Source organism: Parasteatoda tepidariorum, chromosome 2 (assembly GCF_982258835.1).
Source record: "Parasteatoda tepidariorum strain Cologne lab strain chromosome 2, Ptep-v5.0, whole genome shotgun sequence".
NCBI lineage: Eukaryota > Metazoa > Arthropoda > Arachnida > Araneae > Theridiidae > Parasteatoda > Parasteatoda tepidariorum.
Window position 1 is genome coordinate 23,699,877 of NC_141756.1, and position 72,089 is coordinate 23,771,965.

The 72,089-nt window shown below is 30.3% G+C and overlaps 1 protein-coding gene and 2 long non-coding RNA genes across 4 annotated transcripts in view; 2 read left to right on the forward strand and 1 right to left on the reverse strand.

Annotated features, from left to right (window-relative positions):
* LOC107445230 (uncharacterized) overlaps nucleotides 1–1,501 on the forward strand; it is a 5,639-nt gene extending 4,138 nt beyond the window's left edge. Inside the window, exon 2 of the long non-coding RNA XR_001584228.3 lies at nucleotides 886–1,501. This is a non-coding gene — a long non-coding RNA (uncharacterized LOC107445230). The remainder of the gene's footprint in view (nucleotides 1–885) is intronic.
* A 4,212-nt stretch (nucleotides 1,502–5,713) lies between these two features.
* LOC107445226 (uncharacterized) lies at nucleotides 5,714–10,691 on the forward strand. The gene is made up of 2 exons (XR_001584226.4): nucleotides 5,714–6,286; nucleotides 10,130–10,691. It is a non-coding gene; the product is annotated as an uncharacterized LOC107445226 (long non-coding RNA).
* Nucleotides 10,692–27,160: 16,469 nt separating this feature from the next.
* Nucleotides 27,161–51,242, reverse strand: LOC107445228 (protein gooseberry). Of its 2 annotated transcripts, none has more exons than XM_016059576.5 (10): nucleotides 50,974–51,242; nucleotides 44,472–44,644; nucleotides 43,284–43,424; nucleotides 42,469–42,613; nucleotides 33,571–33,770; nucleotides 32,073–32,211; nucleotides 31,835–31,980; nucleotides 30,153–30,334; nucleotides 29,079–29,188; nucleotides 27,161–28,142 (listed from the first exon to the last, which is right to left on the reverse strand). In XM_016059576.5, exons 1-10 carry the CDS (start codon nucleotides 51,029–51,031, stop codon nucleotides 28,039–28,041), a joined length of 1,398 nt encoding a protein of 465 aa, XP_015915062.1. In that variant the 5' UTR covers nucleotides 51,032–51,242; the 3' UTR covers nucleotides 27,161–28,038. The 2 variants fall into 2 exon arrangements, with proteins under 2 accessions (XP_015915062.1, XP_015915061.1); XM_016059575.5 differs by having other exon boundaries at nucleotides 44,472–44,659; nucleotides 50,974–51,208.
* Between the last annotated feature and the right edge of the window lie 20,847 nt (nucleotides 51,243–72,089).

Below are 72,089 nucleotides of genomic sequence, written 5' to 3' on the forward strand. Positions count from 1 at the left end.
TTTTGCATATTACACCATATTGTGCGAATTTAAAAATATTGGCACACAATTATAAAATACGTTTGTCCTAAGGTATTTCCATGCAAAATTATAAGTTTTGGAAAGTATTTTTCATTTAATTTTTAAAAACAAATGATCAAAAAACTTTTGCATTGTAAGGTATACATTTTTTTACATTTTAAAGAATGTAATTCTGAATAACAATATGCAAAATTTGAGCGACTCAGTAACTTGGAATAGTTACTGAGAAATCTAATTTTGAAAATGTCCTATTTTCTCAAGTCACAAATTTTGCATTTCGCCATTTAAAATTGCGTTCTTTAAAATTATATACCTTACAATTCAAAACTTTTTCCGAAATTATTAAGTAAAATACAAATTAAATAGTAACTAGAAATTATATTTCGCATGGAGTCATCTTTGGATAAGCTACTATTATAATTGTGTGCAAAAAATTTTCGAGTCTCCTAAAAAGTTCTCACACTATGTGGTGCAATAAACAAAATTAAAAGTTTCAAACTTTGGACCGCTCTCCTGGCTAAAATATTGAGACTATATATATCCCACATTGAGGATACATGCTATATTTTTGGGGTCTAAAATCCGAAAAATATGTTTATTCAAAGAAGGCACGCTTTTGTGTCAAATTTCGTAAATTAAACTACCGTCTGAAATAAATAACTAGAATATTTGAGGTCACCACCTCAAACCATTAAGATTGAGTCGTGGAAAGTAAAAATCCGATCATTAAATAAAGTTATTCAGGGTGGTCCGTTTTATATTTTGAGCACTGCATGCAATAATGGTATTACATGAAAATATGCATCATGGTGGTGCTACATTATTTAAATCATCACGATTACTGAAATCTTCAATGTCTTATAGTTTCAGCAATAACATTTGGTGGAGCCATAACTCTGGACTAGTGGAGCATCTGTTTGTGCTCATATTATACGCAATTTTCACATTTTGGATGCGCCACGTGATTCAACGAACTGACTCTTACAGAGCGGCAGCCATTTTCATAATCGTAGACCGCTTGTACAATGGAGGCCAGACCTTCTCATTTTCTGCAATAATACTGTTTTATCTCTGCCTGTATCTCCTGTACGCAAAAATAAACACCAGGAGAACTATCAACAGAACGTACAGGATCAAGTTCTTCTGTCATCAAATACACAGGTTGCTTGTTCGACTGAGAGGAGTTCTAATTCTAGCCTCCATGATGTACGTCAGAGGATTCCTGCAGTTTGTTTATTTCATGACTGGTATTGTTATACTCAAAGCGTATTCAGCATATGTATTTTTATCTATTTCTATAACTGTATCTAATTAGTATTCAATTCATTTCATATTAGCACCAATGCGTCTTTTAATGCTTAAGTTACAAATAAAATGTTCACGTTTTTATAGACTTTCAGATACATGTTTCTGAAAATATATTTTTAAACAATAAGTACATGACAAAAACAGTCTCAATAAACAAGTATATTCCAACCAATGCATTAAATTTTATTTATTCTGATTAATTCATATTTTAGTAATTTCTAATTTGAAAAATCAAGGGAAAAATAGAAGAGACAGTGTATGATTTGCTGCTTTCTGTTTAGAAATTCATATTTTATTATCTCGAAGTTTCGAATTCATTTTCAAAGTTTCTAAACTGATAGCATGGCTAAGTAAAAACAAAAACAAATTTATTAAAAACATGATTTACAGTAAAAACAAGAGAAAATTTGAAGATACATTGAGATGCCCATGTAAATATTTTCTACTTACAAAATGGTCTGATATGCAGCAGATACCATTGATTTATAGTTTCCAATTGAACCGCGGAACTTTTAGACGAATAACAAATGCAACTAATTTAGAAACCTGGAATAAATTTTTAGTTTTCTTATCAAAATGCAGAAAATAACATATTCACATCCTTCCTTCCTTAATGACCAAAAGATTGAACATTTTAACCTCCTTCAATCTTTAATTTTAAAACTGACCAAAATGTAAATCATTTTTGAAATGCCAGTAAAGTACGATATCAAATTTAGTATAATTTGCTTTATTAATTTGCTTTTTTTAGTATATTTTTCTTATTCTAAATAAGTGAACGAGTAGGTGACCACTTTGACCAGCATGCGAAGAGACAAAGGAGTGCAATATCGGTCCTCTCTCAACTGTTCTACCTTAAAGTGCTCGAATTTGCGCTCAGGTCGTCGGGTTACCAAAGCAAAAGAGCCAAAATTATGATGGCAAGTCCTCGGATCGTCCTAAAGGATGTTTCCCAGATTATTACCAATAGCCCATTTTGCAGGTCGAAAGCGGTTTGAATAAAGGCCTACTACTACTATTCTAAATAAAGCAGGGTACATAAACCCGTATCTGACTACTTCAAAAATTAAACCTACAAGTCTAAGCTGTTTTAATTGAGAAAGTGAAAGCATCGTTAATTAAATTTTTAAAATTCTTTTCAAAACTTTTAAAATAAAATTTAAAAAAACTTGACTATTCCGGCAGTTCTCACTGCATGCGAAAAAATTAGCTTTAATGTGCTTGGTGTTGTATTTTATGCTATTTAATGCGCTTATATACCTTCAAACGTTTTACTTCATCATTAACTAACTTAACATAAACTTCACTCTGCAAAACAATCTGATAGATCTAATGTCACGTCTCCGGAATTTTAGGGCCTATATATGCAATGTATGACTTATAAGCCCTTTCAATGTGAAGAACATACAGCACAAGTTAAAAAAGAGCATCTTAAAGATAGATCTAGGATTATGGAGGAGTCGGAACCCAGAACCTTCTCGCTACCCAACGTTTACTGGAACGGTGTGATTGCTCGGGCTGGGAGGCCGAGTGTTTAGTTTTGTACTAGAAAAAAAATTGACTTTGAAACCAAATCCCCCCAAAACAAGATTCCGCAAGATTCCGTGATTGATACCAAGATCCTGTCACTATGTTGAGAAAGTTCTTCCTTACAAGCGAAGCAGTTGTTGTTGTTCATTTACGTCACACTAGAGATGCCCAAAGGGCTGTTTGCGGCGGTAGGAAAACATCCCTGAGGATGATCCGAAGACATGGCACCCCCGCTTCGTTAGCCCGACGACCTGCGCTCGAAGTCTAGAACTTTACGGTAGAACAATTTAACGAGGACCAATACAACACACCCTCGGTCCCTGCACAGATTGATCCAAGTGGTCACCCACCCGCACACTGACAGCAGCCAGTGATGCTTGACTTCGGTGATCTGCTGGGAACCGTGTCTTAACGATCTGTCCAATGCGGGACTACAAGCGAAGCAGAATTAATTAATTTATTTATTAGTAATCATAAATGCAGGTTTGTGTGCTCTTTTACATGCGTACGAAATATAAGCCTTTGTTAAGCAGAAAGACATCACGAATAATATACATTCAGAGTAACGGCGGGATTCGCCCCTCCACGGTACAGAATGTTTGGTGGTTGATTTATTGAGATTATGTGGCTGATTTATTGAGAATTCATTTGCTGACTTGTGTGCTCAATATAGGCTTATAAGTCATTGTCAAGTAGAAAATACAGATAGAACAATTCAGAGAAAGACATCACAAAGAATACATCCAGGGTTACGGCGGGATTCGAACCCGCTACCTCCACGCTTAACAGAGCGTTTGAACCGGCGATACCGCTCGGCCAGGGAGGCCCCGAATGTTTGGTGGGTGATAACTTCCGGCCAGGTAAGTCTCCACGAAATTTTTCACACAGCAAATAACTACTTGGATATCAATAGCAAAAGAGTCCTTTAAACACAGAAGTTAATCTTCCTTGGTAATTCAGTCCTTGGTCCTACTTCAATTAAATTGATATTTATTAATATCCTCGGAAAACGAAATTGTGTTGTTGACACCGATTTTTCTTCACTTATTTACTAACATACAAATACAGGCTCTTCCCACAAGTATTTTTCATTACATAAATTATCGTACAATCTAGTTATATTCAGCCATAGAAATACATTTATAATATTCCATCAGCAGTTCGATCTCGTGACAATAAAACGTGGTGCTTCCTGGCCAACCAGGTTTTGTTGTGCCACTTAACTCTCTTTAGCGTGCAGGCACTGGGTTCGAACCACGCTATGCCGCTATGTCACATGCTTCGTAGCGATGACCAACAACAGCTTGTACTTTTTATTCTTCAACTTGATAATAGCTGTGCATATTTGTATGCTCTGCAACGAGCTTACAAACATGCAGATATATGTGTAGCATAAACAAATGAACAATAGTATGTGCAAAGCCCTCTTCAACACATCTTCGTCTCAAATCTTATCACTAAGCTCATTGATTCTAACGTCCCACAGTAGACAGACTGATCGTAAGAAAGCATTCACACTTCAAGCGATTGCCCTAGACACGCATGCGAATGTTTCGAAACTATATGCAAAACGAATTGTCTGCGCGGGCGTAAATCGCATTGTACAATCTCAGGCAAGTACAATCTCATATGCGAATCATATACAGTGTGAATGCTCCAAAAGACACTGTTGCCAGTAGATCACCGAAGTAAAGCATAACTGGAGTGGATAGTGTGTGGATGGTGACTATTTTGATCTACCTTCGAAGGGACAAAGGGTGTCGGTCTATGTTTAATAGTTCTACGGTAAAGTGTTTGACTTCGCGCGCAAGTGATCGAGCTAGAAAAGCGGAGGAGACACCCCTTCTGCAGAAGATCCAAACAGGGATGGCATGGATCCTCAGGAATGTTTCCCCGAACGTTGCCCACTGCACAGCTCTAGAGCAGCATAAATTAGTTACCACAAGTACTTATTGATCCTAATTCGATTAATTACTTTTATGATAATCATGCATAAGCAATTAGGTTCTTTGATGCTGAGTCACGAACTTACGAATTTGTCCGGGAATGCGAATTTGTGGTGTCTCGCCCCCCTCGGAAATGGTCTTACTTCTGTTGAGTGCTCGTAAATTATTGGTGATCGAAATGGGTTGCAGGAGGTGCGTAGCAGAACTCTACCTAGGGCAACACTAGGAATGCTTTCACTATTCGCATGTGGATAGTCATAGGAGTTGGAAGTACTTTAATTTCTGTCCTGCAGTGGACTGATCGTTAAGACACGGTTCCCAGCAGATCACCGAAGTCAAGCATCACTGTCTGCGGTCAGTGTGCGGATCTGTGACCACTTGGACCAGTCTGCGTAGAGACCGAGGGTGTGCAGTATTGGTCCTCGTTAAACTGTTTTACCGAAAACTCGACTTCGCGTGCAGGTCATCGGACTACCGAAGCGGGGAGGCCATGCCCTCTGCAGAGGATCAAAATTATGACGGCATGTCTTTGGATCCTCCTTAGAGATGTTTCCCAGACCGTCGCCAATAGCCCATTGTGAAGCTCTAATTCCGACGTAAATGAACTACAGAACATTAATTTCTATCTTGGAAAAGCTCAAAATTGCCTTAAACACAGTGCTTAAAGAAAGCATCGTGCAACTTTTAGATAGATATTTGGCAATATGAATGGGGAAAATATTATGGCAGAAGGAAACATTGTAATGCAAGGGGCCTCCCTGTTCGAGCGGTATCGTCCGCCAAACGCTCTGTTAAACGTGGAGGTGGCGGGTTCGAATCCTGCCTTACCCCTGGATGTATTCTTTGTGATGTCCTTCTTTGTATTGTGCTATCTGTTCTTCTACTTGACAAAGGCTTATAAGCCTTAATTGAGCACACGAGCCTGCAAATGTATGTTGTACCAATAAAACAATAAATCGCAATGCAACATTCCCATGCTCTAGATATGGAACCGATCTTCTCCCCAAATGGCGTATTTGAGTGTTTCGATCCCGAATTCATTCATAAGCACTGATCTTTAGTGGCCGCAAACCTGCGACTTCTTTACTGGAAACCACAGTTGTTATTAGATCCTCTATGAAGTTGGTTTTACCTGAATAATAGGCTAGTAAGCGTATAATTGAACAGAACCAACGAGTTGTAATCTCGAAAGTGAAGTTCTTTAGTGACTTCAGGGCGTGAACCTGCTACTTTCTTTGTCGTAGACCAAGACCATTAACCTCTCGTCTCTTCCGGCATGCGGTTATTTTGAAATGGTCAAAACTTGGCAACTAAGACCTGAACTTTCGAAATATTTTCAACTTTTCTTATTTTTAAAACTTTTTTATACGCTTTGAAATGCGTTTAATGTACTAATCTTTAACTTTAGAAAAAAAGTTCGAAGTATTTTATCTTCACTTTTTAATTTTTAGCTCCTTGTTTAGAATGGATTGTTTATTAAGGTAGGCAATTAATTTCAGTAATATTTATAAATATTGAAGACGGTGGTCCCTTAATATTTCATATTTTGAACAGCAAACGTAAATAATTGTGTTACTCTGAATCAAATAAATAAGTGTATATTTGCATTTTTGCTCATTTCTATTTCTCTTTCTGAAATATACTACTGTATAATGAGCCAGAATATCGTGCAAGATTGCTAGACCCACAGTAAACTGTCGATTGTAGTAATATTGGCGATTAAATGAAACTTCATTACCTTGAAATTTAATAAATTGATAAAAGTGTTTGTCCTGAATGTAAACAAATTTCAATGTTGCTCCTTGTTAAATCGTAAATTTGTACAATATTATGATTCATAATGTTGAGATTACAATTCAAAAAGTAAGCTTATTTCTAATATTTGCTTTAATAAGGAAATTATTAAACTAGGTTTCTAAAGTAGCAAACAAATATTTGCGTCCAAGTATAATCCAATTAAGGATTCAATTATACAAAAGGTTATGTTAGAGCCGCTCTTAATACATATTTTTAAAGTCAGGAAGGAGTATTGAAAGCATATGAAAACTGGTTTGATTGTCTTAGGAAACTTTGAGATGTTTCCAATAATTGCTTTTAAACCCTTGTGTTTCTTCCAACAATTAAATCGGTTTCAATTCCGTATTTCCACTTTCCTTGGTAGTGATTTGTTAGATTTTTATAGCCTTTTTCTTACTTAAATTATATTTTTTTTGTTCATTTTTTGGCATGGATTCTAAAAATCTGTCTGATGAGAGGTAATTAAAGAACAGCTTTTATTTTCAATAATCTATAAGCAAAAAATATATAAATGTTTTATCTAAGCCGTTGACTGCGCAATTAGATTCATTCTTTCCTCAAAAAAAAACTTTAGTGACGAAGCATTTGGTTCAGTTACTAATTATCAGTTTTATTAAATCTCATATAAATAGCATTTATAATCTCAGAAATCATATAAAAAATATTATTTTAAATATTATATTAAATTTCAAAATTGCAAAAAGCGACACCTTTAAGCAAAAAAAAAAATTTTTACAAAATTTATATTATGCTGGGAATTTAAAAGATTATATTCATTATTCCATAGCTTTTTCCATTTTTTTATGGAATTAATCAATATCTGCTCTGAACGGCTTAAAAGATCTGAGCCCGGATAGCTCAGGGGATAGAGCTTTCGCCACCCAATGAGGTGACCAGGTTCAAATCCCGGCGATGGCAGGTCGATACGAATCCTCATTCGGCTTGCACCGACCACAGTGCTAACGTGAAATCTCCTCAGTGGTAGACGGATCATGGGTTAGAATCCCCTTGCCATCAGGCTAACCGGGAGAGGTTTTCGTGGTTTTCCTCTCCATGTAACGGAAATACGGGTTAGTTCCATCAAAAAGTCCTCCACGAGGGCAAATTTCACCCCATCCTTAATCCAAGAGTTTCCTTGTCTTCTGGATTGGGTTCAATATTACAACGCTGATTAAGATGAACATTAGAAATCGTAAACACGAAAATTGGGTCTGCTGTTCAACAGCAGTTATAAAATTACAAAATAATTAAAAATTTGCTCTAATTGCAAAGATTTTGACAAATTTTACCGTATGGTTTTCCGCTCTAGTAGAAGATTTTGAAATTGACTGAAATCTAATATAAATCAAGATATGATGGATTTGGACTACAACATTTTACATAATTTAAAATTACATCATGACATCAGTTTTTAAAACTGACCTAATCAGTTTTTAAAATTCAGCTGACCTAGCTATTTTTCCAATTTTTTAATCTAAAATGCAAGTTTGGTTAAGTTACAGAATGTCTTTTGTTTGTTTTACATTTACAAATTTTTTCTTTCTCTTTCGGACATTTAATTTTTCGAAAATTTTAGCTTGTGTATTTTTTAAAGTATTTTTTGTGTCGACATTTTAATTGGTAATTTTATTAGTCACAATCGAGAGTTAGTTCTAACATTTTCATTTATATTTTGAACTCATTTTGAGTGTCTGCGGATACTATTTCTTGTCACTTTGTGTTTGTTCATCTTCTTATTATCCTAATTATGGAATTCATTCTCTGCAATAAGAAACTTGGTTTGTTTATGAAAATGTCTGAATTTTAGTCGTGTTTATCTTCATTAAAAATTTAAAGTTTGAAAACTAGTATTTAATTTATTTTCCAAGTTATTTGTATTAGTTTTAACATTTTCTGACATTTCTAGTTCGTTCACCAGAAGTTTGCACTTGGCTCCACCTCCTCAGACGAAGAATTCATTTCAGCGCGGGAGTAAGAGGAGAAACATCTCCGCTCTTGAAATTGAAACACCCTTAATGAGCACCAAACGCAAACAGTGAATTCTTTTTCAGTCGCTTACTTTGCTTTATCATCTGCTATTATACCTTTCGTTACTCCAGCTAATTAAATCTATTTTGAATTTAAAAACTGCTGTTTTCCCAGCAAAAGGTCTCAAAAAGGACAAACTATTTACTTAAAAGAGAGAAATATTATCAAACTTATGAAATATTTAATGTTAAGAAAATGCACATAAAGATAGTGAAATAAATATTTTTCTCATACGATCGCCAAATAGTAACCATGACAAGGATTGTTCTCATCCTTCTCCCAAAAATAGAGAAATAGTATCGTCAGATACCACGTGATGAAGGCGGAGCCAAGTGCCAACTCCTGGTGAACGAACTATGTTCCATATTTATATATTCCATATTATAACGAACATCCATATTTAATTTATAATTATTTCCATGCCGTAGGGGCATTCAAGCATTAAAAATAAATTTCAATAATTTAATTTAGAAGAAAAAAAGCATTAAAATATTTCAATAACTTATTTATCTTAACCCTAAGCAAAATATTAAAACAAAAATTTTAATTTTACTCATACAATCAATAAATTATATATATACTAAAACACATAAGACAATGAAAAAGATAATTCTCCTAAGCATTTTTTATGACAATCAAAAAAATCAATTTATTGAAAAGAAATTTCTCAAGAAAAAATAATTTTCAATAATAGCAAATAAGTTTTCGAATTGTAAAAATAAACATATCTGTAAAACAATGAAAATAAGATCAATATATAAAAAAATATTATCAAATGAAATATTGATTGCATATAGGTTGATCTCGAACATTGTCGAAGACCTAGTTTTTTTCTTTGACGATTCTTTTTCAATGCAAAACAAAAACTCTATTGTTAACATAGTATCGTTGTGGACTTTTGTTAATTTTTTTTAAAAAATAACTTCCATTTTATCAATTTGCCTTCTTTCTCTTAAAAAAATCACTAAATTAAAAAAGAAAAGTTAAATAATTCATGCCTGGCACCTGATTTTTACGCTGCCGGCTAATCAGAACTTCACAGAGAGTTGGAAAAAAAAGCAGGTTTCAGGCACCAGGCTATACGTAATTATTATTTATAAAAACATATTCACAAAGAGCAAGAATTAAAGTGACGCAAAATCGTTTTGCTCCTCAATAAAAGTTAGAAAAAATTTTGCAAAATAAATTCGTAAAAATATTTCATTTTGAATAAAGGAAATCTTAATAATTATCATTGGTTTATTAAATACGTGGATTGAAAAATAATTCCTTCTCACGGTTCATAATGGGAAAAATATAAAATGTTGATTCATGAATAACTTGAAGCCAAAAATCAATTACAAGACAGGTTGTGAATATTAAAGTGTGAGAAAGAGCGTTTAGTTTAGAACAATAAATTAAGAAAGAGATTTAAATAAAAGAATAACATAAAAAGATTAGTTGAAGCTTATTATGTTACATGTCTATATATATAATAGTGCACTTATCTTTTCTTTCAGTGAAAACATATGGTTGAACTTAGACTCTAGAATAAACAAATACATATTTGCACCATACTTTTATTCAGTTTTCACGTTTGCTTTGCACCACATCATAACTCTTCAAGAAGCAACCCTTGCAACAGCCTCTTTCGTAGTCTACGACATCCTGTAGAATAGAGATCCATCCTGCACATCACTTACAGTAATGCTGGCATCCTTCTGTATGTTTCTCCAGTACAATTCTAAAGGTCAGGATGACATCTTGAGACATTTTCTTGTTCTATTCTTCATGATGTACGTAAAGGGATTCATGGAATGCGTCCTCTGTATTAGCATTATTGCATCGTACATTGCAGCGACGCGAGATTTCATGCATCTTTGTTGGCATTGTGTTCATGAACTATTCGAGTTTGCTGTTCGGCGCCTTTTATTGTGTCACCTAAAAGTGTATAATGACTTGAGATTTGTTTTAAATTTTTAGACTATTCTTTTTAAAAAGATATATTTATTCGTACCGTGCATTTAAATTGCTTGAAACAAATAGTTAATTTTGTACTATTAAAGAGATTTATATGTTTGCTATATGTTTTAAAATTTTTTTCAGTGTTCCCTACTTTATTGCTACCAATTTTGATAAAATTTGTATGTAACAATGAGACTTTAGTCGGCCAAACTTATGTTCTGCTTAATGTAACTGAGAAGATTCTTTTAGCTTTGTGAAAGCTGTTTAGAAGTAGCTACTTTACGGCCATCACGAGAAACACCTCGCAAGGATTTAAGTTCCTAAGTTGTTAGTTTTTTAAATACCTTAAAAAAACATTCCTAAAATAATAATAAAAAGTATTTTTACTTCTACCATTGGAATTTATTTTTAATTTTAATACAATTTGAATAAAACTAGACATAAACTCGAAGCTGGAGTTTTTAAATCGAGCTGTGTCCAGATTTAAAAACTCACCAAAGGGCTGTAAACTATTTTAAAAAGTAAAGTATTCTGATATTAATATTTAATGTAAACTCGAGTCAAAAGAAATAATTTCCAAACGAAATACTACGAAATTTGGCCCCCCTGGATTTAAAAATTAGCAAGAAAAAGTGCATTTTTAAACCAAGGTAATTCAAAGTATAAAAAGTACATTTTTAAAGAATGATCTTTTTTTTTTTTTCATTTTATTCAAGCTTTGTGTTTTGAAGCAAAAGAGAGTAAATAAGTATGTCAAAAATAAGTGGTTCGTGTTCTTTGGAATTATTTTGAAATTAAATCTTTAATGGGAAATATAATAATTACAATTACAGTATTATTAAATAGTATTTTTATAAATTAAAAACTTTACAAATTAAGAGATTTTTAAATTAAAAACTAGTGAAATTTTAATATGTTTAGAAAAAAATAATTAAAGCATCGAATAAAACTAGTTCAAATTTAGTTAACTCTATGAATCCTAGAAAATATTGCATACTTTACACACAAGATGGCAGCACTATTGTTTGTTTTTTTGAAGGAAAATAAAACTATATCTTCCTCCATCAGTGGCGCTATCTATTGAGACTCCTAATTATTTTACTTGATTTACATTTAATGTTTGCTTATTGAATAATTCTGTAAAATATGCTTCAGAAACCAACTCTTATAAATTGAAAATTTTAGCCATTTTATTGCTTTAAAATTTGTCTCTAAAATTATAGACTCACATTTTTAGGAAGATTTATGAAGAATGTAAAAGTAAGAATTTTTTGATTATTAGCGTAAAAAAAATTTTTTTTCATGGAAAATTTTGCATTAATTAAATTATAACGCATATTTTCAATTTATAATAAGAAAATAACCAGCTTAATATTTTATCCTTAATATATTATGTAAAACATATAAGTATTACAAAGCAGGGTACTTCAGTTAATTACATTTGAAAAACCTCCCGCACATTAATAAGCATATTGTAATTAGTAATAACAAAACTGTTTTAAAAAATTCTTTAATTTAAATGTAGTTATATTTTCCACAAAAACTTGATTTTTTTTTTATTATAAAAATCAGCATATTTTTACCTACACAATAATTAAACTTTAATGGAAATAAGATGTTAATATTTTACTGGATTATTAAAAGTTTTTTTAAAAAATTACTGTAAGTTAATAACTAAATTCAATTTTCTCCAGTTGAGTTCGTCTTATGTTCGCACTGATTTTATTTTGCATCGAAAAGATTTCACCTTGTTTCTTTCAATTGAGCTCAATTGTCGAAGGGTTGGATACGTGAAGAAAAAAAATTTAAATATAATTTGTCCCTTTTATTAAATTTTCTCAAATTAACTGATGGTGAATATTTGGTAGACGGATAAAAAGGTCCCGGTAAAAAAGGAACGGAAAAAAGGGTCCCTGGGAAAAAATGTCCCGGAAAAAAAGGTCCCAGTAAAATAGGTACCACCATAGGGAAAATATGTAGGGGTATTTCCCCTTTCGCTTTCTGGGCAGCATGAATGCTTCTCGCTGTTTCAATGAATATTCTTCTTATCTGTAATAATTCAGATTAGATCATTGAGGTAAGGAGAAGGGTAAGGGGGGGGGACTTATGGGTTGATTGTATTACGCTCTTTTTTTTTTTTTTTTTTAATTTTATTTCATTTATTTATTCTTCTTTGATTATTTTTTAAAACGGGAAGATACTATTTAAATTTTTCAATAATTTTTCACTTTTTTTCTGTAATTTTTTTAAGTGAAAAATGTGTTATTTTCTATTTTAAATTATATTTTGTGAAGAAGTTGCTAATGTGAGGCTTAAAGTAGCCAATCGGGGAAGTTGGGAGGATTTATGTGTTGGATGTTTATTGACTTTGAAAACGCGCGACACACGGAAAAAAAAAAAAAAAAAGATGCAAGGAACAGCAAAAAGCGCTTCAATCTAATCTTCTCATTTCAAATATTTTCCCCTACAGAATTTTCCCTACACAGGTACCTTTGTTTCCGGGACCTTTTTTTCCGCACCATTTTTTCCGGTACCTTTTTTTCCGAGAATCGAATATTTCGCATATACTCTATTCCGAAGTATTTTTTTTTTTTTTTTTCGTCGGCTTTTTTTTTTTTTTTTTCCCCAAAAGGTAATTTGTATCCGACAGCCATAAAAACGAATATTTTGACAAAAAATAACGTTTTTGTTCTACTGCCTAACAATATTGTCCACTTCTTCTAATAGTTGAATCTTTTTGTTGTTGTTTTTACGCCAAATAGAACTTTAGTTATAATAATTTTAGTAATAGATGATCTGTCAAACTTACCGGAAATTACAAAAACGAAACCGGAAGTAGGTAACAGTTTCGATTCCATTTCTATTTATGTGAATATTTCCCTGAAATATTTAATTTTTAAAAGCTCCTAGACTCTCGGCTAATAATCTGAATTATATTTTAATAAGATTTTGCGGCTTGTTGTTACTGGCAGCACTTGAAAAGTTTCGTATGATCTTTAATTCATCATTTTATAAAAATATTTTAATTTTTTTCCGAAATATTAACAAAAATTACATTTAGATTCATTTATGCATGTATATTAAAACACAAAAATATTATAAGATTTTTTTTAACAAAAAATCTTGTGCTGAATGCTAAATAAGTTATTAATTCTTGGCAGTATTCGCAAACTACTTTAAAATATCGCTACAGAAAACTCCAGGAATTAAATATTAAACTAAAACAAAGTAAATGTGCGAAAATAATGTGCCATCTGTAAAATATAGCAACTTCCAGTTTCCAAACGCTCATAATTTCCAACTAAAATGCAATTATACACTATAATTACATTTTTCTCGAAATAAAAATTTTGCAATTTTTTGTCTACGAAAGCCAAAATAACTCAAATAATTATTTTAAATTTGTCTTTAAACTTTCAGTGAATGTTTCTTGTATTTGTGGCAATATAACAAACCTCCAGAATACAGATAACTGCATTTTTTTCCCTTTTTTTTTTCTATGAAATATTTTGTTGTAAACAATGCGAAAAAAATGAGAAAACAATTGGAAAAATATGCTTAACACACTATAATTTTTATTAGTTTCATTATATCATTTAAGTTGAGGTTCACAGTACTTCAGATGGATACGAAGCTGCTCAAAAAATTTGATTGCGGTACGTATAATAGTTTTCTGTGTGGCTTGTTTTCCGTTAATTGGTTAATTCCATTAATATTATCGAAAAACTCCCTTTAAATAAAAATTTTCGTGTGTTTTTATATTTCCTTCTATTAAATATATTTATTGAAATTATGCAATATTAATTGCATTAAACTTTTGTCTAAGGTAGTCGGATACCTTAAAATTATATCTTAGTCTGTTCTTAGATTATTTTTTTTGGAGATTTATTTTGTTTGTTTTTCAGTAATTTATGTTTAAAAAAAAAGTTTTTTAGCACCATCCAAATCAGTTTTCATTCGTTTAAACTATAATAAAATTGAATTTTTTCAAAAGAATCGCAAAATAGGAAAAAGTGCAGTTTTAAATTACTTACTCCAAACTATATAACTAGCATAATTTTATTGTGTGACAGATTTGAGGTGAAATCTACAAAAGTTTTCTCTAAGGACTTTTCCACCTAATTTACGAACAATTATTTTACTTATTATTTTTTCTGAAAAGCAAAAATAATAAGTAAAGAGGCCGCATTCAAAAACACTATCATAAAAAATAAAAAATATAACACAAAATAAAGTGAGCGCAGTATAAAAATTTAATACAAAATCGAAGGTGGCGAAGGTAGCAGCGTAATTAAATTAAATTAAATTGTAAAGAAAATCATCTTGGGCATTTGCGCTTTTGTAAAAATGTATAGCAAAATACATCACATTCTTAATTGCTCTTTTGCAGGAATATTATAATAATATTATAATATCTATTTATTAGGTTTCTTATTGTAAACCTAATTCTTATTTAGACGAAATAATCATTATCATCGTACAATCATTATCATTATACGCATGATCATTATCATCGTTGTGCCAAAAATATTATTAATACACATAAATGAAGTTTAAAAATGAAATGGGATATTTTCTTCTTAATGTTGTGGCTTTCTTCTGAACTGCAAATATGGTTATTTAATGATTTTCTTTTTGAAATTTGGGCCAAAATTAATGAAATTTAATATTTATTTGTAAGAAAATACATAATTTTAGAGGACACTAATTATAAAAGAAATAATTTTTACGCTGAAGAAAAAACTATTTTTGAAATTATTGTATTTTGTGACGATTTCTAGAAGATAGATGTTTGTGATGATTTCTAGATTCAAAAAGTACATTGTCACCAAATGAATTTTCTTTTTGAAATGAAACACATACTCGTTGTTGATAATTTCTTAAGTCATCATTAACAAGTAATTTCACGTTCAATATATGAATTCTATCATAGTTTAATAAAATTTTGAAAAAGACTGTCGCATAAAATAATTCAGTTTGTTGAGTTTTTTTTTTTTTCCTTTTTTATTTTTTTTTTTTTTTAAACAGATGGAAAAAAAAGACTATTTCAAAACATAACCAACGATTAATATTATTTACAGAGTCACAAGAAATAATTAGGATAAGGAAAATAAATAACCTTATCTACCACCACAATTTAAAAATTATTTTTGTGAATTATTATTGCTCTACTGTGAAACCTCCAGAAAGACCACCTCTGTGTAGCGATCATTTCTATTTACGACCTTTTTTTTTTTTATTGCTCCAAAACAGCAAGCAGTTTTCTTTTTTTTCCTAAGTGTCAATTAAATCGCTTATCTGCAAGCATGTTAAGTGGGTCCCCCCCCCCCAATTGAATCGAATTGAACAAAAAGTGATTACAGTGAAATCTACAGGAAAGACCGCTTACATGTAGCTACCACTTTTTGGGAGGCAAGGAGTTTTTTCCATAGACTTTGTGTTGAAGAAAAATATTAGGAGAAAGCATTAATGCATCTCTCCAGACGACCAGGCAAACATCTGCACTGAATGCGGAAAAGGCCAAATATGGAAACAAGAAAATATATCAAAATAAAAAGTTTAACAAAAGAAATAAGTAGATTAAAATATTTTCCGAATATCTGTAACTTGACGATACAACAACATGTTGCAGACAGAGCGCTCTAAAAGACGACGGTGTCAATGGTTTGCTTTCAGAACTGAAAGTAAAATTAGAAAGAAAAGAAAGTTATTTTAGAAAAAACAAGCGTCTGAAACAAACTCCTCTCATCTTTTAAAGCTGACTAAATTCTATAAAAATTAAATGCAAACTGTAAAAAAAAAAAATAATAAATAAAAAAATTTATAAATAAATAAATAAATTTTAAATAGCTGCTGTATCATTCATAATTCGTAAATTTGTTTTTGCTCATAATTATATCAGTAGGAATCATTTTTATGGACGCTAAATTTAATTCATGCCTTTTCATGACGACAACAGAAGTGGCATTTCCGCACCAAGAAAATGACCCTGACTAAAAAAATCGTTTGCGAAAAATCGTGTAGCTTCGATAACAATTTTGAAGTCAACGCAGGTAACCTCTAGTAACGACCCACCTGCATCAACGACCATTTTACTGTGGAACGGAGAGTGGTCGCTAACGAGAGTTTTCGCTGTAATACATAAACACAAGTAGAATAATACATGGAATATTTCACCCAAATATTAGCGCGTGACAGTTGATTGCGCTATCCAGTATGTTGCTGGACAATGGACGTTCAAAATACGAAAAATCCTTAAAATTTTGGGTTTTTGTTTTTTGTGATATTAAAAAAATTCACACTTTTCTGAATAATATACAGCAAACAGAATTCAAATTGGAGCTTTTGTTAACGAGTTATAAAAGTTTCAATTTGTATGTTGTAAATCATTTGCAATGAAAAATATTGACTTTTCTCAGAATAAGATTTTTGGACGATTTTCTATCTTCGAAAAGTTCCTTGCGCATCAATTTTTGCTCTATTGCTCTGAAATTTTTTTCAGGTATTGTTTGATGTTTGTTCTAAGGATAGAACTACAATTAATTAGCATTGCACAAAAATTTGGGTTGCTAATATTTAAACGAAAGTTTATGAATTGTAATTTTTTGATGAAAATTTAAGAGCGATGTGTAAAAAAACTTTTGATACACATTATTGCTCTATATTGTATCTGAAACAGGTTAAATACATAAAAGTACTTATAACCTCACTTTTTGTACAAAAATAATTTTGAAAAAAGCAAAACTGATGCGCAAGGGACTTTTTAAGTATTGCTAATTTATTGTTAATTAAAAATGCACTTTTAGCTGTAACTTGAAAAATAATCAACGTTTTCTTTAAAAAAAATATATACACAGGCTTCTATTGAGCTTACCAACATTCAATAGAAATTTCATATGGCTAGGAGGAAAATTAAAAGTTTTAGTTTTGAACGTCCATTGTCTCCTTAGCACACTGAGTTAAAAGTCCTCGAAAATGATGCAAGGCACATTTTCCTAACTATTTTACAACACAGAAATGGCCACATTATTCGCCAAACCTTATTCCAAGAGACTTTCTTTTTCTTAACAATTTAGTATTAAAAAGCAATAATCACAGTACCCACATTAGTAAATGTGTTACCCATTACCAAAGTTGATTAATTATCATTGGCGTCAATAATAACATGGCGATTTCGGAGTAAAAAATATACACATCAGGTGAATTCCTCGAAATATAAGGAATACAGAATGTGAAATTCCGATCATCATAACAACCAGTTTTCAGCATTATAATTAGTCTATTTCATTTGAAATTTTCCTATTTTTGTTTTTAAACTGTTTTATTTTCTAGTTACATAATTGATTTTTTTGTGTAAAATTATATGTTTTTAAGCTTATTAGCTACTTTATTTGTTATTATTACATTTACGTATTACATTTTTTTGATATTCTGTGACAAAATATTTTTATCAAAAAAAAAGGAAAAAAAACTACGTTTTTCGCTCTATTTTAGTTAAGCAATATCAAGCACAAGTCAAGAGAAAAATAACTCATTATCTTACTTTTATTTCCTCATATTGACTTACATAGATTAGTCCAGGATGGGTATCATTCAAAACAGTAAGGTAAATATCAATGATCACTGTAAGATAGATATTAATGATCACGGTAAGATAGAGATCATTGCATGATATTAATCTTTGTAAGGTAATTATCACTGTACGATAGATATAATCGCATAGATATCATTGATCACTGTAAAGTACATTATCAATAATCACTATAAGATAGATATCAATGAACACTGTAAGATAGAAATCGATGTTCATAGTAAGGTAGATATCATTGATCATCATAAAAAACAATTAAGACCACGTTGAATCTAATTATTGTCCAAATTTGCTGCATCCTTATTATTGGTCCTAAGTTTTACAATATTATCTGCTTCTTAAATTTGATTATTCGCTACTACGGTTCAACACATCTTCAGAATTACATCGGAAACCTTATCATTCAAGAGTAAGATTCATTTAAAGATTAAAGAATTAAGTTCATTTAACAGTAAGATTTATTTAAGAGTAAGATTCATTTAAGAGTAAATCCAAGTTGCGATGAAGCCTCATGAATCGCTTATGTGTTTGTAATTTGTTCATATCGGTGGATGGAGAAAAGGGCACTTGCAAAAAAAGCACCAGAAATAATAACTTGTTTGTATTTACATGAACCAAAGAATTGATTCGATTCGGAGCGTAGCGTTGAGCCAGAATTAGATGCAATTAAAAATTTATTCGAAGAAACTAGTCATGTTTTTTTTAAATTAATTTATAGGAATTAGTTTAAAGCTTACTGCGAAGAACTAATACCATTTCATAGTAATTAACAAAATTATTAGTGTTATTAACTCTTTGACGCAGATTATTTTATTAAATGTATTTTTCATACTTTTTCCTAACATACTATAAATTTAGATCAAAATAAGATAAAAATAATATATTTAGTATTTAAACAATTTACGGTTATGAAGAATAGCATTAAATATATTTGTATTTTAATGCGTTAAGGGTAAAAATCTTTCAATCACGGCTCACTTTCAAACAATAATTTTTCAAATTTGCAGTTATTTAGATTAAAGGCAAAGATCATATATATATATATATATATATATATATATATATATATATATATATATATATATATATATATAAGGGAGACGCTGCTGTCCCATATGCGTGAAATAGTTTGACAGTTTTAAAATTTTTTCAAATTTTGATAATTGGTCTTATTACATTGCGATATAATACTATACAAGTAATACTTTTTTAACCAGTGTCTTATAAAAAATATTTCAGTGATTTTTTTTTCTTTTTTTTTTTTTACGATGCTATTTTACTGCCAAACTACTAATAATATTAAAATAAGTAATAAACATTTTCTAGTTTTCGAAAAAATCAATGTCCAGTTATATAAAACCAGAAGAAATTAGCCAAGATTTCATTTTTTTATTTTTTTGCGCTTCACTTCCAGCGCCAGTTGAGAAAAGTTTGAATCAAACTTTCTCAGATGTTTCAATTTTGCAGATCACCATCGACACCAATAAATCAAGATGCTGCCAGAGATATACTAGAACACTAAATTATCTTTACTGGTAGAATAGAGCGACGACAGGTCTACAAAAGTAAAAAGTGAAACGGCATCGCATTTCCATTTTGTATTGAAAAGCACTAAAGTGCTAACTCCAACCCCTTGCTGTTTCGGCCACTTTGCATGTCTCTCATTACACAGATAGTCAGAAATTTCTTCCCCTACTGTGTGTCGCCAGTCTTTCTGCATTGATAAAGATACTCCTTTCTTTCTTTTGTACAGTAAACTTCCCCTCTATTGCCTGCAGCAAATCATCTGCAGCTACTGTTTATATGGTTTTTACAACATCTGAATGGCAGTATTCATTCATTGTGAAATTGACTATGTACTTGCCCCTGTAATTTAAAACTGCGACGTCGAAATTCTGAGATAGATGACTTCTTCTTGAAATTGTTGTTCAGGATGCTTTTATTTCTGTCGGTTTCACACGACATCTTGGCTTTCTTCTGAAAAACGAGAAAATTCACTGAAAGACAAAAGTTCTGAAAAAATGTAGCACCGTAATCAGTTCCCGAAAAGGAAAAGCATCTAAAATAGATGGTAAAGGAAAACTAAACTTAATTATAATGTAATTGAAATGTATTCAAATATATATATATATATATATATATATATATATATATATATATATATATATATATATATATATATATATATATATATATATATATATATATATATATATATATATATATATATATATATATATATATATATATATATATATAGATATATATATTTGATCAACTTCGTAATATTTTTAGCAGAGTGTTATACCAAACCGGAAACAATAGTTAGCTACCAAAGAAGCAAGTCAACCATAACAAAAGAAATTGCTTAATTATACGAATATCATGTATTAAATAGTCTTTATATTACGCCAGTTCTACTATTCACTTACACAGGATGTTCAAAAACTACGTTGATAACTTGTAAAATCGATTAACTTAAATCGAAATTTAACGCAAGTACACAATGACCAGACTTTTCTTCAAGGATGTGCAGGGGAAAAAAGTTTCATTATTTATACGCAACTTTCTTCTCATTCCAGGTACTAGGTTGTCTGAAATAATAGACTACCTAGTATCTGAACTGAGTGACGACGTCAATTTTTTCGGTTAAAATATTAGAGAATTTTACCTGGAAAAATTGGTGGAAGTCTTAGAGTTTATTTTTTGTGGGTTGCTGAACACGAATCCGCGTGGTGAGGTCAAATATTTTCCAATAAATATGTTTACTCAATCCAGAAATTCCCTTGTCTTCTGGATTGGGTTCAAAATTACACGTCTACGGAGTTGAACATTAGTAGTGGTAAACCCATAAAATTGGGTCTGCTGTTCAACGACGGTTATAAAATAAAAAATAAATATGTTTGAGCCGCGATGGCTCTGGGGAAAGAGCGTTCGCATTCCTATTAGGTGAACCGGGTTCGAATCCCCAGCGATGGCTGGTCGAATCAAATCCGCATTCGGCTTGCACCGACCACGGTGCTGGCTTGAAATATCCTCAGTGGTAGACGGATCATGGGTAAGAGTCCCTTTGCCGTCAGGCTAACAGTGGGAAGTTCTCGTGGTCTTCTTCTCCATGTAACGCAAATGAGGGTTAGTTCCATCAAAAAGTCCTCCACGAAGGCATATTTCTCCCAATACTTTATCCAGGAGTTCCCTTGTCGTCTTCTGGATTGGGTTCAAAATTATAAGTCTACGGAGTTTAACATTAGTAATCGCAAACGCAAATATTGAGTCGGCTATTCAACGGCGATTAAAAAATAAATATGTTTGGTGAGACTTTTCCAAAATGGAATTTTTGAGATAACTTTTTTTTTTTTAAAGTTAGAAATACAGTCAAAGAATACCATCGGTTCCAGCCAAGTCTATGCTATCAAGCGGGTTATTCGATTAAAAGGGGAGTGCTATATTCAACCTTAAATTCTGAATGTTTGTGAAATTTTGCTTTTGAATGGTATTTAATGCGTAGTGCAGCGTTTTGATTAAATAAACTAAGTTTTATGATCAATAAATAATTATAATTAAAACTTTCTGCCTTAGTATCATAAAAAAACATCATTTAAAGTTACATAAAAATAAATCAATGTTGGTAAATCATGTTGGAACTAAAATATTATTTGATCCCATCCGAAAAATTCTATAATTGAAGCTAGTTTTCTGTACCCGTTTAATTCGTCAATTTATCAAAATTAGATTTTCCCTTTTAGTTTCTACTAAAATTTTCATGACTTGTGCATATTCCTTTCAAACACATTCAGATTTTTTTTTTTAAATCTTCGAAACTTGAGAAATTCCTAATTGATGCGCTATTTTAGTTGGGGATTTTTTTTAAATTTATTGATTCTAAGATTCATTGTTTTTTTTTTTTTTTTTTCAATTAAGTTAAATCATTCCTTTTCGCTCTCAACTTGCAACCAACTCAAATCAAAACTTAATAATGCATCAAGAGGGGACCACAAGTCTTGACCTAAAAACAAATCACTCTATCACTTTTTCACATACTACTTGAGTGAAGTAAGTCAAAGAGGAGTAAAACACCCTTCGTTTGCTCCAATGTATAACTGGCAGCAGGATTTGATTAATTTTTCAACTTCATCCCAAACACCTACTAATGAATAAGAAGTCCCTATTGAAATTACCATCTTGTATCCTTATCTTAAAAAGGGAAATTGTACTTTAGCTGGTGAAACATTTCTCAAAAATAAACAAATTTTTTTCATTTCAGCACCACTTCTTTATGCAATTAAGCGGGGGCAAAAAACAACAAATAACCGCTTAAACGGGGAAATTTAACATTAGTTTAATATAAAATGATTTGGTTCCATTAAATTTTATTCGTATAAGCGGGTTATTCGATTATCCGAGGGGCGATTAAGTGGGGACGACTGCATAAATTTTCTGATGGCATATTTGAAAACTAGAATAAGTCCTTACAAATGTTTTACCTCCAATGATTGTAGAGCAATAAATCAAGGAAATATTAATCTGAGAATAATGTCTATAGCAGTGAAATAATGTTTCTTTTTCTATTTCAACGGAGATGGAGAAAATTAGAGGACAATAATCAACAATACAAGAAAAAGCAACGGAAGTGCTTACTACTTTCTTTCTATTTCTAATACAATGAACGCTGAAATAGAATATCAAAAAACTGATGAAAAAAGTTTTAATTTAGGAAAAAAATCTTTTGCAATTAGTAGCTTATCATGCAGAATGCCAAATATATAAAAATCTGAATTCTGAATTTTTTGTCACTTACGTCGATTTTTCTTTTTCGCAGCAGAATACGGATTTGAAATTTATAAAACATATTCTCGTGTGGTATCTAGTAATAGCTATAAAAATACCCCCTTTGATGGTAGAACTCACCCACTCCCTGCCTAGTAACCATAATTTTTCTTAAATCATCCCGAAAATTATAATTTCTTATGTTTTGCTCATCCCCTTAAATTTTTACTTAATTTAGATTTCTAACGACACTCGTGGGAGTTTTTCTATTCCCTATATAAATTTATTTCAAGTCCCTGAGAAGAGGGTTTTCTCCTTACCCCCCCCCCTTTTCCAAATTATCTCAATTTTCCTTAAAAAAAATTTAAAACAACGATTTTTAGCCTCTCTTTTTTGAATTCCTAAGCAAATAAAGTTCGGAAAGTGAGTTTTTACACCAATTTTTAATTTGTTCTAAGTAATAAAAAATTTTCCCCACCGAGAACTCCATCTCCTAAAATACGCCCGGGCATTCCTCATTTTATATTTAATGGTCTTTTCTTTTTTTTTTTTTTTTTTTAAAAAAAAATCTTTAAGCCATCGAAATGTAGAACACGACTTTTACCATTTTGCTGCAAATAAAATATTTTCATAAAAAGTAACCTTCTCGCGTAACTACCACTACAAATATTGAATACAAATTCTCTAGTATATAAGACTTGTTAACTTAATTAGGTCTTAAGGTACCGTTTGATAGATGGATGTGAATAAAGTTTTGTTTTCATAAGAGAATGTTATCTTTCCCTTTTAAGAGCATAATGCTCATTTAATTAAACCTTCGGACAATCTAATATGGATAATCAACTAATTATTCCATAGCCTAACAAAATAAAATAAAATTGTTTGCAAGTTTAGAATGAAATTCACCCTTTTCCTAATAATAATAAAATTCAAGGTATCCTAGATTGATTACTATAAATATCAAGATGTTATTCTCTGCCATTAATTATTTAAGAACATTCAAACTTGAAACATAGCAGAGATAAATCTTCTTCTTCGGCACTCAGTCAGTTTGATTCTAGGAAAAAAAGGTACCGGAAAAAAAGCTCCCAGAAAAAAAGGTACCTGGAAAAAAAGGTCCCGGAAAAAAAGGTACGGGAAAAAAGGTTCCCCGGAAAAAAAGGACCTGGTAATAAAGGTACCTGTGTAGGGAAAATTCTGTAGGGGAAAATATTTGAATTGAGAAGATTAGATTGAAGCGCTTTTTGCTGTTCCGTGCATGTTTATTTATTTATTTTTTATTTTTTTTCGTGTCGCGCGTTTTCGGAGTCAATAAACATCCAACACATAAATCCTCCCAACTTCCCCGATTGGGTACTTTAAGCCTCACATTAGCAACTTCTTCACAAAATATAATTTAAAATAGAAAATAGCACATTTTTCACTTAAAAAAATTACAAAAACAAAACTAAAACATTATTGAAAAATTTAAATAGTGATTTCCCGCTTTAAAAAATAATCAAAGAAGAATAAATAAATGAAATAAAATTTTTAAAAAAAAGCGTAATACTACTAGCCCATAATTCCCCCTTACCTCAATGATCTAATCTAAATTATAACAGATAAAAAGAATATTCATTGAAACAGCGAGAAGCATTCATGCTGCCCAGAAAGCGAGAGGGGAAATATCCCTACAGATTTTCCCTATGGAGGTACCTTTTTTACCGGGACCTTTTTTTTCCAGGGACCCTTTTTTCCGTACCTTTTTTTCCTGGGACCTTTTTTCCCCTCTACCTCAAATAAAGACCATGCCCAAAATGTTCTTTTTATTTTTACATGTTTCTTGAAATCAAAACCACTGATTTTAATTTTCTAAAGTAACTATCATTCCTGTCCTACCATTCATTGTATGTGAAATCAATGGTCAAATAAAATGGGTTATATTTTAAGTGTACCCCTTCCAGTCTATCTCTCCTTTTCGTTATCCACTTTTTTTTCTCAATAGAAAATCTAGAATTTGTATAGAAAACATTAAGAAATGCAAATGGTAAAAAATAAAAGATTATATTCTAAATAAACTTAACGCACAGTGCACACAAAAAAGAAACACTCTGAATAACCTTTGATCTAATGATCGGATCTTCACGTTCTAGGACTCAGTCATAATGGGTCAAGAGGGTGACCTGAAATATGCCAATTAATTAGTGCAAACTATATTTTAAGTTACGAAACCAGGCACAAAAACGTACTTTCTCCGAATAAACATACCTTTTTTTCAACGGAATTAAGATTTCTGTGTTCAAAAATATAGTGGGTAGCCGTAATATGCGAAATAGAGTCTCAATAGTTTTAAGAGGAAAGCTGTGAAAAATTTGGACCCCTTAATGTTAATTTTACGCTTTGCATATTTCACCATATCTCGAGAACTTTTAAAGTGAATTGAAAAATTTTTGCACACAATTATAAAATTCGTTTATCCGAAGATAATTCTATGCAAAAAATACGTTTTAGTGAATATTTTTTTTTTTGGTATTTTATTTATTAATAGTAAAAAATATATATATGATATTATATAATGATATGCTGAATTATATAGAATACAATTTTTTGAATCATTTCAAAATACATAATTTTACATGGTAAAATAAAAAATTTGAACGATATCGGGTGAATAGTCCCGGAGAAATAGAATTTTAAAAGTGCCGTATATTTAAAAATTCGATTTCTCAGCAACTATTCGACCGATTTCGTTTCAATTTCGTATTTTGCCATGCAAAATTGCATACTTTAAAATGATGTAAAAATCGCATACCTTATAATTTAAAATTTTTTTCGACTAATATTTGAGGAAATAATTTTCTTTGGATAGAAAGTACGTTTCGGGGTGTGATTTCGTAACTTAAAATATCGTTTACATTAATTAATTAGCATACTTGAAATCATCCTTTCGAACCTAATGAGTCTTAAAACGTGAAGTTTCGATCATTAGATAAAAAATTATTCAAGGTTTAAATTTTTTTTACGCCCAGTACAATAAATAGAATCTAGCTAATTTGTAGTTTCATTGCTCTCTGCAATAAAGGTTCATTAAAATTTATATTTAGTGACTCGGAGATTTTTTTTGTTTTTTAATTAACCTTAATTTAAGACGTTTTTTTTTTTTTTTTGGAAAAAAAATTACATTTTTTAGCAATTTTATTCGTTTTGATTTGTACTAGCACCTTTATTATAATACCTGCAACCTGAAAAATGCGATTCCAATAGTTTGGTCAGGAGAGCTGGTGAAAGTTTGGACCCCACCCACAATGTTAATTTCACCGTTTGTATATTCCGTTACATCTCGAGTATTTTTTAAGCGAATCGAAAACTTTTTGCTAACAATTATAAAACTTGTTTATCCAGAGCTAATGAAAATTCGAAAAAGAAATGAATAATAACTTATTTTATTTCATAAATAGACGAGGAAATTTTAATTGCAAGGTAAATCAATTTTGATACCATTTTAAAGAATGTAATTTCAAATGGTAAAATACAATATTTTAGCGCAATCAGTTCAAAAGTTTTAGTTTTCGAATTTTAAAAATGCCTTATATTTAAAATTTGATTTCACAAGAACTGTTCGACAGATTTCGCTCAAATTTTCCAAACTGCCATATAAAATTACATTCTTTTAAAGAACAATTGGTAACTTCTAGATAAAAATTGGTATTCCTTACTTTTTGACTATAAATAAAATGAATAATAATTATAAATTATTATTCAAAATGTTATCCTTGGATAAATGAATTTTATAACAGTTAAATAGTATACAGTTGCCTGCTATTAGATTTTTGATAAGTATGTTTGTTTTCATGCAATTAACGTTAAAATAATTTTTTTAGGTTTATCCAAATCGGTTTTTATCAGTTTTAACTGTAATAGAATAAATTAAATTCTAAGAAATCTAAAAGTTGAGACGCGTGCAGCTTTGAATTACGAAGCCGAAACCAAAAATCACATCATTTTATATCTCTAAAGTTTTTTGGAAAGATTCTTAAAGTTATCAAGTGATATTTCACCTAATCTAATAAAGTATTTTTTTTATTTGAAAGGTATTGTGTCATATAATAATATACTCTTAATTGAAATTGAATATCAAGAAAACACATTTTAAAAATTCGACTTAAAATCCAAGATGCCTTACTATTGAAAAAAGGGAAGCTAGCTCAAGTGATATTCTCCCCGAAAGTAAATAAAATAAAGAAACCAATTAAAAATATAATATGTTTATTTATTTTTCACAAAAATAAATTTATATACACATACCAAAATTTTTAAACGTAACTAAACATGCATACACAAAGATGAACATTTCTTTGGTCTTATAAAAATAGTATAGTTATAAAAGTCGAAAAATGATATATAACCATAAATCATAGTATTTACATTTAGGAACAAAAAAAATTTTAATTTATATACCCTTTTAAAATGCTACATCTTGACAAAGTAAAAATGTTTAATACTTATTAATCAATACAATGTACAAGTCGAAATTATTTCAACTTTTCAAAAAACTTCAAAATCCCGTAATCACTCTCTTAATGAAAACTTGGCACAAATCTACAATATCATTGACTCAGAATATCCACGTAGTAAATATATTTTTTTTTTTTCAAAAACACTAATGAGACACAGAATTTTGATCAGAATGATCAGAATTTTTACATGATCAGAATTTACATGATCAGAATTTTTCTTCAGTACTTTTCTCTTGTAACTCTTCATATATAAGCTCCTTACCTCCATAAAAGGTACAATAATTCAATACAAGTATAACAATATTTTCAACAATTCCATAAGCATCATGTAAATTATTCATACTTTGTATAGTATTGTTGATGATTCCCATTTTCCTTTGTATGCTGAGAATTCTGAGTTGACAAGGTAGAATGACATGGTCTAATAATGCTATACTTCAACTTGTTCTCCGAAAGTCAGACTGAACTGTAGTCATCAACAGGTTGTTACTTTTTTTTTAAGAAGTTGCAATTTTGAATCATCATTAACCTTCTAAATCATCACCAGACGACTTCTGAATCATCATCAGTAGACTTTTGAACCCTCATCAGTAGATTCCCATTCATGTCATCAGTAGATTCCTAAAGCAGTTGCATGTTGTCGAGATTTTTGTCTTAGAGATGCTAATCCATTGCAAGAATTGTCAAACTCCTTATATACTGAATTTGAGTTGACTAAAAAGAAGAAAAGAAATTGATTTTATGAGAACAAGCTTACTACTTGTAATACGTGATATTAATTGTCCAATAGAAAATGCAGTGAATTATTAGTGTACAGAATGATATAAACTGAATGAAATATGATTCAATATGCTTTTTTCAAATGCTTTGCCTTTTTTTGTGATAAAGTTTACTTTTAGAGATATCGAATAATGTCCAGCGCTGATCTTACTTGCCTCGAGATATTGGCCTATTGTTGAAATATTTAATTTTAACAAAGAATATTTAGTCAGAATACAATAGCTAGGCAACTATTGTTAATGGTATAAAGAACCTATTCTGATGGTATAACTCGAGGATTTCGTGTTTGATCAAATACCGGATTTGGTATTTAAATATTTGTAAATTTTTAAATAATTCTTGCTAGGTATTATTTTGTTGGCATCATGTCAAAATCGATAAATCTGTCGCTTTTACTATTGGATATCTGCTAGTGACGTCAGAAAATCAGATTCAACACACACGCTTAACTTTGCTTTATGATATCCAAATAAATCTAATTAAAAAAATTATTCAGCTTAATAAACTCATGTCTCTAAGCTGTAACTTTAACAACCACGTGATTAGTTGCAAGTATCCAATTGACAAGTCCGTACTTTTGGCACAGTAGCAACGAATTTTCTATTCTCAGCAAGCTTAGTGTGGTGTCTTGCTTGCACTAAGTGATTGACAAGCAGTTGGCACATGAAAAAGAGGGAGGCCGAATGCGAGATGGATCGATGGCCTAGAGAAGGGTCTTAAAAACTAAAAATTGGAAAACACTAGCAAAAAAAAGATTAGCCTGGAAAAAACTTATTGAGAAGGCCAATGCCCACCCTGGGCTGTCGAGGCATTGATGGTGAGGAAGTGATTGACAAGGCAATTAGTTTATGAAATATAACAAATTCTCACCTGTTGGGAATTGTGGTGTATAAGGTTTCACATCCAAACCCATGAAGTGATGAGCAGCTTGTAAGTTATTGTATGCAGTACTCACGTAAGGTTCAGTGTTGTTAAGCATCCTATTATAAAAAAAATACAAAATTAAATTAAATTTCTTATTAATTAAATTCAAATTGCAGTTCTATTTGGTAAGCCACTGCGCAATGCATGTATCGTGGCTGCTTATCAAAATTTACCGAAAGATTGTGAGTGTTTGTCAATTTGGTAACAATTTTTACAAAAATTACTTCTCTCAAAATTTTATTGTGTGCTTTAGGGCCATTTAAACAATTGAGGATCATGATATTAAAATGGAAAGGAAAACCATTTTAGATTTTCATGTATAAGGTGAAACCGTATTTGCTTTACAATTCATATACTGCCGTACAATTGAAAAACCGTAAACGCTCCTCAATAGATTTTTTTTAAAAATAAGTTATTCACAGTACAAAATGCCAAATATAAAAATAAAAATTAAAAATCTAAATTTTTTGTCGTTTATATTAGATTTTTTAATGCACGATAGTATTGGTGGTGCTTAGATTTATTTTTTTAAAGAGGAAAGATTGTTTTTCAAATAAATGCGTACTAGTGCATTGATTGACAGATGCAAGTTTTTTTTTCTTCAGAATATATTCATTCAACTCATTAATTACTTAAATAAAGTGTTAATCTTAAACCATAAATATTTTAATTACAAGAAGAGGATGAACTTTAAATCTAACAAATATTTTAAATAAGTAACTATTCAGCTTCGCAAACTCTTCTGTACTAAAAATTTCTCTATTTTCTCTCTCTATCTCAATTTTTAATTTCACCATTTTCTCTTCTGTTCTTATTTCGAACTTTTCCACTTTTCTCTACTTTCAACTTTTCCATTTTTTCTTTCTTTCTCTATTTTAATTTCTCTATTTTCTTTCTATTATTCTGTTTTTAATTATAATAATTTCTCTTTCGTTTTTTTTTTAAATTTTTCTATTTTTTTCCTTCTTTTTTCTGCTTTTTAGGTCTCGTAAACAAGCCATTATGAAAGTGAGAACTTACCCAGTATAGTTTTCGGTTGATGTAGGAAATGGTGCGGGGTTCCACGAAGATGTAGTGTCGGGTCGAGGTTGCATGTTTGCAGAGTTCCATCCCATCTCGCTGTTTGTTGGTGGTAGATGGAATTCAGAAGTAGAAGACACTTGGGAGTTAGTATTGACTGAGTTTCCCAAAATAGAGAACATCTGTAAAAAATAAACCAAATTAAATATAGTTATCCAAAATTATACTTACATAAATTGAGAATTTTTGATAAAAGGTCGTAAAAAAATTTTTCGTCCCAGAGATTTATTTATTTATTTAAATTTCACAGAAATCAGGAAATAAAGATATTAAAATTACTATCTTTAAATGTTTGTAGATTGAAAGAAGGCTTAAAGACATTTTAGCTGTAAGTATTCGACAAAGAAAGCCCCATCTTTGGCAGTAAATTAAAATGCCAAGAACAAAAGCGACGTAATACGAAAATTTTAACCCTTTGTATCACCATGTTACATACCTGCAACATACATGAAAATTCAATCCTATAATGAGGTGGATTTACCTATAAAATCGAACTAAATTCAGCAAAGAAAATATTGCAAACTCGGGGGAACCAAGTCTTGGTGCAGCTGCCAATATTATAATGCGTTTAGCAAGAATTGTTCCACGACATAATTGCAGGGTATACAATTTTTTTACAACAATCCCCTTGATTGTATATTTGGCTAAGGAGGGATTGAAAAATGTGGTGTGAGACCTTGTTACCATAAAAACAACAATTTCAAAATTTTTCACATGAAGTTTTAAATATATTGGAATTTTTGTGTAATTTTTCACGATATTGGAGATGTTCATCAAATGCTTTTTATCAATAAATTTTTAATTTTAAGGTCAATTTTTTCATTACTTTTTACACGCTTAATATGATGTATTCTAACATCCGCGTAAATATTTCTTAAATCAGAGTTGTTGAGTTACAAAGGATTAAATGAGTGTTAGAGATGTAACAGAAATGAGTATAACAGATTTCGCTAATTAAAAGTCTACTGGAAAAAATACAGGCCAAAGATAATTTTTATCTTCATTGTCAACATACAATGCTAATTTACTCGTATTTCCTAAAATGTTAATTCGAACGTTCATCTACCTACCTCTTCATATGATAGAATAAATTTGCTCAAATTCGATTATAGAGTTCAAAGTTATAAAATAAATAAATAAATAAAAATAAAAATCTGGAGAACATTAAATAGATAGGTCTTAAAATATTCTAATAATATGCAAATCAAAATAATATGTGCATCAAAATATAAAATTTGCTGGACTTTCTAGCAATCTATAATTGTTGGAATCTTGAACTATAAAATTCACTTTCTTTACTTTTTTCTGCCCATACATTTGACAATATTATAAACAACAATATTTTTCCAAACTATAAAGGAAAGAAAACCTTAGGCTCTTTTAAGTTAGAGAAATAGCACTTGAAAACAACGGTCGCTTTCGCCGAAATTTTAACTGCTGAAAAATGGCTGACAAACATATTGCCTTTTCCAAATTTTTGATTATAAAACTGCTCATCGTGAGAGTTTCTTGGTCATGAATTGAAAACAATACTGTATTTCAATACTTTTAGTATTTATATCACTAACGGTTTTGAAATTTACAGAGTTTAATTTATGTTGTGGAATTAACAGTTTATTTACCTGTTGGGCTAGTGGAGCTGGATTGACGCATGGTTCAGGAGGTAGTTGTGAATAAGCTGTGGAATGACTTGAGGAGAAAGAAGGTTGAAATCCTGATGTAGATGTAGTACCACTCAGGGCTTGTGCTCGATGCCATGTACTGGCATCTGCAAACAAAAAGGAATGCATTCAGATAAAATAAAGAAGGGGGGAAATTGCTGCATGACTGTAATTATGAAATCATATGAACTCGTCTTACCAGGGTGAGCATTTGCTTCATAGCAGTGAGGATTGGCTGAGTAACCCAACGGAACAGTTGGTGCTGCAGAAAAAGCGGCAGTCAAGTGTTGGCCTCCAACTTGCTTTCTCCATCGAGCACGACGATTGCTAAACCATACCTAAATAGATTGAAGAAAAAAAAGAGAGATTTAATTTTAATGATTGATCTGTTATAAGATTAAAAGTATAAAAATACTAATAAAGCTGGGAAAAGCTAAAAACTTTTTTAACTGAAGGATAAAATGGATGAAGTTTCTTATTTTAAGTAGTTTAAATGATTGAAACTAACATAATTGAAGAGATGACTGAAGTTTCTCAGTGACATTTTTGTGAATGTGAGTAAATTAGTTTACATGATTGCGGAGTTGAATAAAAGAAGTTTCTTAGTGACATTTTAATAAATTTGAGTACAACAGATTACATAGTTGAAGAGTTGAGTGGATGGAATTTCTTAGTGACATTTTAGTGAGTTTGAGAAAATCCTTTTTGACAGGAAATAAAGATTATACCTTACTTGCATTTATTTCGCTCTCATGATTTCAGTAAGAAAATTTAGATTTCAAAAATTTCTTTAAATTGGTCACGTCCTTTCAATTTCCATCTTAACTTTTTAATTTGGCACCAAAAAGAAAAACTTCCTAAAGTTACACACTGACTGCTTTTTGCAAAATGCTCTCTCGATATTCATTTAGTGCCTTCATCCAGCTAGCTTAACAAGCTTTGAAAAACTTCGTAAAATAATAATTATAATGCTGTATTGCTAGAGAGTAAAATGAGAACTTTTCCCAATATGAAAAAATGTCTCTTAAAACCATTTTCCGGTATATTCTGTTCACCGAAAACTGATAGTGAAGAAGAGTTGCAACCTATCGCCAACATTGCCTACATCTGCCCGGTTCCTTGCGCAATCGGCGGTTGTTTTCTCACTCAGTATTTTATTTTATTTTATAACCGTCGTTGAACAGCCGACCCAATTTCATGGGTTTACGACTACTTACGTTCAACTCCGTAGCCTTGTAATTTTGAACCAATCCAGAAGACAAGGAAACTCCTGGATCAGTACCCCCAGAGTTATTGATTTGTTGTGGGAACATGGAGGACTTTGAGACTCGACAGATTTAACGTGCATCAGTCAGTATTGTCAAATTAGCAATGCTCGTCATAACTTCGGCGACAATCAGCCAAGGATAATGTCAGCTTTGTTTCTTTTTGCTTTCAGTTCTCGCCGAACAGAGCATAAGCTCATCAATTACTAATTAAAATTTAAATACCTTAACTTTTCTTAAATGTAAATAGTCATGCATGATATGATACATTTAAAAAGTTGCAAATAGTTAAAGCTGAAAATGGCTTAATAAAGGATAATAAAAAAACAAATAAAACAGATTAAAAAAAAATTTACAGATTTGCTCATGTGAAATAAATAAAAGGAATGAGCAGACTTTTTTAAAAATAAGAAAAAGCTAAAGAAAACTCACTTGAACTCGTGCTTCAGTGAGGCCTGTTCTCAAAGCTAGTTCTTCTCTGGTGTAGATATCGGGATATTGAGTCCTTTCAAATGCCCTTTCCAGTTCTTCCACTTGTTCTGCACTGAAGGTTGTTCTAGATCTGCGCTGTTTTCGTTTTAAAGGAATACCCGGTTCTGATTCACAATCAGATTCATCGTTGCCTAAGCGACCTGCAGAGAAAAGTTTTACTCAGTTATGCAAAATATTAAATCGTCACTCTAATTGACCAATCAAAGTGATCTCAAAAGTGATATTTTTAAACCAATTGCTCCTTAGCATTGTTGTTCCTAATCAATTGTCCCTAACCTCTTACGGCCAAACGTCTAATATAGTGAGCAATAGTTGGTATGATTTTGTCACATAAAAAAGAATCTTGTAAGATTATTTATACTGTTTGAATGCTTTTACAAAGCGATTGTATAACATAAAATATAATTTGATTTATCTTCTTTAATCGAAGTTTTCAATTACAATGAAAAATTACAAGAAAGGTAAGAAATTTTCTTCGAGTTACCTTTTGCTCAGTTTTATGGCATCTTTCGCAGTGATTTTTTCCCAAAACTATTTTAACGCAATTATGAATTTTCTTTCTTATGTACATAAAAAAGGGCCTTTCCTGCTATTATTTAAAACTAGGGATTCAGAAAGCTAAGCAATCGGAAAATGTGGCTTATTATACTGCCCAAAACGATTCAATTATGCAAAGCTGCCAAAAACTCAAATGAAGAAAAATTCTAACAAATTTCAAAATTGTATAGAGATTTTTTATGACGAAAATTTACATAAAGTTATCTTTGTAAATCTTCATTAAAAATCAACAATTTTAATAATAACAATATTTGCCAATTTTCGGTTGTCTAGTCATTAGGAAATTTAACTATTTTATTTATTTTTTTATGTGTTAAAAGATAAAATAATAAATAAATAAAAAGATGGCTGAAATATACATTTTTGGCGACTTTCTCTTGCAAAATACTCTATTTTTTTTTAAAAAAAAGTAAAAATAATAATAATATAATGACAATAACTTTTGTGAGCTTATGTTACATTGCAAGGAAATCTTAGTAACAGTAGAGTAATTCATTCCTAGCTGTCAAAGAAAAGTAAAGTAGTGAATTTATTATCAAATAATATTCAAATTTTAAAGGTACACATGTGGTTTAACATGAATAAATGTTACTTAACAGCTCTGTATCGGAATATGCAAATGTTTTATTGATAGTGTGATGAAACGTTATGTTTACTAAAATTTCTAAATATTTCGAAAGTAATAATGTTATCTTTATTCTATTTTGACGAATCTGATGTGACCACTGAAATCTACATCGTATTAAAAGACAAAAACGAACGTTAAAATTCTCAAATTCACTTTATTTAAATAATTAGAAATAGTACACAAGTTTTGAATCCTACACTGCAGCATCATCTTCAGTGCACACAATAACACAAAATTAAATAAATTAAACAAAATAGCAATGAAAAACATTACTAATAGATAGCCATTTGTTAAGTTGTCATTATCACCCCTTATTTTTAACACTTTTGTTACATTTTTTATGAATTATACTGTACACTTAAGATGAGGCTACAGTGTAGCGTCAAAACGTTCAGGGCATTTTTAGCTATATTTTTTTTTAATCTTATATAGTTGTGGTTTTTTACGTTTGTTTTTATCATTTACTATAGTCATCAGAAAGTTCTTATTTTGCTTATTATGCAACGTTGTGGTTGATTAAAAACTAAATCATATCTATAAAGAATACGTGTTTCCTTTCTTAGCAATGCGTAGCTTTTTCTTCTTATGATATCTTCTAAATCTCATATTTCTTTTTTTTCGGAGACCCACACTGGATTGTTTACAAAATGGAAACACGCTTATTTTGAAAACTTTATTTGGTTGGGGTCCTCCACAACGCCGGCGGCCATTTATTGTTGACAAAAGTCTTCATGGTGGGACACCATTCAAAATGGAGGCCACCCTTGAAGAAAAAAAGTCAGGTGACGGAGCTGACGAATGACTTCCAGCAGCAGCCGGACAGTGGAAGGCGGGACTCATCCTAAATGCCGGACTACAATAACTCCTAGACTGCTCACACCTCATATTGAAGCATTCATCTACATGGTCCGCCAACTGTGCGGATCAAAGGAAAGTTCCTTTGAAGAAATGCCGCCAACAAGAACACCCACCAGGTTTGACAATGGCGGTCGGTATCTCGACTTTCTGCCTTTTCTAATACTGACTCCGGATTAGAAAGCCATTAACACCTCTTTTAATGGAAATCATGTTATGATTTTGTTGAGTTGAAAGAAAATAACACTCTCTCTTCACCTAGGTATGCCTTTCTTTGGGTTCCTTGAGAAGTGTATTGTGGTAGAAGAAGAAAAGAAAAAAATCTCCTGGAATTTTTGGTTTGATTTTCTTTCTAGGGTGCTTCCTTTTTAAAATGACCACAGATTTTTTATTATATTTTTCATTACACGAACTCACTGATGGTTTCTGAAATTTATTGAATTCTTGTAAAAAAAATAACTCGTACATAGTCAATTAAATATAACTGTTATTGATGCGATTTAATAGATTCTTTAATCCATTTTTGACCAAAGGTGCGAAACCGTACTATTGCAATAAATATTTTTTTAATGAATTATATTTCTCACTAATTTTGTTTTTCTGCTATTTTCAAAAGATTTGAAAACATCTATTAAATATTAGTAATTTAATTGGAGTCAACGCTTTCTGTTGAGAAATTTTTAAACTAGATTGGTTTGAAAACTATTTTTAAACTATTGGTTTGAACTTGAAATAATTATTGACAAATTCGACTTTTTGAAAATGTATAATTGTAACATTTTAGATTAATCATATGGTTTAATGATGGATTGAAACTGCAAATTCTGCAAGATATTAAAAGATTGTTATAAAAAAAGACTAGTGTTAAACTAAATGATTGTTTATTGATGTGGAAACTGGTACAAATACGCACCCTTTTGTTTATTAAGTAAAAGTATAATTTTTCAGACATAGATGTACATTTTTTAAGAAAATTTCTATGCTTGGCCTAAAATTGGTTTAAATGTCGGAAATAAACAATAAAAATCAAGAATACTGCTTTCATATGTTTAGAATACTATTTTATAATATTCGAATTCAGACTCCATTTGTAAAAACAACAAACTAAAATTGAACTTATACAATTTTCGAATTATTTCACCACATTTCTGCTTATAACGTGAAAATGTTGTGGCCAAACACAAAATTATACAAATAAATTATTTTCATGACATTTATGAATTTTATTAGACATTACCAGGCTGATACTGGCCAGAAAATCAGCCTACTTTGTTTAGAATATTTTTATTTACCAAATTTTATTTACCAACAAAAGCTTAATATAGCTGTATTTTTAATTAAGAAAATTTACAATTAAAAAACATGGTTCATTATTTGTGCTGCTATCATTTGTCAAAATATGTGTTTCCTTACTCATTATGATTAAGGCTAGCATTTTTCTTCTGCAAAATTTATTTGGAAATAAGATTTCATAACTGGTAGCTTTTCGAAATGACTCTCTTTCCAAACTGACTTTACTGAATGTAAAAAGACATATTAGATAACAAACTATTCTATAGATCGAGTAAACTGTGCAAAGCTAGAATAAAACAAATACAAAGTTGTTGTTTTTTTTCTCTTACCATTGAAATTGATATTTAGAATTTATGTTATGATAAAAGAAACTGAATTCCAAATCCACACACTTATGGTTTATATTATAAGACTAACAATAAGAAACTCACGAATACAATTTGCACTAATTACTTCGATATGTAAAAATCAGTTTGCATTTTCGTCTTATAAACATTTTTAAATGAAATAAAATTCTGTCAACACGGAGTAGACAATATGTGCTGTTACTTTCAGATTCAAAAAATATATTATAAATATATTAAAAATTCGAACAATGAGAAAATAAATAAACTCGGACATGACTCAATAATAGTAAATACTGTAATGGCATAGCAATGTGAAGTTGTTAGCATATTTTCAAATATAGGTGTGTCTGAATGCAGCTTCTCTCCATACCGCTAATTAATCATGAAAAAAAAAACATCTTTCCCTCAAAAATTGTCGAATTCAGGAAAAAAACTGCAAAATTATGTGTCTACAAATGTAAAGAGTCCGAAGCTATTTAAATTATTATTACTAAGGATATTATAAAACCAATATCAACATAAAAGAGAAGAAACCGAAATGTTTAGTGTTTGATATATGCATTGATATTTTTTTCTAGTATTTTTTAATGTTGCCAATGATCCTGAGAGTGTAGAACTCAAATAATATCAATAATTTTTTTTAGAGTTAACATTGGTCTTAAAAGACGAAAAGAAGACAGTCAATTATATTTTCGGATTTAGCAGCACAAACTTGTTTGAAAGGAAGATTATTGGACATAGAAATTTCATGATTATTAAAAGTCCGAGGGAGTGTAATTTGAGAACAACTTCCGATGCAGAGTTTCTTATGAACCATATAAATGGTTAAGTGACTTCAATGTGGTAGAGTGCGACGCTTAATTTGAAGTGAAACCCATCACGCTAAATATCATGGATATTCGATCTGAAGAGGTGTAAAATGCAGTGAAAAATCAGTCTTTGTTAGTTAAAAGACGGAAGAAAGTGTTGGGAAAAACCCTTCACACCGAAGAAGCTTCACGAATTTCGTTCTCACGCTTGTTGAGTCAGTACCTTCAAGGTACTAATAGGCAAGATGAGGAATTCGGCTTGGTTTAGAATCGCCATTTAACAAGCTTTCCACCATTTGATGGCTTTTTGGTGACAAAAACAGCTTAGGAGACATAATGGCAGCTGCTGTTTCCCAACCTAAAAATGTCTGCAGCAAATAGCAGATGGCTATTTTTTTATTTTTGACTCCATAGCCGTGTGAAGAATCGAACCCCGCATTTAGGCTAATTTTGCATAGAGTATGATCCTGAATTGAAATCGCCTTTAACCCACACGCTCAAACTTTTTTCAGTGATCCCCCTTTATAGTTCTTTGTCGAACTTCTTCTAGCAGGGTGGAGGTTGGCAATCGGCTATATCGAATCGCATCGAATAGAACATTTGGGGGGCCGGAATAAGTCTCTGAATGGATGGTTCCGCTAATTTGCAATCCATTCTGTAATTTTTGATACCACCGGATTTGAGTTGCCGGAATCAAACGGAAGGATCCATATTATAGATCATCTTTTGCTGTCCGTTGGGAGCATGGGATCTCGACTATCGTTTGGGAAATCAGCTTGAGGGGTGGACCGATGTCTTCACGCTCATTTTCGGCACCTGTACTAGGGGACACCCCACGCTGCTTTGTAAAAACACATTAAAGCTACTGCTTACGATACGGATGGACAGGATTTGTTAGCTAGGGGTAAACATCTTTCTAATGACTTTTCTTCACGGGAAATTTTCTGCACCCTTCAAACGCTACTCGTTCTGTGTTTGTAGATCTCTCTATGCTGATTGCAACGTCGAGTGTCACTTTTGGGTCTTGTTGAAGACTTTGAAACATCGATTAGCAATACTTTCAACGGGTGAAATGGGCAAGATAACTGACAGAAATAAGATATTCAATTGTGCCATCATTTATTTGACGAGAAAAAAAAGGCCCAATAGGAGAAAATAAACATGTCACATTTTCAACCTTTTTAAAATTAGCAAAACTTTTCATTGGTTGAAGTGAAGAAAAGTCATTAGGGAAAATAATAATTTTAATGCGATAAAATTGCTCTCAATGTCAATTAACCCCTTGGGGACGGGTGATTCAGAAAAGTATTCGTACAAAATCAGAATCAAGGTGTAATTAAATAACAAACGGTAACTTAAATGTGGTCGTTGCTAATTTGACAGATTTACTTTGCTTTTACTTTAATTATTGTTAGTTTAATCATATATATAATCAATGTTAGTTCAAAGTATAACTAAATAGTTTTATTTTGAACAAAGTAATGGTGAATTAAATAAATCAAGCAATTATAACTCACCCACAAATAAACTGCTAAAGAATTACTTTGATTACCAGTTTTATCTTTTTATCCTGAATGATACGGTTTTATGCTGGCACGTATTTGTGACAGACGGCGCGAAAGGGTTAATATCTAATGTTTCAAACTTATCATTAAATTTACCTTATAAACCCTTGCCTAATGCCGGCTTATTAATCAAAAATAAAAGCTTTCAAAATTTTAACATTACATAATAGCTATAATGAATCATCTTACAAAAATCCCTATAAATACATTGTTGTTAACAGCTGCGGTTAAGATTTCTTTATGGTAAATTCCACCGAGTCGGAATATCGTTGTAATAAACCTCAATAGGTGATAATGCATTTGCCTATAGTTGATCCAGGTACTTATAAATCAATATTAAAGGCTTTAAAAATTTTAACATTGCCGTAATGAATCATCGTACAAAAATATCTTGTGTAAATAGATTGTTAAATGCTGCAGTACAGACTGCTTTAAGATAAATTTCACCGAATCGAAATATCCTTGTAATAAAGCTAAATAGGTGATAATGCATTCGCCTGTGGTCAATTCAGGTACATAACGCGATGAAAGCCCACATAAAAATTTTTGTTAGCCACAAACAGATTTAGATCATTTCTGCAAAGGATTACGAGGGATTAAGCAAACAGCCAAGTAATAAAGTAGGAGATTTCACCCAAGCCTCTGACCGACATCGTAATAAAAGTTTAAAAAGGAACTGCAATAAATGTCGTCGCAGTTAAAGCATCCAAAACTTACGACTCGGACATTTTGTGGTTTTGCAAAACAACTGTTCTCTAAGATTATTGCTGCATAGCTTTTGTTGGAAGATTTTAGCGCTAGCGTCACTATTTTTTGAAAAGCCTTTTATTCGAACCGAATATGCTTTTTAGTGCATCGAACAAATATTTTCATCGCATTCCATATTGTCACTCCTTCGCTAGTGTCAACTTTTGTGAAACTGTAATGAATGATATGGGGCACTATGGTTGATCTGGAACAGACTAGGGGCATGAGGACCCAGATGAGCACTAGAATTCCAGCCAATTAAAAATGAACTATTTTCGATTTTATGAAAAAGTTAAGAACACTGTTTTTAATTTCATTGTTCAATGAATTGATTTACAAAATTTATCAGAAATTTTTAACTTTTTTTAACGAGCGCTTCATTTTTTAAAAACTTATTTTTTATTTAACCTAATAATTGTTCTATTCTACATGCTTGAATTTGTGGATTGGATACAGACTAACACATACAGAACCTATGTTCTATCTATACATAAAATTTTCAAACTAGCTTTTATAATCGCGATAATTTCTTATTTTGCTTTATGTTTGTTAATTAGTCTGCACTAAGGGCTTTTTTATTTATTATTCTAAATAACAGACTTCTGATATGGCAATCAAATATCAATGTTCGACCTATCTATAACACTTTCAAATTAATTATTATTATTGCGATATCACGATATATTTTTATTTTACTTTGTTAATTAGTCTACACTAAATATTTTTTTCTACTTATTGCCCCAAACTAATAAATAGACTTCGGATAGTGCGTTCCAATATCCTTTATCAAAGGCAATGTATTCTTAGCAGTCTTTTAATGTTATTTAAATTCCTATATATTCTGAACCATTTTTTTGTAAATGAAAACACACTTCATATTATGTTAAAGTTGGTTTATTTCAGATTAAAAAAAAGTACTGCGAGAGAAGAGAAGTACCAATGCGGCGGAAGAGGCCTTGATACACTCCAACGAGTGTTTCGCAAACACAGTATCAATTCGACCCCCTCAGCAAACACTCAAAGCTTTAGTGGGCTGTTTATTTAGATTTATCCTGTATCAGGTCTATTTACTTTACTCAATAATCCATTGAATATGCTTATTTTAGTAATTTTCTTCTTTTACATTTTCATTGCTTTATAAATCTGATCCATTACCGATATTCCAACTATCTTAAACATTAAACAATCAAGTACTAATTAATACTAAGAGCTGTTCAAGTACTACGTAAGCATCTAATAAGAAATGAAAGTTGTTATTCGATAATTTTTGCTGACTAAGAAGGTGGAAAAATATGAACAATGCTTACGTTATGCGTAAAAATTCCTTATTTTTAAAATTTTCTTAAAAAACAAAAGGAAAAAGGAAACGCGTGAAAAATGTTAAAATTTAGAATAAAAGTTGAATTCAAGAAGAGAAAAAAAATGTTATTTTAGTGTCTTCTAAGCACATAGAGCAATAGACTGGACTATTTGAATAATCGTGTCAATAATTACGTTGGAATTCCTTTTATAGCTTCAATAATAATTTAATTTATTCATTCGATTTCCTAATTTTTCCTTTTTTTAGAAAAGAAATAAAAGAATCCTTATTTTTGGAGTTACACATTAGGACACATTTTGTCTTTTTGAGCTCATTCACAAAAATTATGAAAAGCGGATTTCTGTGGCATTCAGACTACATGGTTATAACGAAAGTCTTAGTTATCGGGGAAATTCAAACTAGCAGTCACATGAAAAAGAAAAAAATAAGAATGATTTGTGTTATTTGAAATGTAAAATTTATTGGATTTTCAAATACACTTAGACAATTTAATTCAAATTGGTAAACACTAGGCCTACATTTTCAAGCCAAATTTCAGAAGTTTCCCTTAATCCATTTGTTATTAAATGTGAATTAAAAGTGACAGTATATAATATTGCGCAAGGTTAAAATTAAAACTTTATCCACGACCTTTTACATTTTATTCAGAAATTGACGTAAGTAAGTTAGGAAAAATAAACTTAAATACGTTAAAGTTATCAATCTGGAAACTTACCTCCCAAAATACCATCGATGCTGTGATCGGCCTTTTTGCTTCCGTCACATGAATCACCAGATTCACTTGAACCAAGGCGTGAACCACGGAGCACACGACTGATGGAACTGACACTCGGAACTGATTCTTTATCACAGATACCATCCTTGGAAAAAAAATAATAAGAAAGAATTATGTATTTGTTTAATCATCATAAAAATAAACTTTGTTGAAAATGGTTTCATAATTATCTACATTTCGTGGACAACACAGCAATTTCTTAATTAGGCATTTTTCATTTATTTACACTCAAAACAAATGAAACATTTTTAAAAGTATTAAATTAAATTCAAGTTATTAAATCTTAAAATTTGCTCTTAATGAGAAATAATTCCAATTGAGATTTTAATACGTAATATTTTTGCAATTATAAATAATAATTTTTCAGTGTAACGGAAAAAAAAATTTGAATGAGTTTTGAGTATACATTTTTTACAGTGTTCGGGTTCAAAAAACCCACGGCTTGTGAATTTGGTATCTAAGTAATATATATGCTTATTTTTAATCGATTGATATAGATTTATACATCTTGAATTTTTCATGAGTTGATTAAAGTTTAATTGTGAGATCATTTTTTTCTATTTTGCTTACTTAATGGTCATAAAAATATCTAAATTGTGAAAGAATCAAATTGTACTGTTAGGTACAGAATCAACTGAATTCTTAGGTAGCAATTAAGAGCTTCGCACAACTTCCATTTAGCAAAAAAAATTTCATAATTCATTCTTAAATGTGCTGTTTATTGCTTACAACTGAATCGGCATTATAATACATACCTTGACTAGTCTGTCTTTGATTTCCCAGCTGAAAATACCAGGATTATCTCTTTTATATTCCTCAATTTTCTTTTCAACTTCAGGAGTGGCAACACGTGGTTTGCTTCCTCCAATCACACCAGGTCTAATACTACCTGTTTCCTGCAAAAGAAAAAAAATTAAATTCATATTTTGATTCAAGGGAAAAAGACAGTTATTTAAAAAATATCCTTCTAGGGTAAAATACTGGCGTTAACTGTGGTAAGAATAATAATAAAAAATATAATCAGTGTGAAACTAATGAAAAAATGAAAATTAATATAAAAAATAATGAAAAAGCAATAATTAATGTAAAAATAATAAAATGAATAGAACTAATAAAAAATAATATAATAACAGTAGAAATAATGATGAAAATAAAATTAGTACAGAAATAATATAACGCTATTGTAAAAACAATGGTTTATTAAATAAAATTGTGAGCAGTGTAATAATTTTTACAAGATTGGAGTAGAATATAATAACTTTAGAAGAATGAAAGAACAATGAAAAGAATTTTAACGACTTTGAAAAGATAATAATTAAATTAATTTAAGGTCATTAATTGGCAATAATTGTCAAAGATAAATGGCTTTTAAAAAACATGCTAAGATGCTGGACATCATTAATTGAACAATTATTGCAATAAAAAAATGCATATTTTTAGATTGCGCAATTTTTTTCTATTCTCTTATTATCTGATATGGGGAGAGCGTTCAGTTCCATTATAGATTTCAATCACAATAAAAATTAAATTACATATGCTTACAGTTTTAACTTTTTAGAAAACAAATGTGCAAAATTTGCTGATATTAAAAATTTAGTTTCTGATAATTCATTATCAGTAGCTACTGTAGGGTTTTCACAACATTTCTCTATCTTAATATTTCCATGATGTATATATATTTTAAACTTCATTTGTGAAAACAAACCAAAATCAATCGTTTACTCAACTGTAGATAAACATGAAAAAGAAAGCAACGAAAGAAAGCAACGAAAAAGAAAGCAACGAAAATACTGCAATAAAAATTTTTTCATGAAATTCAAACACCAATATATTGAAAATGTTCACTTTGCTTTACTTGCATTAAAAGAGATTTGCAGTAAAATATGTTTTTTCAAAACATCCTGCCAAAAAATAAAACAACAAAAATATGCGTTTTACTTTACCTGATATCTATTTAAGATTTTGGACACACATCCATGAGATACTCTCAACTGTCGACTGATGACGCAAGGACGGACACCGGCTGCGGCCAATTCTACGATCTTTAGACGGACATGATTAGGAAGAGGTCGTCCATTGATAAACACTCCACCCAGCTGATTCATCCGACCTTGCCCTTGAAATAGAAAATCTGATTTTGTTGATCATAGGATTTATAATATAGAGCAGGAAACAAAAATATCATATTTTCTTAAACTTTCATTTGATGAACGTATTAGTAAATATCGGATTAATCCCATTGACTAAGTCCTAAAGCTTCCGTTATATGCAAACATTCATGAATACTAATCTTACTTACTACGCTTATCTACAATGGTGCGATGGTTTAGAGAAACCGAATTCGTAAAATAACTAAAAATGGCTGTAAAACTCGTCAGGACTTGTAAGAATAAAATTTAGCGTGACTGTCAAAAGTAAGAAAAATAATGAAGAAAACAAGATAACACGCATATTCCAAAATAAAAAGCCTGTCTCCTTTTCTACATTTTTTTTTCCACGTTGCATGTTAGTTCTTATTTATTTTTTATTTATTTATTTCTTTTTTATCAACTTAGCTAAAACTTATGTAAATTATTTTCAGATTGCTATTAAATCTAAATGCATCATTACTAATTTAGGAAAATTATCATAACTAAAAATTAATATTTCTGTTTATAATTTTTAAAAATGTCCTATTTATTAAACCTTTATGCAAGATGACCTCATGGTGTATTGAATAAAGCAAAATAATAAGAATAAAGCACATACTGTCATACTATAGTTTCGGTTTCATAAACAAGCACTTTTCGCAGCGACTAAAAGTCAAATTTTAAATCGAAACACTGAAGAAATTTTTGTGTCAAAGCATTATCTGTTGAAACAATGAAAAACTTTTTAAAAAAAAGACTCTTACTTGTAGAACCGAAAGTAAAGTATGTCCTTTTTCTGTAACACGAAGTAAACCCTATCCTTATTTTAGATTTCGTTAAATTTATTTGTTACTATATCAAAAAAACTACATCGCTTATCTTTTTAAATATATTTGTATAAATTTCTACTAATTTCATGCTTGTTTTTATTGCAAGTTAAAAGTTTTTTGAACTTAAAGGATATGTGAAGCAAGTGTTATGAAACTAATTTCTTTCCCACTCTCAATAATGTTATACTTCTGATTAAAATAGCTTAATTACTTTTCAAAAAAACACAAATATGTAAATAAATATGAGTAGCACGATTATTTCACAATTTGTTTTTGTTTTTTTACAATCATTAAAATATGATTTTTATTATTACACCCACTTGTTTCATTATTTTTTTTTAATCCTTGCATTTAGTAAATGTAGCCATACAATTTTTAAGACAAACGACCTTTTTTTTAATTTTTTAATTGTTACAACAATATTAGTATATCGACTATCAATGTTTTTTTTAATACTATAATAACTTTTGCACTTTGTAAAAAAAAAATTTTTTTTAGCTTTAGGCAAGCATTGATCAAAGCATTTGTGTCAAATGTTCTTATTTATTACTTTATTTTCATTCGGCTAAAATTTTGGCAAACACAGTGGGGAAAAAATACTATTTTTAATTATTAATGTAATTTTTTATCAATTTATGATCTAATAGCTTTTCTGTTTCTGTTATCTGCGCTGTGCAGAAACGAAGGGACGCGACTCTAGGCATTCACCCAAAGGGGTCGTGCCTCGGTAGCGCAGTAAGCAGCGCGTCATAATCTGCCAAAGGGGTCAGTCATTTGACCGCTAAGGAAGCAAAGGCAAAAAACTATATTATTCTTTTTAGGAATTTTTTTTTTTTTTAATGGATAAATATTTAGCAAATTATTTTAAGGAGAATAAACTATGCTATTTAAGAAATATAATAATTTGGTTTTAATTTATTAAAATTTAAATATGCTTTACACTTAAAAAAAAATTAAAACATTTTGTAAAAAAAAGATTTACTTTAAGATGGTAAAATTTCTGCATATATTTTCATAAAAATTAGTTTAAAAAGTGTATTTTAATTTCCATAATTATTTGTACCAATTTATTTCTAAATAAGTGTCTATCTTTTTATCTCTTTTTATTAACCAGGACTAGGATGTTGATTACATAATTCTTAAAAAATGCTCTTAAAAATGCAAAGAAGTAAAAAAATAAAAAAACTTTCTAGAAACCATTAAAAATGACCTATAAATCAAAAATGATTCCCATTAAATTTTGACACCGTCTTTATATTTGATTTTCTTAAAACTATTAATCGTGACTTAAATTTATAAATTTAACGAAAAAAATAAATGATTAAAATAAATTTGTAATTTATGAATGGAAGTGTTAGTAAATATAAGAAAAAGATAAATACGGATTAAATAATCTGCAAGAACATCAGAATTGCATTGTATTATCGAATATTTTTCGATAATCCTAAAAACTTCTTTAGTCAAAAGCAATTGTAAAAAAAAATCTTACAATAGTAAGACTAGTAGTAGTTTTATTGGAAATATTTAAAATGAGAAATTCAATGCTAAGTTTGCGGTAATTTATATAGAAAAATATTAATTCACTAAAAAAAAGCTCTTAAAATAAAAACAAAAATCAATCAAAATTGATAAAATAATGTCTAAAAAAATATAAGGATCGCAAGAAAAACTGTCCTATAAGGGAAAAAGAAATTATTAAAAATGCAACTGATGAAATGCATGTATCATCCACTTCAAGCACTCTATTCGCTACAAATTGCTTATGTTACTAGTTACAATATTGTTTTCAATTTTTAAGTTGAATTTATTTAGTAATTTTACTTTTGATTTTAGCTGGTATGAAAACTTGATAAGAAAAAAAGAGATTTTTTAATAAGATTGTAATCTAAGCACGAGGTGATGTTGTCTTTAAACCCGACTACCATTATATATATTTAAAAAATTAATTATGCAAGAATTATTTTGTGTAATATAATTTTTTTAACAATTTATTTTTTTAACAATTTCTAACTTCCAATAATTACACTCACTATACAATCAACTTAAATAATACTTTTCAACTAGTGAGTTTTAAATTGTATTGAAATGAAATACTTAATAAATTTTGTTAATCTTTAAAACTCATCTTCAAATAAGTTCACTTTTAATATAGATAGTATTATAGAACAAGGAGTAGTTTTTCGTTGCATAAATGGTTTAATTTTAACAGATGTTCAAAAATTTTATCAGAAATCTTTAAGAAAGGGACCCCAAGGAAGATCGGTAGTCACAAAATGGACTTCCTAAGGGGGTCATCTTGCTCCTCACTGTCCAAAAGTATAGAACTCACTTCCTGTTCTAAGATTACTTTCTAAGAATCTTGATCCTAATCTCATTTCAGAACCCGTGAATGTGTTTTTCCTCAATTTGAACACTTCTAATGAGGCATAATCCCACACCTTCTGGCGTGTACAAAGTTCCAGTAGCAGAAGACCCCACAAGTTGTAAATCAATCTTTTCTAAAATGTGTGTATTTAGTGAATAGCAGGGTAACTGATTTGCCTCAGAAACTCTACATTGCATGTGCGTCACGTGAAGAATCAGGGGAAAAAAGCACCTTAATACAAAGCTAAATTTGAAGGAAAGGAACTTTTAACCCTTCACATATTTTAAATAATGGAGCAATTAAGTAAACTATCAATTAATCAATCAAATTATTATTAAATCAATCATCTTGAATTCAATGTAATTAAATAAATCTTCAAACGTAATTAGATATTATTATTTTTGTTAAAAATATTATTTTTTAAGCAAATTAAAAATACAAAATTATGTTTAAAGTTGAGTGAAATCAACTTTTAATCTTTTATATATTATTAATGTTGTTATATAATGTATAATATTATTAATATAACTAATGCATCAATTAATCAATAAATTAATTATCAAATCAGTTAATTATTAAATCAATTATCTTGAATTTAATTAAATTAAATAAATCTTCGAACGTCATTAGATAATTTGAAAAAAAAAATTTAAACTCAAAGTTGAGTTTGAAGTTGAATGAAAGTAACATTTAATCCTTTACGTATTTTTGATGCAATTATAAATATATAACAATATCAATATAAATATTGTATCAATTAAATAAGCATTTGTCTCTCAGAGACTTACTCTTTTGATAAGTTAAAAATATTAAGAAAAAAGACACAACATTTTAATTTTTGACAATTTTTTTTTAAAAAAACTAGATAAAAAAGTATTATTCGTACATTGTCCCTTTATCACAATAAAATAAATATAATTATTGAAATTTATAGCAATTTTCAAATAGTATGGAGTGAGAAAAGTTCCTTTGCGTTAACTTTACAGTAATTCTTATACATTAATAAATTTTTAAAAAAAATCTATTTCATTCGAATAATTATAATTACATTGATTTTTGATTCAAGGGACCGAATCGAATCTGAAATTAAAGTTTCATAATAGTTAACAAGGTGCTTTTTGCAGCTATAGCGACAGTTTTGTGCAAGCTCTGATATTATCTTACCTAAATTTTCATCGATAAGAGCCATAAGAGAGATAAGCAATTTTTAAAGAAATTTACTTGTATACAATGTGTTATGACAATACCTTCTAGATAGGAAGAAGTGGTAATGGTACAAGGTATCCCCCTCTCCATATTAGAAAGTAACAGTTAAGAGGACCGCTGGATAAATTTTTCATGCCTAATTCTTTCACCTCCGTTGGCAATTTAAAATTTGAAGTATGAAAGAAAATTGGGTTAAGGTAGGCCTATAGTAAACCTTAAAGTTAAAAGTAAACCATAGGTATCTTTCAATGGACTCTTAATGGAATAGCTGTTTAAAAAAAAGGAAAAAGTGGCGTCCAGAGTGCTTCCTCATTAGAACTTATTCAGTGGATGCAAAGACTCTTTTATTATAATTTATTAATAATATCAGGATCAGAACATCTAGTGGTCCTAGAAATTGTTATAGTGGTAGTCAACTTAGCAGTGGAAGTCCATTCGGTTTAGCAACCATTATTTAGATGGTCTAAATTTTAAACCCATCCGTAACATAGCTCTTTATATGTGTTTATCGAATTATTGTGATTGTCAGGAATTCTTCATTTTAACTTTTCAAAAATATGATATATGTTTTAAAACAAAATTTATATACCACCATAATAAATTTGAAAAAACCCTGTACTCTCTGTAACGTATGTAATTATATTTAGATCTAAAATCAAAGAACAATTCCTTTTTAAAGCGAAAATGGTAGATTTCAGATTGAAATATCCTCTCGGTTTAAAAACTTTTTTCTCCAATGGTAATGGTACTTTTAACATCATTGTAGCAAAGTTTGAAAGCGCACATTAATAAGGTTAAATTGGATACGTGCCATAGGCTAGCAACAATCAAGGAAAAAATCTAAAGAGGATGACACAAATGTGGCTAATATTTAGAATAAAATATAATCCTTAAAACTGCTAACATGTCATAGTAGTTCAAACAAAGTACTTTGCCAAAAAGTAAAAGAAAAGCTTTGTCATCCAACACAGATATAAATGTTTTTATGAAGTAGTTCTGATACAACTTTTTCCATTTTACGCTGAATGTCAACTTGCCTCCCCCACTCACAGAAACTAATCCTTGAAGAGAAAAAGGTTACAATTTTTTTTTAAGTATCTAAGGGTATTAACCAAACCTAGCAAATAATAATCATATTAAATAATAAACAAAGAGACCGTAATCAATTTTAGTAAATAATCTTAGCAAATTCAGTTTACCTATTATTAACACAAAACGTTTGAAACAAAATAAGCCAGGAAAATCGTGATAAGAGGAAAAAAAGCGGTGATTAAAAAAAAATTTCTTTTCAGAATTTTTTAAAATTATCCTTACTGATCACAATGAAGAACTTAGTGGAAAAACCAGGTAAGTGACATTTTAAGAGTGGCCCTAGTCAGGGTAAGAAGAATGAAATTGGTACCTTAACTGTTTTGTTATATATTTATTAGAAGGATGGGCTTAATAATTCTTTGCCTTTTTTTTTATTTGCCCTTTATTATTTCTAACTAATTTGAAATAAAACTCCCGCAAGTATACTCAAAACTAATGTGGATTAGTTTAAGTCACTAAGTCAAAACAAAAACAATTCTGTTTCTTCAAAAAACGTTAAACATACCCATATGGAAACTACCACTTAATGTTATTTTACCCGATTAATATATACCCCAGAAACGTCACTTGCTTATTCCACTAAGCTTTTCATGTCAGAAATTTCGCAGGTTTGATGTTTTAATTCGAAAAAGTGAAAAAATCGGCATAAAAATTTTAACTATGAACAATCATCTATCAACCATTTTTTTCCCCTTCTTTGGACAAGGAAACCCTGAACTAAAGACAAGAGACAAGTAAAAACAATCCAAGCAAATGAAATTAAAATCTGGTATATAATCTGTCATATTAAATTAAATCAATAAATAGATGAAATCAATCTTACCTTGAAATGGATAACCTGGGTATAAAGACCTTATATTGAGATGAGATGAAATAGCCATAATGTAATGTGAAGTATGCAATAAAAAAAAATTCGAGATATAAAAAAGAGTCAAAAAAGAAACTTGTAAACACTGTTTAGTCGCACCTGAAGTTAAGACCAGCGTACTAATCGCGAAACGAAGCAATTGCAGACCGTGCTAAATATGACAAGCCAAGTTGCTGTATAAGCAGTAGCTGATGGTCCACATTTAAAAAAAAAAGTGGGAAGTAACATACCAGAATAGGCCCTAAACGATAACAGTAGAAGGGTGATAGAGGCGGGGTCGAAACCGGCCCTCCTGTCTTCATTGGGCAATTTTTACTTTTCAAAAAGGGGAGGGTATTTGAAATGGGGTCCCTAAACGAGGGGCAGTAAGATGTTGCTTTACCTGTTATGTAAGCTATGTGATGTATTGTTTAGGATTGTGCACTTGATCTGACTTGATTTTAACTAGCTTACTTATGGGTCATATTATCATAGTCTTTATATGACCAACATTTTATTAAATGGATAATTGAAGGTGATTGAGGAGGTAATAAACTTTGCCTTATCATTTATCCATGAAGTTCACGCAGTGGGGTCCACTTAATTGCGTCACTTATCTCGGAACATTCTGGAATTTCATTCTCACATTATATTTTTTTCTTCGCGCTTTTTTTTACTCCACAAAACTCCTAGAAAATTTTACTACGTGGTTTGTTAAAATTTAAATAAATTCGATTATTTTCTCCCAAATTTGGAAGTTTTTTAACAAATGAAGGAGTAGTTCGGGAATACCGGAAGAGGAAGTAATCGTGGATTACATAGCTGCTATTTTCTTCTCTTTTTTTTACTTTAGAGAGGGGAGGATTTTTCTAATGATAATGAAACAACAGTTTTTTTTTTTCTTTTTTTTTTTTTTTTTTTTGCCCAAGATTTTCCGGTACTGCAATTAGTTACATGACTTTTACGCTTTTTGTAAATAAATATATTCAATTTTTCTATGTATCGTTGTGGTAAAAATAATTATTTTCACCGAAATTTTGATTTTTTTTTTTTCTTCGTTCTTTTTTTTCTCTTAAAAATTTTTATGACGAAGTTTGTTAGAATTTAATTTGTTAAATGTTAGAATTATTAAATGTTTGTTAGAATTTAATTTGTTTGTTTGTTAAATTTGATTATATTCGCCGAAATTTTGAAGTTTTTTGCTTGTAAATTTAATAAGTTATTACAGCTGCCTATTTTATATACGATTATCGTTTTTCTAATAGTAGTAAAATTACAATTTTAATGAAATTATAATTTTATTAAAATTGTAATCAGATGATTTTAGGAGATTTATAATGGTAATGAAATAACAAATAAAAAGATAGTTAAGAATAATCGGAAGAGAAAGTAATCACATATTAGATAGCTGGTATTTTTTTCTCGTTATTATTTTTGAGGGGGAGGAATTTTTCTAGTGGTAATGAAAAATCAGTTTTAGTTTTTTCTTATCCAAGTTTTTCCGGTATTTAAATTATTTACATTACTTTTTGGATCATGGGTCCCTCAAAAATCCTAGCCTGAATTATAAATTTATTCTAATTGCTTCTTTTCCGGGAAAAGCTTTAATAATTTTAATTCTTTCGAAAGAAAACAAACAATGCATGGTTCATAAAAAAGTAAAACATCTCGCAATTGCCAGTGGTTGAAGAAAGGGAATATTGAGGTTAAAGACTTTTCAATTTTGTAACAAATGGTCAGCACAACGAAATTGCATGCTTGTCACTTATTTTCCTGACAAGTTGATGTTTAATGGGCTTTAGACCATGCCCCCCCCCCCCCCCCCGCATGAAGCCCAGTTCTTCACCGTAACATTCCCCCCAATTTCGGTAGTTTTCGAAAACAATTTTCTTAGTGGCAAAAAAAAAGGTAGTAAATTATAGTTTTAACAAATTAGAATCAGAAGAATTTTGTCAATCACTGCATACAATTAATTTTAACAGATATGGATATAGCAAACAATATATATAGATATATTTTTTTTTTTCAAGGAAATGCAGTATGCAATTACTGGCCAATGAAATCAATGCGCCATCACCATTCAAAGTATGATTCCCCCTTTGCACTGGAAAGGTACCTCTCAAGTACCACTATCACCTATAAATTAAACGCCACTCAAAACGTTAAAATTTTAGCGTGACCATTTCATTTCGCGTTCACCCGTTGCGAACGGTGATTGGCCCGGTCGCTGCATTAACAGAAGACCACGGTGAATATTTCCTAATAATTGTTGTAATTATTTGTAGTTTATATCATACTAATTCATTTCCACAACTTAATTCTCATTCTGTACATGTTTGTAATTACTTGTACATATTTCTATTTCTATCATTACTGCTCATTGTTTTATTTAGTTTAATATTATTGATATTACATTGATCAGTATCTTCCTAGAATGTTCAAAACCCTTTCGAATGCACTGGGAAGAATACTTACCACCACTTTTAACTTAGGTTTCCATCTGTTAATAACTTCAGCTTTCTTGAAGTGCGTTTGAATAAAATTGGCAACCATTTTTTAGTTTAAAAAGACGTATAAAAGTTACAAAATACGTAATTCCTTTTGAAGTAGGTAGCATTTATTAAAAAAATTTTATAAATAAAGAAAAATAAAAGTTAATAAGTTCCTAATAGGTCGTGTTATTTATCACCAAAAAAATAGCATTTTTATAAACTAAATGAGTTTTTTTTTTTTCCTGTATCAATTACTATTCTTGAAACAATTCAATGCCAAAAATACTTTACTTTACCTTTACTAGAAATAAATGGCCCATTAAAGGGTTAAAGCTGTAGCCAAATAACTTACGAAAGGCAAACTGAATTTGATTAATTCCTCCCACATTTAAAAGATTTTTAACGTCTTATATGCATGTTTAAACGTTTGATATGTAGTTAAAACGTTTTATATCCATGTTTAAACTGTTTGTATGAAGTGGTGGAAAAAATCATTCTAAATTAAATTTATTAAATCAATAATAACATTTTAAATAATAAAATTTATTACACCTTCAAATATTTAAATACAAATATTCTGATAAATCAGAGCAAATTGGCAGTTATGCATTTGCTACGTGCGTTAACAATGAGTTTTGTCTGGTAAATTTTTAGAGGCTGCGTCTGTTTTTTTTAACAGCTGAATGGACATCAAGTGCAAAGGGTTAAAATAATTAAAATGTGATGTAAAATTTTATAAATAACAAAACATTTTAAGCATATTCTTGTTTATATAGTGTAAATCTATACACTTTTTGAGATTCCAACTTACTTTGTAGAAAACGTATTTCTGATTATAACTTAGTGTTAGAAAAGTTGAGTTAAAGTTATTTTGTCCATTACTTCCAACAATTCACATAAAAATATAATTTTATTCATACTATTTCATGGTTATCTTTGATAAACGTTGACAAACTGCTAGTTTTAGTTTTTAGCAGTCTACCACTTTCTAAAAACCTTTTCAGAGGTGGAGTAATTAGCATGCCTACAATACTAAATATTTCTGCAAACCAATAGCTGCACATTTCACCTCCGACGCCTCATATCAAAACTATCACAGCAAATAATTTCATCAACCTTTCTGAAAATAACGTTTCCTCATGCTGATACAATTCTGAGCAACTCAAAAATCAAACAAACATAACTATAGAGCAAGCTGCTCATTTTATTTTTTGATTCCTTTTTAGTTATTCAAGCAAAGTGCTTGAAACATTCATAAATGCAACTACACTTCCTGCTTACCTCAATGCTCAACCAAAACAGTGTTAAAATTCTAGATGAATGGGATAGGGGTCGCTTTTCGACCCAGGTGCCCAATAAAATCGAAACACTAGGACTAGGAATATTAAATATTTTCCAAATTCATTAACATCGAAGAAAAATAGCGGATTTAGAAATTAAGAGTAAAGATTGAAATCTAATAATAATTCACAACCTACGAAACTTATAACCCAGAATTTCTAGCTCCCCTTATTATTTATTTTATTTTACTTTATATTTTATAACCGTCGTTGAACAGCCAGTCTAATTTGCGACTACCAATGTTCAACTCCGTAATCTTATAAGTTTGAACCCGATCTCGAAGACGAGGGAGCTTCTGGTTCAAATATTGGGAGAAATTCTGGCTTCGTGGAGAACTTTTTGATGGAACTAATCAACATTTCCGTTACATGGATAGGAAGACCTCGAAAACATTCCACTTGTAGCTTGATGGTAAGGGAACTCTAATTCATGTTCCGTCCACTCCTAAGGATATTTTAGTCAGCAATATGATCGGTGTGAGGAATTCGTGTCGACCAGCCATCGCTGGGATTCAAACCCAGATGACCTGATTGGAAGACGAACGATCTATTCCCAGAGCCACCACGCCTCTCTCAATATTTATATTGGTGGTATTAGCCTTACACAATAGTGTGATAGTTAAATGAACGGAAATTTTTTAATTTTCCAGCTTTCAACAAAATTACAGTACGTTAATCGAGTATTTATTTTCTTCTCATTTAAAATGGAATATTCTAACTTGAATTTTATAATCACTTTTAAAAATTGATAAAAAAAATCGCTTGTAAAAAGCCAGATATGTTGGCAGGTCTCAACATTATAATCAATAAAATTGTTATTGCTTTTTTTTCCCCCACCATGCAAAGTCTGTTATCGAGTCGCGTATATTCTTGCATTGCATTACCCCTCAATTTCAACTTCGAAGAAGAAAAAATCTCAGAAATGATCACACGTAAACTACTCAAATGTGCCTTGCAACAAAACAAAAAAAAACGAATCCTTTTTTCTTTAATTATTTTCTTCGAAAACAAACAAGAAAAAGAAAAGGATATTTGTTTATTACTATAACAATGCAAATATTTCTATTTTAAACTGAAATCAAGATGCAGTACTTTTCTAAAGCTAAAGTTATATGCAACAGCACACAGTCACTTCGTATACACAAATAGATGCTATCACTTTTTTCTTGCGTTTTTCATTTGTAATCCACCTTTTCTTTGTTTGGGGGTTAATGGGTTAAGATACCTACCAACTTTTGCTAAAAAAATATGATTTGCCAAAGAAGTAGTAAAATGTAAATTCAAAAATCAATTATAGACAAATATATTGCGTATTTTACCACAGATGAATCTCACCAAAGTATGATCATGTATTTGTAAATAAATACAATTAATTCATTCGTATTAGAAGTTAAAATGGCTCCTAATTAAATTTATAAACACAAGAATGAAATAGAATAGCAAAGTTTTGGTTATCACTTCAAATATAAAAGTGAAATTTATGGATTATCCGGATGAATTGGCATCTATAGGTTGATATTTTATTGATGTTTAAATTAATTGAATTAATAAATTTTTAACCACCACTACGTATAGTCTGTTATAATTCTCATAATATAACAAAACGATAAATTACCTGTTACACTTACTCATTCGTTATTCTGCCACAGTTTAAGTTACCAATAACAACTACTAATGAAGTTTGGTAATTGGATGCCTGCAACTGACGTCATCGTAAATAAATCGTTGCATTTGTCGATTCAGAAACCAATCACGTTCTACACACATGCGTGACGTCGCTCGCAGGTATCCAATTGTAAATCTGATTTAAATCACATGGTTAGGTAAAATAACCTCACTTCTTTTTGAATCGCAAGTATCCGAATGTTAATTGGCGGTAATTATTAATTTATTGGTGCCTTGCAGTTTTTAAAAGCAAAGTTCTTTTTCAAAAAACAAAACTAAAAAAAAGAAGAGGAAGGACAAGTAGACATGTTTCATTATAAATGTCTCTTTAAAAGTTTTGTATGCCATAAAAAAATTATATCTGGATACATTATTTAAATCTGGATCCGAGATTAAAGCAAAGGTGCTTTTTTTTAAAAAGTAAATAACAGAAATCCATATGTACAGTGCACAAAATAAAAACAAAATAACCTTTAACCAAAATAAAAAAGGAACGTATACCTTTTGATCTAATGATCGGATGTTCACTCTCTAAGAGTCAATCTTAATGGTTCAAAATGGTCCAATGGCGACCTTAAATGTGCTAATTAATTAGTGCTGGCGATATTTTAAGTTACGAGATCAGACACAAAAACATTCTTTCTCTGAACAAACATACCCATTTTTCGATTGATTCAGATTTCTGACTCTAAAAATATAGAGGGTAGCCGTAATCTGAGAAAGATGGTTCCAGTAATTTGGTTAGCAAAGCTGTCTACATATCTCAAGAACTTTTTAAGGAAAAGGAAAAACTTTTGCACACAATTATAAAATTTGTTTATCCAAAAATAATTTCAATTCCTTTCAAAAAAAAAAAACTTTTTAGTAAATATTTCTTATTTTTTATTATTGTATTTAAGAATGGTCAAAAAAAAATTTATGGTAGCCCGTGGTAGATATCAATGGCTAAGCTTAGAATGTAGAACTTCCAATTTCTTCAAATATATTTTTCATATAAAAGTTACTTTTTGTTATCAGGCATAAATGGCTTTATAATTACTGAATTGAATTGAATATTATTCAGAAGCTGCACATCCTATTAAAAATTAAAATGTGGCGCGGGAAATATGGTATATTTTTTTCAATTTTCAGATTAAATGCGATGTTTTGGCAACCAGGACAAGTTTATAATATAAGTAATTACATTTACCTCGAAAAGAGACTTTTTTATTCAACCCATTACCATAGTTGCTCTTCTTCTGTTATTTCAATATGTTTAAGCGAAAACTCATAAATATGTTCATTTTAACTTATTAAACCTCGCACTTTGCTGAGATTTCTTTCATCGAATAATAAGATAATGTCACAATCCCTAAATCAAATCTGACGCACAGTGACCATATGGTAATTCAAATGTCACGGTTCAAACGTGGTACATTTTAATAAGATCTCCCCGAAACTGTCGTTGCTCTGCGGGACATCTCGTTAAAGTATGGGCTGTTTCGCTCTCGTATCCCCTTGGGTGGAAAATGTTCTTTCGAAGATGATGCTAGGATTTCCTTATTTTGTGCAAACGACTTAATTGGCTGAAGACGTGGGCAGCAGATGGACAAATGTGCTTAACGACCACCCCAGAGCAAAACAAGATGGGAAGTTGGAACACCCAAATCGAGACGTTATTTAAAATTTCTTCGTCCAGAAAGTGTGACTAATTACCAGTCAGGACTTTTCCTTGTAAATAAAGTTTAATTGACAGAAAATCATATCCATATTCTAACAAATAAATGCCTGCCCATTTTCGTCGATAAAATATGTTTGTAAGAACGTTCAGCAAATTACACATCTGAGTTTCTGCATTAGCACATTATTTGAAAGTTTCATTTTGCACATGCTACCGCTAAAGCTCGAAAGCCATTAATATGCACACTACCTAGCTAATCAGTAAATTAACTCCGGCTATTAAAATGCTCGATCAGTTTACCTAGGCAAAGAGGGCATTAACAGTTCCTGTTAAAGTTCTCTCATTGTTGATTGCTAATGTGTATGTGTATGAGTACCCAAGGAACTGATCAAGAAAAATGAGGGCCCTAGGCACCAGTCAGGGGCCTCCTGACTAAAGCGCAGACCTTTGCTAAAAGCGCAAAAAGAAATTATTTATAACATTTAGGGCCTCTCAGGCCTTATAATAAATCCAGCACGGGATTTAGTGGTTTCCAAATGGTGTACTGTGGAACCTTAGGGTTCCGGAGAAGAGTCACAGAGGTCCTGGGAGTAAGGGATTTTTTTTTAACCAGTTATGATTTTCGGAACGAATTTTATGATATTATTTAATTGAAAGACTTATAAAGAAAGAGATTTCAAAAAAAATAAATTCTTATAACAATATAATGAATAAACTATGAAAAATGCATTTATGAAAAATTACGTCAGATTTTTGCATCGAATAAAAATACCCAAATTCAACAATGAAGAAGTATGTTTCTCTGAAAACCATTCTCAACGTTTATTTTAGTTCTTTCCGTTTTTATTTTAATAAAAACCTAATTGCAGCTCATTCATTATGAGTTTATGCACGCATTAAAAGGAAATTTAGAATAAAACTTAGATGCCGCTTTTGACACGTGAATTCCACTGTCTGGTGTAAAACTTAATTTTTTATTGATAAAAGAATATGATGAAAAAATTTCAATCTTTATTCATACGATAAATATTTTCAAAATAATTAATAAAGTTCAGATAATTACATGTTTCCAAAATAGTTCAAAATCTTTCGTTAATTAAATTTGCTAAAAAATTTCGGTTCCGCCAAAAGAAGGTCAATCATTTAAGGTTCCAAAGCCGAAAAAAATTAGAAACTGCTGCTTTAGAAAATTAAAAATAAATACATGGCATTATATTAATTTCCATAATTGTAATAATATTTTCCGTTTGATTTTTCATTAAATTTTAAAAGTGATAGACTATTGATTCTATCAAGTAATGTGTTCGTTTGCAATAACTTATTTTTTTAGATACAGAAAAGTAATTAAATAACATTACTTAATATTATTTTAATTTAAAAGTATAGAAATGTTACTGTTGTTCTTACAAAGATCCTATTTTCACTTTAACGAGTGATAGTAGGTGATGCGCATTTATTTACCAAGATAATTTGAGAAATGAAACAATTATTTGACACTTTGATGAACCCCCTAAATTAATCTACACATTAACTCGATGTTCTGTAGAATATCGGATTTCTGCACTTTACCGATAACGTATATAATCTATGAATAAATAATTTATGAATAAAGTTTTATGAATTCATTATAAAGTTAACAAATTCTGCTATATTCACCGTTGGAAAAAAAATGATTAATGAACCAGATTATTATATTCATCTCAAGTAGAATAATGCAGAACCTCTTGGAATCAATATGAACGATCTCTAAAAGCATGTTTGCCATAAATAGATTGAATCTTTATTTATAAAGGAGTCAGCTGATGAATTTGAAAATTAACTGATTCTTTTTTCGGCGAGATCGTTGGAATTTTAAAAAAGTTCTCCCACAAAGAAGGTGATTCTGTTCTAATGAAATTCTACTCATCGTTTGCACCTTTTGGTCATAGAGTATTTTCAATAAATGTTTCCTGCAGGCACTGATTTTGCATTACTGGATGGTTGAATACGCCATCTATTTTTTTTCTAGCATCTATGAATTCCAGTCGAGCATGTAATAAAATTGTTTTCGGCAAGTATTTTTTGAAAGCAAGCAATACTTCTGTGTGCTAGGAAATCTGTAATTCAGATAACTTCTTATTATTTTATCTTATTGCAACTAGATCATAGTTAAAAGCGAGACAGAAAAGAAGAAAGCTGGTAGTCAAACCATTTCTGTTTTAACTTGTTTTCGAGAGGAATAAATATATCAATAATAATCTGAAAGAAATATGATAAAAAAAATTTTTTAATTTTAGTCTCTTTTAGTAGATTTTGGCTTTCTGTTTGCCTCCACTTTTAACATTTTTAGTCATCTGTGACATCCCTGGATACCTCTTGCTTTCGATGTGTTACAATGTGTTTTTAAATGTCATGCAGACAGACAGATTTTATTTTTACGACGTTTTACGACTTGTTTTCTTTTTTAGAAAAACTTTATTTAAATTATTTTTAAATGACATTCATAATATTCATTATTCATTCTGTATATATATATATATATATATATATATATATATATATATATATATATATATATATATATATATATATATATATATATATATATATATATATATATATATATATATATATATATATATATATATATATATATATATATATATATATATATATATAAAGCATTAAAAGTTTCGTTCTGTCAATTTCAAACTAAACTTGGTATCATAGTTATTTATTTAATTATCTAATTATGATCGAATAATTAATTAACCACATTAAATTCGAGCTCAATGACCTGAATCTAATCGGTCGTTGCATTTCTAAATAAAAAAAAGGCGTGTTTTTTCAGGGTTTTTTCTACTGATGCTTTTTTATTTATGTTCTTTTTCTGTAGTTTGAAGGAATAGGATGCATTGGAAACTTAAGATTTATCAATCTACCTGCTAAATTAAAGGATACTTCTCTCATTTACGGTATAATTGATCTACCAGCTAAATGATTGTATGAAGAAAAAAAAACTGCCATAACTTTATGGACATTCATCAAAAACACATATATTTATGAATGTAGTCAAACCAAAAAATTAATTCTATTGTATTATACCATTGATCAAAAAAAATCTCTAATGCAACTTATTTTTATAGTTCTGCCGCATTATGTTGTTATTTGTTTTAAATTAAAGAGAAAAAAAGAAATGAAATAATAGCAATCAAAATAAATGGGCCCCAGCCAACTAGTAAACCAAATAAACGAAAGATATAAACCGCCCCATTCGTCTTGTTTTCACGCCGTTCACCATTGGCCACCACCATCATCTGATCACTCTCTTCATCAAAAGTAAATGAAGGCCTGTCATTGCCAAGTACCTTTGCCATGTATCTAATCTGAACCCAAAGGTCGAGTATTTCACTTCCCCCTCCGTCCCTTTTTCATTTACCGACAGAGATGCGAATACCTGGACCTACCTCTAATAGTTTTATGGTAGGCAATATTTTCTGGTCCCAGGTGGCTACTAATGGTTTACCACGCCCCCCTGCCTTTAGCGGAGCATTGTGAGCGAACAGGAGCTACGATGTGATCTTTATTGGGATTATGAATGAATATTTACATGCCTTTTTTCTGGTGATAATGTCTTTTGACATCACTTTCATTTTTGCACAGTTGTGGGAAATTTAGTTGCGGGTCTTGTCTCTTTCTTATTTGCAGTCAAATAGTCACAGCATTTTTCTATGATAGTACATTAAAGTTAACTTCAACTTTTACACGATTACCAAAATACCATTCTCTTTCCATACATTTTTGGTTTTACCAAGTAGATATTTCTTTTTGTTACCTACCACTTTAACTTTAGAAGAGCAATGTATCTTATTACAAATCCAGTTATAATCGTTTATATTAGTAATATATTAAGAAGGATAGAACTTCCTTAAATCTGCAAAATATTCCTCAGCGATGAATCACTAGAACTACTTTAAATCTGCAAAATATTCCTCAGCGATGAATCACTAGAACTACCGTAAATCTGTAAAATATTTCTTAGCGATGAATAACTAAGTGATGAATATAAAATGTAACTGTCTTTTTAAAAGAACACTGGATACAACAAATAGGGTTAATTACTGGGGAAAGACATATACCTACCGACGACGCCCATGGTTCCCGAAAATCGTTAAACGCTTCATAGGATGGAGGTATGTAGCAAAGAATATATCCCCTATATATTCTTTGGTATGTAGTCGATTCGAATTCCACCGTAACCTTAGATATACCTTTGTGATGTCTGTGTAACAATCCATGCCTTTCTTACAAAAAAGAAATAAATAAAAAAAATTGGTAAGCCGATTGCTAAATTGATATTTTCTTGGGTTATGTACTGTAACGTATCAAGCTATATTAAGAAACAGTTCTTTGTTTTATTAAAAAAAAAAAAAAAAAAAAACGTTTATTTCACACCCACAACAAATACAGTAACAAATATAAAGTACCCGTAACGGGATAATTAAATCTTATAAAACAAACTAGAAAAAGTGCCCGTAACGGGATATGTGAAAACTCAACCGTAACGGGATAGATAAAATATTATAAAACAAACTAGATAAACCCCGTGAGGGGTTATATGAAAACTCAAATTCCACAACAAAAACTAATCTCTAAAAAGAAATCAACCACTCTGTTATTCTAAAAAAGTCTTCTAACTTTATCGTCTGCTTTTATTTTATTGTTTATCTCTTTATGTGTTTAGTTTATTTTACTTATGCTTTTGCTAGCCCGTTATTTTTTTATATTTTTATTCAAGCTTTTGCTAGTCAATTATTTTTTTAATATTTTTAGACTTTATAGTACTACCACTAAGGTAAAGCATCGCAGTTACTCAGTTTAAGTTTAAAATATGTATATAGGGGTTGGACAAAATTATGGACACTTCAAAACTAAGTATTTAATTAACTTTGAGTAAAAACTATTTTGAATTAATTTCTGCAGAAGATATTTTGAAAACCAATTGGGTATAATATGAAAAAAACACAACTACTTCGATTTAGTAGGAACAACATATGACGCAATGCTAAACGAATGGAATTTAGTTGTTGTTTATTTAGTTATTGTTATTAGTCGTTGTTGTTATTTGTTTTAGTTGCTGTTGTTTATTTAGTTGTATTTAGTTTCAATAACTTTTCTTTATAATGCAATAAAATCTATTTAAACGCTACTTAAACGATCGAACACTTCGTTTGTTTATTTGTGGCTTGAAGTTAGGCTCGCAGAAAATGCCGTTCATGGGTTAAATTTAGTAGGAACAACACAACCTGTGACGTAGGCTATATTATACCCAATTGAATTTTTTGTTTAGAACCAGAACAAGATATTTTGAGCTTTTGACACTGAGGATGGTTTCGTTAAAGAAAATACCTTGGTTTTTTGGGAGGATGATGTTAAATAATTAGTAGTTGCGATTTTTGACCACTAACTTTTAACTTCTCGTCTAGGAACCACGATGATTCCAGACGTTTCTGACTTCGATATCAGAGCACGGAACTTTTTTTTCTAACTTAAGAGGCCTCTACCCTCACCATTTTGGATTTTAAGTTTAATTTTTAATTTGTATTCTCTTTTTTTTTTAATATTCTTTTGTAATTAACTAACTTTTGATGATATAGTATTATTAGACTGCACAATAACTTTTTAGAAAGGATAGAAAATGAAGAAGTCACTTAATGAAATTAGAAGAAATAGTGCTTAATAATTTTTAGATCTACTATGACTTTTTTCTCAAATTTTTAAAGCAATAATATGATGAGATTTTGATTTTGATTAAACAATTTTAAGCTACATGTTTCTCAATTTTTAATTTCCAAAACTCTAATTCAGTTTAAATTAATGAAAACTGATTTGAATGACGCTAAAAAAAATTTTTTTACGTTAATTACTTGAAACAAAAGATATTTATCGAAAAAGCTGTTGATTAAAGAATTGTCTTGGCATAATTTTGTCACAAAAAATTAATAGATAATCTAAAATACAGTACTTATATCTCAAATTGTGATTGGATGGCTACCTTGTATTTTTCATATATCGAAAGATACTGTTTAATAGAATAAATACCCAATAGCAGTTAATTTGAGAAAATCAAATAAAAAGGATAAAACACATATTTAGAATTTTCCCTCTCCCCTTCCAGCCTTTAGACAGCTGAGCTCGATCGGGAGAAGGGCCTATCAAAAGCTAGCTGATGCAAAAACATGTACAATTAATCTAAATATTAGTATATTACTAAGCTTTATATCATAGCATTTTTCGTTAATGAATTAATAAGAATGAAAATAAAATGAAACGTAATTACATAAAAATTTTGACTTGATTCAGACGACTTTTTAATATATAGCTTGCTTGCTTTATTTAGAACAATTGGGCACCTGGGAGCGCAGCGGCCCCTATCACGTACATCATGAAATTAAAAACATTGAGATAAAGTATTTTGAATTTAGCAACATTGGGGTAGCTATAAAATTTTTAATATATAGATGAAACTACAAAACCTAATACTACTTTTAATAAAATAAAAAAAACTGGTGAATTGAACAAATTTTTATTTATCGATTTTTCGTTTTTAGAGGCTTATCAATTTCTCTCAATGAGACTTCAGAATTAAATTCAAAGAAAAAAAATTTTGAAAATATGTAGATTTTAGCTGCTATACATTTTTTTTACTTCATTACTTACCGAAATTTAAAAAATTTCGCTTCCCTTATTTTTGTTGGGGTTTTTTTTTTTTTTTTCATCTCGCTGTTCATAAAATATGTTGTTTGCACACCAAAAAAGCTCACTCATTTTCATACTTTTTTATTTATTAATCAGAAAATTAAAAAGAAAGCTATTTATGGAATTTTCACATAATTTTTAGCATTTTGCTTAACCATTTGTTTCTTGTAATACTTACTTTTTTTTTTCTTTTTTGCAAATTTTATTCTGATGCTTTGAAATTTTAAACCATCAAATCAGTAGCAATTTTACTCTATTTTTTAAACAATACTATTATTTTTATGCGACTGTCACAAATACATGCCAGCATAAAACCATATCAATCAGGGTAAAAAGATAAAACTGGTAACCAAAGTAGAGTTTAGCAGTTTATTTTGTGGGCCGGGATAGTAACTGTTTGATTTATTTTTGATTTCTCATTACTTAGTTCAAAATAAAATTATTTAGATATACTTTGAACTAACATTGATTATATATATGATTATACTAACAATAATTAAAGTAAAAGCAAAGTAAGTCTGTCAAATTAGCAACGCCTACATTTAAGTTACCGTTTTATATTTATTTACATCCTGATTCTGATTTTGTACAAATATTTTTATGAATCAACCGTCCCCAAGGGGTTAAAGAATTAATCTCTTCGTGCTGACTGTCTAAAATAAGGTTATCAATCTGGGCAAAGAGATAAAACTGGCAATCAAACTAAATCTTTAACTATTTATTTGCGAGCGAGATTTTAATAGTTTGATTTGTTATTGTCCCGATTACTTAGATTAAAAAAAAAAAAAATGCTGTCTAAGAAAATTCAAAATTTTATTTTAAAAAATTTAGCAACCTCTTATAGCACATTTTTTTACAGTTTACTAGTGAAAGAGAGTGCAATTATTTATTTAATTTAAATAAAAATAACTTTAAATATGAATAATTTGAAATTTAAGTTTTGGTTGTACGTTACGATTGAAAATTAAGGAAATAATTAATCAAAAAAGGGAATTGAGTTTCTACCATTTTTTACATTTATAGTCGTCTGCGGCATCCTTGCAATAAGACTAACATTGATTAAAACAAAAGCAAAACAAATCTGTCAAATTAAGCCATGCCCACATTTAATCTAATGATTTTTATTTATTTTTACCTCGATTGTGATTTTGCATGAATGTTTTTATAAATCACACGTCTCGAAGGAGTAGAGGCAAGATTTTAAGAAAGAAGAAATAGTTAGCAACTTAAAACAAAAACTATAGGTTATTAAATTATTCTTTGGTTTCAAATGACTGTTTATTAGTAAATAAGTTTTTCCTAAAACGCAGAAGGAAAAAAAAAAAGCCAAACGAATTCTTTTTAAAAAAAATAATATATAGGTATAAGTGTCCCATAAAAAATTTTATTACACTTCAACATAGAAATGCGCTGCCCCACACTTTGTTAGCTACTTCATTTCACATTAGGGATTTGATAATGAAGCTCGGCTACACATCCACAACGCCTCTTTTTCGTTTTTATTGCTGTCTTATTGCACAAGCATTTTTCTCGGGATTTATTGCTTTCAAGTAAATGCAGATAATAAAACCCCCGAACTTTCTAAAGGTCTTCTCTCAGGTAAACATCCCCTATTTATTCTAACTTCGAATTTCGTAGAAGAAATACCTCCCTATCCCATTCCTCAGGTGGGCATTAATCTTTCACGACATGTTAAACTCCGCCATAAAACAATTGTTGGTGGAAATCAGTTTCCCACGCGAAGGCCCTGTAGCTAATGGCCATTTAAAATGGAGAAAGATTCTAGGACAGAGTACAGAGTTTACCGCTTGGTCCCCTTCCAAAATACCCCGAAGCTGTGTAATGCATCTTGTCGTTTTAAAAGACCCCCGACATTGTTCGTAATACAGTAGCGGTACATGTAATGCTGTTGGCGTCTGGTGATTCCAAGAAAATGCAAAAGCAAAGGCTGAGACAAGGATACAAACTCGTTTTGTGTGTGAAAAAGTTGGTTAAGAATAGTAACCCCATTGAAAAGATGTCAGTAACTATTTATATTCTGTCAGCAAGGATACTCAAGGGAAAAGCCGACTGAACACTTGTTCACTTTTTGTTTGGGAAACAACTACATGCAAACATAAAGGCGTGGTCGACATTACAAAAGCAAACACTGAAAGTTTTTCAGGTTGAATTGTAAAAAAAGGGTTGCTTTGTTCGCTTCGATAAGGTTGTTTTTATTCACAAAATAAATATTTTATGAGACCGGAGTAACATAGTACAAACGATTCCGCAACGATTTTTGCAGCTTAAGTATTATCCTTGATGTTTTGTGCAGTAGTTAAGGTGTTATTCATTTTCGCGTTTTCAAAAAAGAACTTAAATAAGAAGCGAGTGAGTAATAATAAGTAGTAACGCTTAACATATTTGGTACAACTAGAAATAATTAAAGATAAAAAGCGAGCAAAACGAACGTAGGTAAAAAAGGTCCCGAAAGAAAAGATTAGGAAAAAAAATTTTGATAGAAAAGAAAAGGTCCCTGGGAAAAAGGTACATAAAGAAAAAAAATGTTGCAAAATATTTGAAATCTGAGGATGAGATTGAGGCATCTTTTCGCTATTTTTATATAAGATCAAGTTTCTGCTGTTGCTCTGACTCGATGGGTAATTTTTTTTAAATTTCATGTTTCCTATTTAAGACATTTATTCATTCAAAATTTATATATGTTGAATGCAATATATATATATATATATATATATATATATATATATATTCGCAAGAAATCTATTGCTAAATTAGTAAAATTTAAAAATTAAATTTTATTAATAAAATTTACTTTTTAAATTATAAAAAAAAATCATTAATAAAATTTTTTTTTTAACAATTCCTGTCTTAATAAACGAACAAACAAAGATGCGTCCCACTCAAAAGTTCCCTTCGTAAGCTAATCTAAATAACAACTATTTCCACAGAAAAAGTTATTTAAAATAAAAAATAACATGCGTTCCATTAAAAAAAATTGTAATTGTATCTTCTCAAAAAGAAAAGAAAAAAAAAAGAAGTTCGTCCCACTAAAAGTTCCTTGCCCTACAAATATTCCTCGTTGAGGTACTTTTTTACCAGGAGCCTATTTATCGGAAATTTTTTTCCAGGGACTCTTTTCATCGGTACCTTTCTTTCCGGATTCGCTTTTCCAGTATCTTCTGACCTTTTTTACCATCTACTGAACAGAATAAATCAACCCAACATAACTGTTCTGCATTTTTGTTTTATAATATACTTATTAATTTTCACACGTAACGTATTAATTTAAATATATATTTCAGCTTTAATGATGCTTCGAAATTAACACAGGAAAAAGATGTGTTTCATCAAAAAAAGATAAGCCAGCTATACTTTAGGGTTCTCATTCATTTTCAGAGTTTTTATTAAAATAAAGGTATGAGTTTATATAAGAATCTTTCTTTCTTTGTTTATAAAAAATTGGGCACCTGGGCCACGCAGAAGGCCCATATAATATATAAGAATAAAGAATATGCTGTGTCTTAAAGTGTTGAAATTCACAATTTTATGTGGTATGTAAAATCATAATGTATATAAATTAAATATAAATGTTTATAAATCAAAGGTTCGATAGGATGAATAAATTCTATGTTTTAATAACTTCATTTTAAATTTAATACCAGAATACACATAAAATAAGATAGAAACACATGACTAGCTAATTAATAAGTGAATTGCGAAGCTATCTGGAAAGAAATGCGAAAGCAGTTCCGGGGGTTGGTGAGCACAACGAGTAGGTGGTGGGCCCTGTTGTTATCATTTTAAGCAGTACTGGATTTTCTACTCATGAGTGATTTATAAATTTTTATAAGTTGGGGACTATCCAAGTATATAGGGCTGCCAACTTTCTATCCTTTTTGTAAAGATTTACTCAAGTAGTAGCTACGTTTATGTTATAATGTATTATTTTTTATTCACTTAAACCTATTTTCCACACCACTACATACAAATGATTTAAAAGTGCATATGCAACGCCAATTTCATCTAGCTTTCCCGAGGAGAAACTTTTAAAATGAACAGTAGAATGAATTGTAGAATCTACCACTCTATAAAATATTTTGCGAAAAGCGTTGTTTGCGGGACTGCAAGTATTGCGTAAACATCTAAAGGGGGTGATGGAGTTTGGGAGTTTCTTATTTTTATTGACAAGTAGGGAAGAGGTTACGAGTAATACTAACGTAAGACACTAAATTTCCTTTCAAGCCTTTCAAACATTGCGTAAGCAAGTGTTTGGCAATTTGATCTGCCCCTCTCCCTTTTGATCTCCACCTCAGCAGAATTTAGCTAATCATAAATCATTCTGAAGCTTTAAAGTTTACTTCAAATTTTAATAATTTTTCATATAAATGATGCAAGTTAGTATACAACAAAATTAACAATTTAACCCACTTCAAAATTTTTTAGAGTATAAATTAGGAATCTTCCGTGTGTTTTTTTATATGCTTAAATTTCTTAATTCCTGAAGTTTTTCGACCTTTTTTTCGTTCTTTTTCCTTACCCGAATTGAACTCTCATTCTAAATCTGAAATTTTCGCACGCGTAATTGCTTTGTTACACTTTTTTTAATTTCTTTATTTTTAAGAAATTTTAATATTTTACGTAAGCATCATGCATTACGTAAGCATAAAGTCTTCCTTGTCACAAAAATTATTCAAATCGCAAACTCCCCTTATTTTTTTTTTCTGAAAGATATTTTTTTTTATTTATATATATATACATATACGATATATGATGGCATGAACAAATGTGTACTGCAATTTTTTGCTGTGGGTTTTTTTCATACATCGGCCACATTTTGTGTCTGATCATTAACGTTGTAATATTGCTAATTTCTGCGAATTTTATAAAACTTTCATTGTTATATCACTAACGCTGAAATACCTTTCTCAAAAGTTACAGAATTGTCAGCAGTAAGATGAGGCAGCATGAAGTGTGGGATGACACGGATGCCACAAGCGACTAAAAATATAAGAAGTGGTATAAATTCAATTATTTATTCAATTATTCAATCGTAAATACCGCCATGACATACATTGTAAATTATTCATATTAAAAAGAAAAAATTCTTTGCAAACACCTTCAACAGTAAACAGAAAGAAATAAGCTACAAAAATGTGCTAATTTTAATATTTTTTGATCGCCACTTTTTACATTTTTAGTCGACTGTGACATCTTTGGAATGCTCGTCTCCCAATGATGCAATCTAGGTATGAATGCCTGCAACAAATGGGCAAAACGTATACTGCTATCAACCACATTAATGAAAAATAACCTCAATGGCTGACGGATCATGGATTAGAGCCCACTTGCCGTCGGTCGAACAGTAGGAGGTTTCCCTTTCCGAATGCACATTTCGGTTAGTTTAACTCAATAAATGCGAATTTGTCCCAATGCTTGATTCAAAAGTTGCCTTGTCTTCTGAGTTAGATAAAAAATTACGCATCTGTACCACAGATACCAAATGCTCCGGATTTTAATGTTTATAAAAAGTACTACAAACGAAAATTCACGGCTTCACTATATTGCTTTATTGAAATTACATACATTTGCAGTCTTGTTTGCTCAATTTAGGCTTATAAACATTAGGCTTCACTATAATAAAGTGGCGTATCACATAAACCTTAGAATTATTTGGGAATACTTTTGGGAATACTTAGAAGTAGTGGCGATAAAAATCCTTATAAATCAACAGTACTAAACTAAAAATCATACTTTAAAGACTATGACTTAAAAATATTTATCCGCTGCCCATTGCAAGCTGGCTCCTTTGAGTTATTAAATTGAGCATGGGTAGATTCAATATGGCTTGGCAGTGCAAAGTCGATCATAAGATTTGCTGCGATAATAACCTATAGACATTTTTATATCTTTTAACTTAAAATAAGAAATTCCTTAATGTTAAAATATTAAATATTTTTGCAATAACAAAGAAATTTAATGTATATTCTATTGACATGTGTACTATACATTTTGACGAAGCTTGAGGAGTCTCATAACTCGTCCGCCATATTTTCAATTTTTCTTTTTTCAAATTAGAAGCTGTTAAAATCCTGAACCAGTGCTGTGAGTAACCTGTCGACAAAACCCGTGAGCACGATCATCGTCTGATTCGCCTCGGTGCCTCATGCTGAGAAATCATTTGTAACATTGTAAATAATTTTTGCAATCATTATTCTTTATGCTCTAGTATAGAGTTTACAATAAGAGGGATTCATTCATTCAATGAGTGATTAATTGTCCACAAACACATAAATCAAATGTTCATATATTCCTTTATTTAAAAATTTTGTGTTAGTATTAAATCCATGATATGAACACAAAATCTAACATCATATGCAATATTGATTGTAAAATTGCCTCGCTTTAACCCATTTATGACTAGCAGACTTTTTAAAAGGACGGTTCCTTTTCTCGAGAAGGAAAAAAGTGACAGCACAAGTTATTCATCATTAGAATTGATTTTGAAGAAACAAGCTCGAGTTGCGATGGATCAGTGGATAGAGAGCTCCCCTTCGAGTGAAGTGACCCGGGTTCAATGCCAGCGTTGGCTGGTCGATTCGAATTATACTCCCGGCTCGCACCGACCACGGTGCTCACATAAAAATATCCTCAGTAGTAGGTGGATCATGAATTAGAAATCCATTGCGTCGGGATAACCGTGGGAGGTTTTCGTGGTTTTCTTCTCCGTGTGACGCAAATGCGGTTTAGTTCCATCAACCAAAAAAAACCTCCACGAAAGCTAGTTTGCTCCAATGCTTGATCCAGGAGTTCTTTTGCCTTCTGAATTGGATTTAAAATGGCAATGGTATGGAGCTGTACATTTTTGGCTAACAATTCAGAAGACGGCTGTTCAAAGTCAGTTATTAAAAATAAAATAAAAAATTAAAAAAAAGCAGCTCTGTATGCTATATAATATTATTTACATAAATATCTTTACTTAGAATTGAGGTCAACGAACAGTACTTTTAGAAGGGTAAAGTGGTAAGAAACAGAACGAAATATCCATCTGGTATAAATATTTAATTAACCGCCTGGTTTCCGACTACTTTTTTAATATGGGAGATTTACATTTACAGACCACATATTGCAGATGAGGACTGATTTTTTTTCTCCTTTTTTATAGCCTTGAGGACGAAAAATATTGTTTCCAATTTATTT

Bases quoted from the DNA above. Each gene is read 5' to 3' on its own strand.
- LOC107445228 (XM_016059575.5), bottom strand. From the start codon at position 51,031: ATGGCTATTTCATCTCATCTCAATATAAGGTCTTTATACCCAGGTTAT. The intron at 33,771-42,468 runs GTAAGTTTCCAG...TTTTCTCTGCAG, and splicing joins CATCGATGGTATTTTGGGAG to GTCGCTTAGGCAACGATGAA. The intron at 29,189-30,152 runs GTAAGTTCTCAC...TTTTTATAATAG, and splicing joins TCAACCGAAAACTATACTGG to GATGCTTAACAACACTGAAC.